Raw genomic sequence first — 65,770 nt, forward strand, 5'->3', positions numbered from 1 at the left:
AAAAAAAAATCTTCAATGAGGAAATAATTCAAAAAGAAAAAAAAGGAAGCGCGCTGGATTTAGCTGGATTCTTTCGTGGAAATGTTTTTGTGCGGCCCAAATGAAGTCCAGCTGGTGTTTATTTGCGGCTCGTCACGGATCAACGTGGACGTTCTCGGCGCTCCTAAATCTGGCGCGCGCGTGCACGCGGTGGACTCCCGTCGTGGCGCTAAGCCTTTTATTGCCAATTTGTCTCGGTAACGTGCCAGGGTTCGAAATGGCAAATTTGTCTCTTTTTTTTTCCTCTATTGAAATTGCTGTTGTTGTTGTTTGGGTGCCTTGGAAAACGTTTTTGGAGTTTTTTTTTCCCAAGTTATAAAACTATTCTTTGCTTGAAGTTGATTCATATTTCTTTAATGTTCTTAAAGGTTGTTTTTTTGATTGTGCCGTTTAAAAAGTTCATGTTGTCGCTTTTCCGACACGCACGCATGTTCCACCAATGCCCAGATGAGTATGAAGAGCCCTGACTGTTTTACTCTGACCGCACCTATCAGCTTTTTATCTTCCCTTTATAGTGGAGTGTGCGGACCCTCACAAGGGAGGGGCGGAGTTTATCTTATCTCATTTGAAGTCATGTCTTCGTTTGTCAACTGTGGCTGTCACTTTAAGTGCACGTACTCGCATGAACGAGCCTGACGCAGATGCTGCAGTTACGCTTTGGGCCAGAGGTGGCAGTCGCGAGTCAAAAAGTGACAATTTAATACAGAGACGTACTTACAATAACAATTTTTTCGACAAATTATACTATTTATAGTCGCAGCGGAGAGTTGGGGCAGAGCAAAAATATTTTCTTTTCCTCGTAACCGTAAATAATTGAGAAGCACCAGTCTGTGTGTGTGTGTTTGCTGACACAACGCCATCTAGTGGACGTGTGCACATCTGTCCTCTGGCTTCTTGTGTTTCTTTTTTTTTTCTAACGTGCCTGGTGACGTCACAGTGACGTCACGTGTGACATCAGCTGGACGTGGTGAGGTCAGGTGCGACTCTGCCGCAGAGGCCTGCTCGCCCCTCCCCCCCCTGTTCTCCCCTCCCGTTCGGACACTGCGGGGAGGATCCGCGCGCGCATGCACGCTTGCTCGTCCCCGTCCCGCTGCAGACTTGCCGACTTCCGAATAGCGCGAGAGAACCGAGCGGCACCGATGGCCGAGTCCAAGCCGCAGTGGGGCTTCCCGCGTCTGCGCCGCGCCGCGGTAAGCTCCGGCAAATGAAAAGTAGAGGAAGGAGGTGCGGGGTTGTCCTTGGGCGCTGGCGGGAAAATGAGGCGGCGGATGCATGAGGATGTGCCGCGCGGATGCTGCGACACGCACGCACACACGCTTGTGCGCGTCACCTTGAAAAAGTGCGCGTGGTCGAGCTGCAGACGGAGTCACGTGACGCGGCTCCGTTTGTGCGCGTGTGCGGAAGCGTGTGACGTCACAACACGCTGACTCGGCGTGTCGCTCCCGAGCCAAAAACATACATGGACATTTTGTGAGGGAGAGAGCGGTGAATGGCACGATTTCTCATTATTATAAAAAGGGAAGCACAGAGGGACGGGGGGGGGACGGGGGGCACCCCCCCCCCCGGAACCCCAAGCCCGGTAGGGAAAGGTCCCGGTCGACACGCCAGCGACAATTTCTTTTTTTAAATACGAGCTACACTACGCACTACTTTTGTTACTGTTGCTGCGCACATGATCACGAGCTGCAAACATCCGCACGACTTTTCAATTTGAAACCAATTTTTCCTTTTTGCACGTTTTCCAAACACGACTCGTTTGAAAGTGACTGACGAGCTGCTTGACCGTTTCTGCTCCTCCCCCCCAGACGTCATTTCCCGGCAACCTGCACTTGGTGCTGGTTCTGCGTCCCTCCACCTTGCTAAGCTCCGCCCCCAGCCCATCCTCCAGCACCGACCTGGGCTTCCGCTTCAGCCAGGATGACTTCCTGCTCAAGATGCCGGTAACTGCGAGCCATCACGAGAGCGCGCACGTGTTTTGTGTGACGACGCGGCGCGCCGGCGTGTTTCCAGGTGGTCACGCTGCGCTCGGTGGGCGACCTGCTGCGCTACATTGACGACAACCGGCTGACGTCGGACGCCGGCGCCGGCGCCGCGGAGCGCTGTCGAAGCGACTGGATCGTCCTGCGATCGGTAAACAAACCGGCATGATCGACACCTTTTTGTTTTTTCCAGACCGATACCCGTAATCACCAATACCGATACCATTAGTACTTTTGATACATGACATTTACTCCAAAAAACAGTCGTGGGGTTTCCATCCAATTTTTAAAGTGAATTTACTGAAAATGCGCAAAACGGACATGCGACTTCTGCCCGTTTCCATCTCTTCTTTTTTTGCGGATAATGAGCGGAGACTCCGCCGCTGTAGGGGGCGTCGTGGCGGTCTACACCATAAGAGATGTGATCCACCAGTAATTTAAAAGAAGAAGAAGAATGCACCATGCAATGATGTCGTATGAGTTTGCTTTTGTAATTCTTGATAAATCGTATTTAGCGTTTCTTTGCTGTTTTCTAAAATTGCATCAATATTCGCTTCTTTCATGAATTTCAAAAAGATTTCCGTTTCGTCGGTTATCGCCCGCCAATGCTTTGTGACTACAAATGTACATGTGACGTAATATCGCATTAAAATGCATTTTCCTTTTTTCGATGCGCTTTTTCACATTTCTCGGGTTTCCATTCAGTTTTGTTTTCACATTTCTTGAAAATTCGAATAAAAAAATGAAAAGAAAGACGCGTACATGTCATTATAGAATTTGTCCTTAAAATTGCAGGAAATGAATGGAAATTTTCTATTCCTCTGATTTCTAGTTCCTGCTTATAAAACGGCCACCAGAGGGCGGCAAATACCTCTAAAAACCTGAGGCATTATTATGAGAAATAAGGCCTGGTATCGCCCAACACCGATATCTTGTATCGGTACTTTCTCATCCCCACTCAACAACTTTTAGGGATTTGAATTGGATTGGCTATTAAGGCAATTAGCTCACTCGTCATCCTTGATGTTTGTTAGCATGTTAGCGTAGCATGACAAGAGGCATGGCCTATGCTGCCAGACATGCTAAAATGCGCGCGTCTTTTTGGGGTCCATATTCCTCAACGTGCGTTCGTGCAGGCCATCGAGACGTTCGCCGTGACGGTGAAGGAAGTGGCTCACCTCCTGCAGGGCTTCGGCTCCGAGTTGTCGGACGCCGACTTTCCGGACGAGGCCGGCGCCGTCGACTTCCTGCTGCGCTCGCACACGCAGCGCTACCGGCACATGAAGGTGCGCGGCGGCGCTTGTGGTTAGCTCGTGCGGTTGTCGCGCGGTTGTCGTGCGTTTGCGACCTTGTTGCCTCGCGTTGCAGGACGACATTGTTGGCGTGCTGAAGGAAGGGCGCCTCCTGATGGTCAACCTGGAGACGCTGGAGGCCTCCAAGAAGGACACTGCGGAGGACCGGGAGGACATCCAGTCAGACTTGGACACAGTTCAAAGGTCAGCGAAGTCACCCAGAAAGAAAGTCTGACAAAGACCTTGGAACAAGTGTGTGTGTGTGTGTGTGTGGTTTTGTTTTTGTCACATGGTGGCTCCAATATTTCGGGATTTCACAGACTTGTGGGGCCCGCCCGTCCTTGCGGGGGCCATTTTGCTGGCCCCCGCAAGCTTAGCCCTCTTTTTGAGGGTCAAGACTTGGTTTTAGAGTTTCAGGTTTGAATTGGGTTATGGTGGAGGTTCGGTAAGGAGTCGGGGTAGGCAATCATTTTTTGATAAGATGGCCCCACAAAGATAGTAAAACAAATGTGTGTGTGTGCGTAGGCTGCTATGTCAGCTGCGCGACATGGAGGAGGCGTTCGACGGCTTCTTCGAGAAGCACCACCTGAAGATGCAACAGTACCAGCAGCTTCTGCTTTATGAGCGCAACTTCCAGCAGGTGTGTGCGTGCGTGCGCGCGTGTAGCACGCCCGCCCCCGCACACACCTGCGCTACAAGCCGTGCGTGTGTGTGCGCGCAGATGGAGGAGGAGCTGGAGAAGATGTCGGCCGAGGAGAAAGCCATCCCCGCCGTGGGGAACACGCTGCTGCATGCCGAGCAGCTCGTCAAAGATCTAAACGCTCTGGAGCAGCAAGCAGAGGTCTCACACGCGGGCGCACGCACGCACGCACGCACGCACGCACACACACACGCGCGCTCGCTCACATCCCGTTTGCATTAGGAGGCGATGTCCCGCGCTCAGGTCCTGACGTTACAGGGCCACCAGCTGGCCGCCCGCCATCATTACGCCCTGGCTCTCATCATGCAGCGCTGCAACGAGCTACGTCATCACTGTGACGTCATCAGCGGGGGTCTGCGCAGCAAACGCGCAACGCTAACGCGAGCGAGGGACCTGCTCGTACGCCTGGACCGAGTGAGTGTGTGCGCGCGCGTGTTCATGTGTCACACGCGTTGATTGTGCGCGTGCGCGCAGGCTCTGCGCTGGTGTGACGAGGGCGCGTACCTGCTGGCCAGTCAGATGGTCGACCGCTTCCAGAGCCGAGAAAGCGCTCAGGAGGCCCTGCAGTGCCTGAGCTGCCACCAGGAGAGGGCGCCAGACGTGCTGGAAAACAAACAGGATGTCCTCAGTCTGGAGTTCGAGGCCATTCTCACGCCGCAGCTGCAGGTAGCGCCTCCTAGCGGCCTTCCTTGGTCAGTGGCGGAGGCAGACAATATTCAGCGGGGGGGGGGGGGGGGGGCAAAGGTCATTGTGGGACGCCACATAAGTTGATCTAAATGGAAAATAAATCATGATCAATGACCAATTATTGAACATACGTTGACACTTCCTGTCCTGATCATGTGACCTTGGCCAGTGTCGGATCTCCATGGTGACAGACAAGCTGGCATCCATGCGAGCCATGATCCGCAACCGAGAGCAGTATCTTCGCAAGATGGCCGACGTGCGGGTCAGACCCATCCAGCCGGTGGCGCCGCGGCCCGAAGCGGAATGCGCAGAATCCGCAGAGGCCACCACGCAGCACGCAGCCAAGGCGCCGCTCTTCTCGCCCAAACACGGTAACGCCGTCACGCCGCCGTCACGCCGCCATCAAACGCGCGACTGTATGGTTTCCGCTGGATGACCCCATTCAGGAATCTGTTCTGTTCTGATTCTGGTAGTCATTCTAAAATTGGATCTGATTGGGATTCTGATTCCATCCTGCTCATTCTGTTCTGGATCTGGTTTTCTAACTGGCTCTGCCTCTGGATCTGAAAATGGCTCTGGTTCAGGATCGGAATATGAATCTGGTTCTGGGTCAGATTGTATTCAGAATCTCGTTTGCAGTTGTGGTTCTGATTCTATCTTTCAATCTTCATCTGGATCATGATGTCATTCACATTATGTTAACTCGTAACTCTTCTGGTTTTGTTTCTCATTTGGATTCTGTTAAGGATCTGGAACTGATTTGTTTCTGATTCCGAATCTTTATCAAATGTGGATCTTGTTCTGGTTCATTATCTTAATATTAATTGGGCTCTGGACCAGATTCCAGATATGAATTTGGATCTGGTTCTCATTTGGATTCTGTTTTGGATCTGGATTTGAATCTAGTTCGACTTGTGTTTCTGAGTAGTGATCTAAATCTGGTTCTCATTCCGATTCCGTTCTGGATCTGGTTTTTCATCTGGTTCGGCTTCCGATTCAAGACCTAGATCCTACACGTTGGTCTCCTTCTCGATCTGGTTGTGCTACAAATCTGGTTCTGTTATACCTTCAGGCGTGGACTTCAACCTTCTCAACTCCAGGTTCTCCTTTGATCTTCTTCCTGGAAAGAGAACCTCCAGGAGGTCCAGCGACCAGCGAAAGGTGCGTTTGCGGACATATTTTTAGATTTTTTAGTTGTCAACCCGTAATATGATCACGAAGAGCCGAAGTCGTACGCGTGCACTCGTTTGGGTTTTGTGCCGGCAGATCGAAGTGATGCACGACTACCAAGGCAACTGGAGCTCTCTGTATGGCTCCGCCCCCGATAGCGACTCCGAGGTGGAGGAAGGGGCGGAGCAAGTGACAAGGTGCGCATGCAGCTCAAAAGGTGGCCTTGCCATATTTTGACTTGACCTTTGAACTGCGCAGTCGCATCATGAAGGAGCTCATCTCCACCGAGAAGATTTACGTGGACCAGCTGCTCGCCGTTCTTCTGGTGAGCGCACAGGAAGCCGACGCTGCCACATGTCCCTGTTTTTGTCCTCCTGCATGTGTTTCCCGTTTGTTTTGCTGCTGTGCGTCTGCCGTGCGCGTGACGCGACGCGGCGCGCCCGTGCAGGGCTACAGAGCCGAGATGGAGGACCCGTCCATGTGTGACCTCCTGCCGTCGCTTCTCCGCGGTCACAAGGACGTCCTTTTTGGGAACATGCCGCAAATCTACCAGTTCCACAGCAGGTACCTTCGACACCTTCGACGCTGAGCCGCCCGCCCGCCCGCCCGCCGACATATCTTCTGCTCGCAGAACCTTCCTGCAGGACCTCCAGCGCTGCCTGGACACTCCCGAGCGTGTCGGCCAGTGCTTCCTGCAGCGGGTGAGGAAGAGCGAGCGGGCCGGCGCCGAAAAGGAAAATCGTCTTTACATGCGTGTGTGCGTGTGTAGAAGGAGAAGTTCCAGATGTACGAGCATTACTGCCAGAACAAGCCTCGGTCCGAGTCCTTATGGAAACAGTGTTCCGACTCCGCCTTCTTCCAGGTGCGTGTTTTTGTACGGTAAGCTAACGCGGCAACGCCCACGCACGCACGCACGTCAAGCGGCTGTGTCGTCCTGGCAGGAGTGCCAGAAGAAGCTGGAACACAAGCTGTCTCTGGACTCGTACCTCCTGAAACCCATCCAGCGCCTCACCAAGTACCAGCTGATCCTCAAGGTTTCCCGTCACACGCACACACCGACGGCAAGTGCGCGCGCGCGTGCGCCTCACTCACGCGCCACCCGCGTGTGCGCAGGAGCTTCTCAAACACTGCAAGGAGCCGCAGTACCGCGCACAACTGCAGGAGGCGCTGGACTGCATGCTGGACCTGCTCAAGTCCGTCAACGACTCCATGCACCAGAACGCCATCGTCGGATACCAGGTAGCCGTCAATCAAACGTCGCCAAGAGCTATCAATCAAATTTAATTAGGGGCGGCCAAATGACATCAGCGGGTGTCAATCAAACGTCAGTCGGGGGCTGTCAAGCAAAAGTCATCACACCTCATCAGTTCCTGTCAATCAAACGTCATTGAGAAAATGTCAAGGAGCTGTCAATCACATTTCTGAAGCGGCCAATTAAATATCATCAGCACCTGTCGATCAAATGTCATTAGGAACGTTTAATTGTTACCAGGAATAAAGAAAAGAAAAATAGCCTCTCATCAAGATCTGTCGTATCGACAACAAAAATTTAATTCCTTCGAGTTCCACAAGGGGCGTTTACATCATCCCTTCCTTTTTCCTGAATTCTGTTTATTTCCACAAGGTGGCGCACTGAATAGCTCAAATATTGGCCAAAATCGGCCAATATTTGACGTCACTGCCTATGGATGCCACAAGATGGCAGAAAAACATTTTTTCCCATTAAATAAGGCCAAGGCATGAAACTCCTCCCCTCGCTTCACCAAGATGCCACAGATGGCAACAAAGCCCTATTTTATATGCAACATGGCTTCTGTGAGTAAAAGAAAGGGGGGGGAAAAAAAATCCCCAGCGACTCCACGAGGGATTGCCCGGACCCAGCGCACTTACTGACCAACGCTGTCCGTGTCGCAGGGCGAGCTCGGCCTGCTGGGCCGCGTGGTTCTGCAGGGCGGCTTCAGTGTGTGGACCAGCCACAAGAGGGCGGCGGCGCGCATGCGGGAGCTGGCCCGCTTCAAAGGAGCCCAGCGCCACGTCTTCCTCTACGAGCGAGCGCTGGTGTGCTGCAAGCGGCGCGACGACCGCCACCGCTCGCCCGTCTACAGCTTCAAGTCCTGCCTCGGGGTGCGAGACCATTTCAAATCTCATCATGACGACTTCAAATCTCATCATTGACGACGAAGTTCAACAAATGCGAAATGACGTCTTACAAGATAGTCAAATCTTCTGTCTGTAATTTATTTAATATCATTATTGTTGGACGTGTCAAAGGACCCAAAAAAGACATTTTTATTCATCCTTTTGACCTCCAAAAATCCATCATGGTTTGTTCCTAATATATCGACTGCATATGTGCTCAGATGAACTCGGTGAGCGTGACAGAAAATGTCAAAGGAGACGGCAAGAAGTTTGAACTCTGCCACAGAGGAACACAGGAAGTCTACATCCTGCAGGTACACAACCTCCTCATCGCCACACAAAAAAAGTGCATCTATGAACACGTTTGCATCGCGTGTATTCCGATAAACATGAATGGAGATGGGGGGGGTCGCGTTTGGCGGGAATCTCCTTTGTTGTCTTTTCCCTCATTCTCTTTTTCAGTCCTCCTTCTCATTTGTGAGCTCAGGCTCCCAGCATGGAGGTGAAGGTCACCTGGCTCACAGAGATCCAAAAGATCATCAGTCAGCTACACAAAGGTAACTAACATGTATGAGCTAATGAATTTGCATGTATTCATGAGTTGGATTCATGAATGGAGTGGAGTGAGTTGATTTATGGCTAATGTGTCTTACTTGTCAACTTGGACTTGTTGTCTTGTTGTTTGTCAATCCTCCCTCGCCTTCTATGAAGCAAGTGTTCTTCAATTTTAATCGGATCTTACATCTTTCTTCCCCACTCAAGTCACCTTCTTCGAGCCGAAACATTTTTGAATCCTCCTCCTGCCACGCTTTCTTCTTCGTTGGCATTTGCTGGTCATTTTCCCGTTTGGAGTCCAGTTGTGTTATTTGCTCATGTGCACCACGCCGCCACCAAGAGGCCAAGGCGTGCATAGCAGGAAGAAAGCGCACACAAGTGGAAGGCAGCACAAAGCCAAACAAGATTTGCGTTAACGCATTAATTATGGATTCATTTAATGAATTATATGTGAGATGAATGAATGAATGATGTGTGTTGTGAATGAATAATGTGCTTTATGAAATTATTCCTCATGTGTCTTTTGACTGAATGAGTAGGAGTATTATGAATTAGTGAATGTTTCCACCTCAAATGCAGGCTAACACGCGTGTATCTTTATTTCAGACACCCTCAGCTCAGACAGGTGAGCCCGCACCTTGATGTGTAATATGACCCAGAGCCGTATAGAGAGAGAGTTTGGCCAGCGTGATTGGTTAACTGCTGGTCACATGACATACGGACGCCATCTTGTTACCCTGCTGAAACCAAGTTGGCCGAACTCTCTCTATATACGGCTCTGGCATGACCTGTGCGCAAACACATTCCGCTCACCTACTTCCCGTTTAAGCCCCTCCCCCTGCCGCACGACTGCCACACCTAACACTTGAATGCTCCTGGTGACGTGTCGTTTGTTGTCGTTTGCTGTCGTGTGTTGTCGTTATCGCGCGTGCGGCATCCAGTGCGTCAGAAGTGTGGTGGGGGGGCTGCTCAGGGTGTCTTCCTGTCACTCGCAGCTCTTCCGCCTCCAGCCACGCCCACCCCACCAGATGGGAGGAGTCTGTGAACACCAGCCCCGCCCACTCCGACCCCGCAGGGCGTTCGTCCCGACGCGGTGAGTACACGGTGAAGTCGGGATACTTTTTTTCCCGGCTTTGCAAGAGGAATTTTCCGAGTTCGAGTTCCCGTACACACTTCCTGGTTTGAACTCGGAAAAGTCCGACTGCCGACCATCCTCGAATGCAGCATTTGTATAGAATGCCTTAGCATTCAATGCTAACTTCCTTAGCATTCAATGCTAGCTTCCTTAGCATTCAATGCTAGCTTCCTTAGCATTCAATGCTAGCTTCCTTACCATTCAATGCTAGCTTCCTTACCATTCAATGCTAGCTTCCTTAGCATTCAATGCTAACTTCCTTAGCATTTAATGCTAACCTTTGTATTAAAGGCTTATTTTCCAGCACAAATCCAAACCTCCTTGGCATTAGCCAACATCGTTGTATTTTGCCACATTTCTTTCTTTCTGGCGGCGGCCACCTCGCAGGCTGGCCGGCAGCAGCGCACTCGGTGGCTATCTGCGACGGCCTGGAGGACTGGGGCGCCACGGACGGCTCAAACGTGTCCGAATCAGACGAGGAGGGCGACGCGGACGAAGACGACCGACCGGCACCGCTGGTGGGTGGTCGAGACGCTCCGCCGTTCATTCCATATCTTTGCTCGCTGGTTGAGCCCGCGTTCCCGTTTGCGCCGCCGCAGGTGGCGGGTCGCTACCGAGTCCTGGTGGCCAGCAGCGTGGCGAGCGGCGACGACATCATCTTCACGTGCGGCGACGTCATCCGGCTGCTGCGCCGCGACGAGGACGGAATGTGGTCAGTGACCTTTGTGTGCGCTTGTCTGTCTTTTGTGTGCACGATTCATACGCATGCGCTGGCTTCAGGATGGTGAGGAACGAGAGCCGCGACCAAGAGGGTCGCGTCCTGCCCGAGGAACTGCACAGGATTCTGGGAGAGACGCGCTGAGAGCCAATCGGAGCAGAGACGTCGTCTTCCTCACCGTGACCTCACAGAAAAGCACATCATCAGCGCTTCCTTCATCGACATCACCGTTAACTCGTCACGTGCCAAACTGCTCGGCTTCTAAGCTAAAGGTTAGCGTAGCTCCATAGCATAGCAGGTTAGCGTAGCACACATGCACATCAAGCCCTGGAAGAGCGTCAGAAGAAGTGCCTTACATGTGACATGTGCAAAAGCGTGACGCCCATAAACGATGACATCATCGGGAGCTTTAGGATTCCACTCGGCGCTCTTTTGCGCTTTCTTGTCATTTTCGACGCTCGTGTTGTGATTTTTGTTTCTCGACAGCACTTTTGTTTCATGCTCAGTTGATCCTGTGAGGACTTTCACAATAAAAGCACACAAATAACTGACTTCCTGGTTGCTATCGATGAGCCAACACATTCGTGCGTCTTTATTGTTTGAAATGTTTCATATTGATAGAACAGGAAGTGACTGCTCAAAAGACGACAAACAGGAAGTGGCTGTTCAGAGGAAGAACAGGAAGCGGCTGCTGGCAGAAGAGGAAGCGGACGTACCGGGTGTTCACGAGTACGTACGGACCCCGGTGGTGTTGCTGATCCAAGCGTAGTAGCGCGAGATGCGCGTGTAGACGCCGTACTTGCCGGCGACGGCGCAGCCCTCGCCCCAGCTGATGATGCCCGTCAGGAACCAGACGCCGTGGTGGCGGGTGACGTGCGGCCCCCCGCTGTCCCCCTGGCACGCGTCCTTCTGGAGGTCACGGAAGCCGGCGCAGAACATGAAGGAAGTGATGCGGCGCTCGCTGCTGGCCTTGCAGACGCCGCGGTCCACTAAGGGAACATCCAGCCGGCGAAGCGTGGTCGACGTCAGCCCCTTGCTGTGCTCGAGACCCCAGCCGCTCACCACCGAGGTGGCCGCCTCCCGCAGGAGGCTCTCCGTGAAGGCTTTGGGTCCCAGGCAGACGGGCCGGCGCTGCGCCGACATCTCCACCGCCACGGCTAGCTTGAGCAGCCCCACGTCGTGGTTGAAGCGTGACTTTTCAAACTGGTACAATTTGTGGACCACCTCCTGGGCCACCTCGTGGTCCCGCTCTGGACCCTCGGGCTCATGCACGTCGTGCTCGCCTGCGGCAGAGTCCACAGCGCCGTCATTCTTCGCACTGCCACTAGGGTGTGCCGTTACGTGCCGATTTACACTGACTGTTTTTTTCTTCTCGAGTCTTGAATTTGTTCCCTTTTTGACTAGCAAGTACGTGTGAACGTACTTTTAGGCCAGGGGTCTGCAACCTGCAGCTCTGGGGCCACATGTGGCTCTTTAGTCTGTCTCTTGTGGCTCCCTGTGGATCTCTTTTTAGTAGAAATTTATATATTTTTAACATATTTATTTTTAGTTTTTAGATAAGATATTCTTTAAATAAATATATGATTGAGAATAAATGAATAATTAAATATTCAATTTAAATTTAAAATTAAAATGAGATGAAAGGAAAAGCAGAAAATGACCATAAAATTCCATGAAAATGCCAAAAATGTCAGAATTCAATAATAAAAAAGGCAAAAAAAAAATTTGCAAAAAAATGAAGAAAGAAAATGTATTTTTTTTAAAGCTGGGGTCTTAAATTTTCACTTAGAAATAAACACTAAACACTGGTTGTATAGACATAAAATCAACACCTCTGGCCTTCTGTTATTGTCTGGTGGTGATTTTGTGATTTTGTCATCAACCCCAGCCTGTATTTTGCCATTTTGTTGTGTTTTGCCATAAGGGGGATGTTTCTGGGTGGAAAGTTAATGTTTTTGACAGTAAAGGTTGCTGACCCCTGTTGTTGGCTAACCGCTAAAAACTTCCATGCGCAAGATAAGAAAATGGGAACTCGATAAAAAGGGCGACGAAGTGGACGCTGGAAAGAAGAAGTCAGCACATGATAGAAGCGACATCGTTTTGTGACCAGACGATTCCACCTTTTTTGGGGGGACGTGCTTGTACAGCGTTTTATGAAATAATAAACATCGAGCCGCGGTCCTGTCGTTTGCGATCAAGACTCATCGTTACTTTGGCTTCGGTGCGTGCATGCGTGCGTTTTTCTCTGGGAATTCCGACTTCCTCCCGCTATATTCTCAAAAGCCAAACGTTGTTGCGACTCGCGATCGGCGCCCACGGACCCGTTGGCGGCGTTTTCATCGCGATCTCGGCGGCTCACCCAGTCGCACGAAGAACGTCAGTCCTCTCATCCGGGCCTCGATGATGCAGTGCGCCGCCGTGATCACCCAAAGGTCGCTGATCAGCGAGCCGCCACAGAACGGTTCCGCAATGGTCTGCGTTAGCATGTCCTTGTGCGAGATCAGCGCCGCCTGCGGGAACGCCGCGGTCAGCGGGGGTGACTACGCACGGGTGCGCGTGAGGTCATACCTGCCAGGGAAAGTCTCCCGCTTTGGCCTCGTAGCCGCCCACGATCCTCTGGTCGCTGTTCTCCTTCGCCGTGATGGTGGGGAGCGTGGGGAAGAAGGAGCGCCACGACGGCGGCGACGGCGGCAGATCGCCGGCCCCCCTCCTGACGCGGGACGCCTCGGAGGTGTTGCCGCTTTGCTCCGGCTTGTCCTCGTACTCGTAGTCCAGCCACTCGTCCGGGATGACGTCATCGTGAAGGTTGATGCCGTCGGTCCGGTTGGACGAGCGCGGCGTCGGGGCGGACGCGGCGCCGCAGCTGAACTCGCCTGCACGAACGCCCGGAATGCTTACCGACTTCCACCGCACACACTTCCACTTGCGTGTGCATTTTGATCGTGTATGTTTGCGTGTGCGTTTTACCTGCGACCTCGCAAGCGGCGAGGTCGGCAGCGAGCTTGTAGCCGAGTGCGCAGCTGCAGTGGACGCCGTTTGACATGCTGCAGAAGTGAGAACAGCCGCCATTGTTGACCAAACACTGCTTGGATACCTCTGCCAGGGAAACACAAAGGGCGCCATCATCATCTTTCTTTTGGCATTTTCGTAGACGGCCACAGGTGCGACCACGTGCCTCCGCCATTGCCCACCATGCCACAGTGATCAAAATGGTGCGTTTTGGACAAAAGCAGAGGCGCGTGTGCGCGTGTTCGCTGGCCACACTCACCGATCTCGCAGTTCTTTCCCGTAAAGCTTGTGTCACACCAGCACGCGTACGAATTGATGCCATCTTTACAGACGCCGCCATTCTGGCAGGGAGGCGGCTTGCACTGGTCGCCGTCTGTCCGCAAGCACACGCACACACATTAGCAAACATAAACACTCATGAACACAGACACACATTTTAAGAAACACACACACACGGTTATGAGAGGCTTACCGACGTATTTGGCCCAGAATTCCATCTGAAAGGACAAAATTTCTCAAATACAAACATCAAACATTCAGCAAAAGCGCAGCTGTACAGAAATACTTCCGGTTTTATTCTTCTTCCAACGTGATACAATTGCAAAGTCAAGAGTGTGCCGCCATCTCGTGGTCAACGGTGGAATCACTCACAATAGCGACGAGAGTTACACCAAAATGAAGTTATTATTCATAATCCAACGTGATTATGTGTGACGAGACGGAATGTGTGATTTCACACGAGACCGCGTGATGACAATGCACATTAATTATTCAGCGCGTTACGTGTGCGCGCGCGCGCACCGTTTTGCTCTCGTCCTCAAAGATCTCGCGGGCCTCCTCGAAGCCGCACGCTTCCTCCCGGCATTCCCGCTCCAGATTGCCGGGCCTCATCTCCTCGAACGGGTTGCCATTGTAGCGCCGATGACGCCTCAGCACGTCGGACGCCGCCCGCCGCGACATCCGCACGCCGCCTGCAGATCAAAGCAAAAATAAAGATTGCAAGTGGACGACGCCCTCCCACCGGCACATGTTTTTGTTGGCCAATCACAATTCAGCATCCACGTGTTGCTATGTCGATCTAATCTGCCCAAATCACTTTTTGTTTCAACCAATCACATTCCAAGTTATTTCAAATTTAGCAATTTGCGCCCGCGTGTACGTTGGTTTGTGTTTGTATCTCCGTGTGTGTATGTGTCAGTGTGTATTGAAGTCAATGTTTGTGTGCTTTTGAATGTGTGTTGTGTCAATTCGGAATGTGTTTGGTTGAGAAAGGAAAGGCAAGAACATTTAGATTGTCTCCGTCTGATTGGTCCATCTGAGTAAAAGTTGTTACAGCCAACTTGGATGAGCAAAACACGTTGGTAACAATTGAAATTGTTTTGTTTTTTCACCCCCCCCCCCAAAAAAAATTCTTGACAATAATATGTTCTATGCAGCCCCACTAGTCTAAATATATTCTGGTTAATATTGTGTTAGTGGAATATGAGCTAAGCAGCAAAATCCAGCAGTTTTTTTTATCAACATCAGAAGACCCTAACCCTGACCAATCACAGCTCAGCTTCAGAAAACAGGTGAGCTGTGATTGGTCGTTGCCTGAGCCCTCAGCAACTGTGATGTCATCTTCAGTCGAGAGCAGGTGGCAAAATGGCCGCCCCCTGAAATGGATAAAAACGGCTTTTTTGCTGCTTAACTCATATTCCACAAATGTAATATTCATCAGAATGTCGAGTGAGGTCACATGATTGTCAAGAAATGTTTAAGGATGGCGTCCCCTTTAAAGCAGGTGAAAAGCAGCAAGTCTTTTGTGCGCTAGCGAAGACGCCCCCGCCTCCGATGTTGACGAGTAGTGACAGCTGGCGGAAGCCTAAAGGTGAGGCGCTCGAAAGGGGAGGTCAGAGGTCAGGCGTGAGCTACAGAATTTCGTCCCTCCCCCGTCGCCATCCCGTCACTCACGCGCGTTTGCGTCCACGTCGTCAGCGTCGCCGGCCACGACCCCAAACGTTAGCAACAACAGCACCAGATGCGCGGCCGCCATCTTCAATCTGCTCCGCTTCGAGTCAAAGTGCAAACACACACACGCGCATGTGTGTGTGTGTGTGTGTGTGTTTACTCTGTGTGTGGGTGCGTAAGTTGGGGTCAGCGTCCACCGGCAAAAACTTGACGTGCTTCGCTTTGCCATGAAATTGTTGACATTTCGCGCTTCCGTGACGTCATCGAAATTGTTGACGCCGCGCGGCAAGTGACAAACGTGTGTTTGTCTTGCGCGCAACTTTCTTGTGCGGTTGGCGTGCGCGACTGCTTGGAAGTTGCTGAGCGGACGTCTTCCCCCGCCTCGCTTCAGCACTTTTGCGTGGGCGCGTTTCAACAGCGAGTGGCGTGACGGGATAATGGACGGCAGCCCGAGAGTGGCTGATATGGAATCTGGCCTATTATGGGATGGATGCAGGCAACGCCATTAACTGGCTGTGTGTGTGTGTTAGCAAGAGAGCGTGTGTTGATGTGTGTAGTTTTGTGTATGTTAATGTGTGTGTTTAGTGCATAAATGTGTTTGTGTACTCGTATATGTGTAATGAGTCGGTGTGTGTTTTTGTACATATGTATTTGTGTGTATGCGTGTGATAAGAAAAAAAAAAGTTTTTTTCACTCAGAACTTCTCGTACAGGAAATTTTACGAGAGAATTGAGTACATTTTGTGTGTGTGTTTTTTTCCAGTTAATCAAGCGGTGATGAACAAACTCATGACCTTCAGCTTGGGAGACGCCACTCTACCACCTGAGCCATGCCACTCTTGCTGTTTGCCACTATACTGCATTGCTGGTGTGTCCAAAAACTGGTCTCATGGAGGTACAAGGATTGCACTTGACACCGTTAATATGCTAACCCACATCAGGAGCAACACGGCTCAGGTGGTAGAGTGGCGTCTCCCAACCTGAAGGTTGCTGGTTTCGTTCCTCAACCCTTGAGTAGCTTTTTTTTTTGGAATAAACTGGTAAAATGTACTTAGAATTTCTGACTCGCTTTTTTCCAAGTAAATATGACTTTTTACCGTGCGTCCATGTACGTCTAATCCCCTCCAGTGTGGTGGTCCCCGTAGGATGTTGCCGTTGCACGCCGGGGGCGCCGTTGTGGATGAGTTGGCAGTTTTGGCACAAGGAAGGCCGGGAGCAAAGAAGCCGCAGGTGGGATTCCCCGGAGCGGGCGTCCGGGTGGCGAGATTTGGGAAGCGTCCCGCCTCCGTCCCGACGAGGCGGAGATGAAAGATTGATGAAGTCCTAATGGCCTCTAATGTCCTGTAACGATCCGCCGGGCGGGCCTAATGGATCCGGAGCCCGGGAGAGAATCGAGCGCTCGCAACGTCCGCGAGTGTCCGACGGGAAGTTGGCAAATGCCAGGAGCACAGACGCTCCGGAGCTCCACGGGCGCAGCATGACCTTCCCTCTTCGCAGATCCACCTCAGGTAGGCCGGATGGGACGAGTTCGAAGCTCGGGGTAGTTTTTGGGCAAGTCGGGTCTAGTGGAAGGGGGGGGGGGTTTGGTGGAAGAAACTGGAGAAAGTTCCCATCGGACGCTTTCATCGGGTTTTCAGTGGAGCCGCTGTATTGCGGATTTTTAAGCCATCGTTTTTGATGAGATTTGACAGGATGTGAGGAAGTCCAAATTTCGAGTTGCGCAACTTGTGTGTAGTACCTCCTTGTGCCACAAGATGGCGGGCAGCACTGAGCTCTCCTGGAATTTAGTAGCTTTTGTTCAAAGAGTTACAACTTGATGCTAATTGTGTTATTATGTTAGCAATAAGCTACTAGATTTCTTGGCTTTGTTGATATTATATTAATATTGTCATGCTTTGAAGAAGTTGTCTCTGAAAATGAGCTTGTTGGACGGGTACAAACATCTCTCGCACGTGTTGCTAGTGCCACGTCAGGGAATGTCATCCGTCGCTTGTCGGAGGCGGATGGAAAACAAAATGTTTGGTTTCTTGATGTCGTACGTTGCCAGCAGACTTTGCCTTGATTTTCCTGCGAGTTTCTGCCGGAAGCTGACGAGCGCACAGCAAGCGCTGCAGTACCAGCAGGAGCCTCACAGGGGGCGGCGGCGGCGGCGGCGGCGGCGAGGTCAGAGAGAGCAGCGCGCCGCCGCCATTTTGTCAGCGGTCTTCTTGACGTCGACATCTTTGGCTTTGCTCTTCATCCCGCTTCGCACGTTTCCAAGTCGCGAGCCATCGCCTGCTCCTCCGAAATTGCCGCCATTGGGAGATTAGATCAAAGTGGCTTCGGAGTGGGAGCGGCTCCCTCTGGTGGACGGCACAAGCTATGAGTCACATTTCAGCAACATTCGAAAATAGGAAACTGCAAACGTGTGTCTTTCGTGTCCATGCGTGTGTGTGTTACCGTGCACGTTTCATTTTAGCGTGTGCTTATGAGTCGAGTGTTGTTTTGACAGTGTTCTTGTGAGTGTTCGGTTGTGCGAGAGTGTTGCAGAGATCTTCTTGCAGCACCTCTGCACCAAAACAGCAGCGCGGCCCCTCCCCTCCACATGCCCCCCCTCCCACGCACTCCTGCAGGCTCCTTCATCTTCTTCCTCTTCTTCACTCATTCGGGCACGTGGCCTTTTTTTTTTTTTTTAATGAACGGCACTTCATTTCATTGACAAACAGACGGACTGGGGGGGGGGGCAGCTGTGTGTGTGCGGGGGGGGGGCACTGCAGCTGCGCAACAGCTTCATCACAAACACACACACCAACACAAAGACAGATCGACACACAAACTCACATGAACAAATGCACACAAAATAACGGAGTAGAGCACAACTCTCACACACACACTCTCGCATTCAGTCACGCCCACACATCGGAGCTCTCACACATAGGCACTCTCTTACTTGCACCTTCAGACTTAGCACATGCACGGATGCGGAGGTCATCCGGGCTGAGAGGCGTCGCCGCGGCGACCAGGCTGCACGGGGGGGGCAACGGGGGTGTGAGGAGCTGAAGGTTGGGGGGGCGGGGGGGGGGGGGTCGTCGGGGGTCTTTACCGGATTCGTGAAGCGTGCCGATGGACGTGAGAACGTGTGGGCGCGCGGCGGCCACCGACGCCTCCCGGCCGTGAACACCTCGCCTGGCCCCCTCCCACCTCGGCCCCCTCCCCCCCAGCACCGCCTCCCTTGACGACATGTCGCGCGCGGCGGCCATCGCCAGCTCGCTGATGCGCCAGAAGCGTCAAGCGCGGGAACGCGAGAAGGCAAACGCGTGCCGCGGCAACGACGGCGGCAACGACGGCGTTGGCAGCAAATTGAACGTCTTCGCGCGCGTCAACTTGTTTGGCGGCCGCAAGAAGAGGAAGAGGAGGAGGCCGCCAGGTGAGCTTCATCACCTCCGTCATCATCATCATATCATCTTTGATTGGCCAATTGTTGCCCGCAGTTCTGAGGTTTAGGGTTCCGATCTTGCCTTGGGGAATTCTTGTGTGCATAGGCACGCATTTTTGTGTTCCGGCGCTAAAGGGGGCCTTGACCCAAACATGAGGGTTCTGACAAAAACATTTTTGAATATCAAATGAAATGCTGGAGGGGCTTAATTGTAGCTACAGATTTCTGAGCGGGCTAGAGCGCCCCCTAGCTGCAGCATAGCACCATCCCTGTACGGAAGTTTGCCCGTGACCAATCCATTGCGTGTCCGCACATGCCCTGACAATGAATGGCGACTAATCTGTTGTTTGTTTGTGTCCTGGCGACCAATCCAGTGTTAGTCTAAAATTGAAGGCGTCACTTCGAAATTTTTGACTTGAAATGATTAAACATGCCAAAATCGGTCAATCAAGCAACTGTAAATTTCTTATATATATTAGAATGACTTTGAAAATATTTCATATTGTAAAATATGAAAAGGCAATTTTTTTTATATTCGTTTTCAAAATATTGGGGTGGCCCGGCCCTGTATTCCATCAGACTAGAGCCGGCCCTGAACTGAACACTTAACAGCAGCTGAATCGTCATATATTCTATATTTGAAAATATACCAGCAGAACCAGAATCAAACATGGGACGTTGATGAAAAAAATGGAACCTTGAAGGTCCAGATGGCTTCCATCGTTACTGGCATGACAAGCAGGTCCCACCATGCAAATGGCCGTCGGTTCGTGAATCCATCTTCACCACTCGCAGCAACGTTCTCACGAGCCTCCTGGAAACACTCGCATCACGCCAAATGAATTTTTCAAGCGATTCACAAGAACGGCGGACTCAGACCGACTGAGAACCTTTTTGGGGTTCTGCCTTGGAGAGTTTTTTTGGGCTTATTTTTCGAGCCATGCTTTTCAAAACTTTCAGTTTGTTGTTGCCAATCAATTATTTTGCTCTACTTTAAAACCTCATTACTTTATTTTTATTTCACATTTCAGACAACACCGACAAGCACCAACAAACAAAGTCGTTTTCATTCGGAGTGAAAAGAGAAAACAACATTTGCTCAAATCACATACATTGACAATGTTAAAGCATGAGACGGCAAACGTTTAAAACATTTAGCGTAAGGACGTTGAAAACTAACAATAATTAAAAGCCGTTTAAAAGACCTTCATCAATCAATGATTCCATTTGCGTGCAGCACGACAGCTAAAGGGCAGCTTCACCCTGTTTGCTTCCACTCGTTGGCCCAAGTCTGCGGATCTCAAGAGTCCTGCCGGGTTTGCGTCAATCAGCGTTTCTTGAATATATTCAGGAACCAAAAACCATTCAGTGCTTTCGGGACCAGCGGCAGAATTTTGAAATCGATTCTGCAGCTGACTGGGATGTTCCGCGTGAGAGAGTCCGGTCGGAAGAGCATTGCGGCCGTTAGGATCCAAATGTGCAAAAAAAGTCCGTTCTCGCTCCTTTTCAACCGCACTTAAGATTTTTGATCGGGTTTGTAAGCTGGTTCCAAAATATCAAGAAGAGAAAACAAAAGAGAGCAAAACAAGATTGGAAGTGGTGATTGTTTTTGTTTCTGTTTTTGTTTTTGTTTTGCGGCAAGCAGAGCCGCAGCTGAAGGGCATCGTGACGCGGCTGTCCAGCCGGCAAGGGTTCCAGCTGCAGCTCGGCCCAGACGGCACCATCGACGGAACCAAAGAAGAAGACGCCGCTTACGGTCAGCGCGCGCACGAACGCAGCACTCGAAAAGATCGCGTCATTGTCGCGCCTTTCAAATTGCCGGTTTTCTTTTCTTTCTGTGTTGCGTTTAAACACAATTACAACAAAAGACAACGATAAAGATATTTAACCCTCCTTCATGTCATTATTGTTTAGGAATGAAGAGAGCAAAAAATAAGTTCTTTTATTTTGAAATTTTGCTGTATTTCAAAATCAGCAATGGCCTAAAAAAAAAAAAACATATATATAAAAAAAAAAAAAATGCTCAGGCCACTTTTGGCCTACGAGTCCACAATGAAACCTTCCAAGTGCACTCGTCAGACCGCTGGGCACGACGAGCAGCCTGGAGCTCAACAAAAATAGAAATGCAAGACTTTTGTTTTTGCTGCCATTTTTTACGAGATGAACTCAAATTTCTTCCGGCATTTCTCTCAAATATGAATCTCAATCTGCGATAGTGAGCACGTCTCCTTTGCCCAGAAAATCCCAAAAAATCAAGATGCTGATTAGACACCATGACGAGTGCACAGGTGTGCCTTAGACTGCCCACAATAAAAGGCCACTCTGAAAGGTGCCATTTTGTTTTTTAAGGGTGGGTTCTGGTGACCCAGAAAACCCGCCAGTAAGTACTGACCAAATTTCAGAGTTGAGTCAAAAGTCAAGTCAAAACTTGAGCAGTAAAATGCGGTGGTCCGACCAAGTACTGCAGTCAACTGTCCTACGAGTGAGTTCAATGAAGGTACGAGTTCATGGACCTCATGGTCATGGACATCACAAAAAATGCTCCAAGTACGACGTGCACACTCACAAATTGGTGTGTGTGTGCGTGTGCGTGCGCATGTGTGTGCGTGTGTCAACAGCCGTTTTCAATCTGATCCCCGTGGGACTACGTGTGGTCGCCATCCAGGGCGTCCAAACCAAACTCTACCTGGCCATGAACAGCGAGGGCTTCCTCTACACTTCTGTATGTACACACACACACACACACACGCGCTCGAATATACACACATCTACACACGTCACGCAAGCATTCGTACAAATGTTGCCGTTTCCCCCGGCAAGCGCGCCGGCATCCTCAGCATGCACTCAGTATTCCGGGGAGTAGCCGGTCGCCATGGAGACGCGGGAAGGAGGAAAGGCAAACGTCAGCACCTCTAGGCGGGGGGTGTGGGGGGGGGGTGACACTTTGCTGTACGCGCCCCCCGCCATGCGCCACCTGTCACGTGACGGCGGCGCCCTTCCCTTCCGCAGGAACACTTCACGCCCGAGTGCAAGTTCAAAGAGTCGGTGTTTGAGAACTACTACGTGACCTACTCGTCCATGCAGTACCGCCAGCAGGCCTCGGGCCGGGCCTGGTACCTGGGACTCAACAAGGAGGGCGCCATCATGAAGGGCAACCACGTGAAGAAGAACAAGGCCGCCGCCCACTTCATTCCCAAGCCGCTCAAAGGTAACACAAAGTGTCGCTACTGTAAATGGTTAGCGTACTCAGCACTAGCCAGTGTTGCATTTCCAGTGTTATTTTAACTCATTCAAAGCCAGAAACATTTGAATACTTTGTCCTAAACTCCCAAAAACATATTTATACGTCTTTTATGTTTTTTTTTTGTTTTTTTTTATGCTAGAGCATACAGAAGGCTTCGATGCAGCCTCTGAACTGAAGGAAATGTTTAAAGCCACGGTAGTTATTACAAAAAAACTGCCAGAAGGTGGCAGCAGAGTATAAGAGATCAACCAGGGCCATGTTGCAAAAAAAAGCTTTTTTCCCCACAGTTCTAAACAGATTTGTGAATTGTTTATGTTTGACAGCAAAACAAAACAAAAAACAAAAACAAGTTATTATTCACAAGATTTTACAGCATTTATTTGTTGGCGGGTGGAGGACAAAGGTGCAAAATGGTGTCCCATTTTTCACATTTCTGCTCAGTATTTGTGCAGCTGAAAATTGTCGTACTAAAATAAAAATGTGATATCCGAGTATCGGGAACGGAATCATTGAATTTACATGATTTCCTATGAAGGATATTGCTTTGTTATGATTAGTGCACTGGCTTCATGATTTTTTTTTTTTAACTGCTTATGTGTGTGTGTGTGTGTGTGTGTGTGTGCATGTGCGTGCGTGTGCAGTGGCCATGTACAGAGAGCCGTCCCTTCACGACTTGACCGAGTCGTCGCGCTCGGGCAGCGGGACGCCGACCAAAAGTCGCAGCGCTTCGGCTTTGCTCAACGGAGGGAAGTCGCCTAGCAACAACGACCTGTCCTAGCCCCCGACCCCCCCAGTCAACCTCACTAACCACCAACCGAGCCACCAACTCGCACACCCCACACGCACACGCACACGCACACGCACACGCGGGCTGTGTTGGGAATCATCGGCTCATTTTATTTCACGAGAGAAGAATTTTTTTTTTTTTACACAGTAGACCAAAAAAGTCCTTTTGAAAATGTCTTGTGCGTTCGCAATCACTCGAGTTTTTTGAACCTCCACATATTTGGAGGTTGGATTTTAGAAACCAACTTCCATAATCCTTTTGAAAAGCGTTTTTGGCTGACGTCAATTCGCATGATTTTGTTCCGCTTATCTTGTGCCATTTGGTGCCAAGGAACCGCGACGAAGTGAATTGAGGCGCTTCATTTACACAAAAGTAGAGCTATGGCGCCATCTTGAGGCGGTTATAAACATTTTTGGGCTGGTGTCAATTCCTGGCAGATATTTTTGGGGAGCCTCTTCCATGATTTGCTGTTTTTGTGATCATCATGCAACATCTTTGTGGCCGAAAACGACGTTGAATGAATTCAGACCAATTGATCGCCACCTTGTGGCATCTATTGACAATTTTTGAGATGATGTCAATTGCAATTTTAATTTTTAAATCATTAACCTGCAATTGCCATGAAAATAAATGCGAAATTTGGGGAAAGGGAATTACCACAAAATAACACAAATAAGGATTGCGTAAAAGAAAGAAAGAAAAAAAAGCAATCACTGATCGGTTGCCCAAGAAAATCTGCCAACAATTGGCACCTGTTGCAGTTCGTTGAGGAGCTTCATTTGGAACAAAAGTACAAAGTAGCAAACAGGCAAATACAAATTTTGAAGGGCAACATCAGTTTCTCAAAGATTTTTGGGGTAACCTTTTTGGTGCCAAGCAAATATGTTGATGTGAGTTGAGGAGCTTTATTTGGACAAAAGTAGTGCTTTGCCACCATCTTCAGGCATCTACAAGCAATTGTAAACCTTTTTGGGGGAACGTCAATTTTGGGGCGGAAGCTCTCGTCCGCTTGTTTGCTCTTTTTTGCTTGAGGAGCAAATTCAGACAAAAGTAGTGCTTTGCTGCTATCTTGTAGCATCTAGAGCTAAATATAAACCTTTTGGGGGGCTGTCAAATACCGGCATTTTTTTTGGGTGGTGGTGGTGGGGGGGGATGCTTATCTTGTGTTATCTGTCATTTTTGTGCTCAGCTTGTGGCATCTCGGTGCCAAGCAAGCGGCGAAATGAGTTGAGGAGCTTCATTTGGAGAAATGTAAACCGACTCCTCGCGGGTAGCGAGCGATCCCCGACACAGCCGCACGCAGACATGGAAAGACAATCAGCCGACAGACTGAGCACGCAACCAAAGAGGAAAGCCGGCTGTCGCTAGGAAGCAGGCGGCCATGTTTACACGGAGCTGGTGGCGGCGGCCATGTTCGTAGCCGTTAGCAAGGTGTGGCGTGCGCGCACGCATTGACCACAAACGCTGTGCACGTGCTCCATCAATGTTTACAAGCCGGCCCCGCTCTTCACAAGAGAATCCTTGGCAAATGATTGCCACCACAAAGCTTTTCCATTCAACGACATCTTGGCAGCCATTTTGGGCATTCGAAGAATTGCCCATTTTTGCGAAAATTTCACATTTTCCATGGCCAAATTCCCAAAAGAATGGAGACGTCTGACACATTTCTCAACCCAATCAAAGCATTCCAACTGCAAACTCACTCAGGACATTTGCTCACTCACTATTTTGCTACGTTAGCATCGCAAGTGTTAGCATTGGAGCGATTGTTGTTCTTATATCAGTAGCATTTGTGCCCTCCAATTCCACGTCTTCCGTTTCAGTGAACTCCACAGCATCGAAGTCTCGCGTCGGCTTTTCAGCATTCGCACGCCAACCTCTCCACAAACGCGCTCGTCGAGTTCTTCTTTGCTGCTTTGTTACTTTTGTCCCCGCTTGTCTTGCCGCATGAGCGCTCGCTCGCTGACCTCTGCCCTCGTAGCAGCATGCTGAGGTTTCTCTTGACGTTTACGCTCGCTGGGGGGCGCCAGTGAGCCGCTAGGGTCAAACCAGAACACTCGTGATGGGACCAATGGGAAGCGGCGGGCGGAGCCCTGTGAAGGGCCAATGGCGGCCGCGGGAGCCAACGGGAAGTACGGAAGCGTTCGCTTCCCGCTGTGGACTCAACACGACATGCACTGAATAAACTTTGTAAACAAGTTACTGGCCGCTCGCTCTGCTTTTCATCGATTCATTGTGTTCTATTTTGGAACAGTGCAGTACACAAGGCGTACACCGGGTGGTGCTGCTACGCAAAGAAAGAGAGGACAAAGTAGACGTTGATCAAGTCTTTTTAGTTCAATTCCATAAAGTGCAGTAGCATAATATGCTAAATCATAACCGTCATAATAATTTAGGCGTTAAAGTCATCCAATCAGAAGCCAGGGGGCGCCACTGGGTCGTCGTTCATATACTTTCTTAATAGTATCCAGGTGAGAGGAGGGGCAGGGCCTGCGCTTACCTCCCGTCATGGCGTCAGTCAATACGGAAAGTTGGCGTGTTGAAGGTCATGCCGCCGACCTTGTGTCCGTTTGGGTCTCGTCCGCGTCCTTCTCGTGGCCGCCTTTACGTGCACGTCTTGGACTCCCACGCCTGCAAAACGGCAGCGGGCGGCGGCGGCGGGTCATCGTCGACAAATACTTTCCATACTTCAGCAGATTTTTCAGGTATCGCAACTTAGTACTGAGTACTTATTTTTCAAAATGACTCTTTATTTGAAAGCCAACATCCGTATGAGAGCAAAATTACGACTTTGAGACAAGATCACAAGATCTGGAGTTCCAAACTGAAACCAAACTTTAGCAAAAACGTCATCACCAAAAGTATTGATGACAAAAAAATGAACCTTTAAATTAGTTTTTTTTTTATGACATTTTAGAATATTCATCAACAAAATTATGCCTACTTTTTAAAAATAAAATTTAAAAAAAATTTGACATCGAGGCTATGAAGCATTTTTTTTTTTTTAAACAAACATAAAATAAGATTTGTTGAAAGTCAAACTGTGCGACTCCAAACTCAATTTATATTGATTTATTATTTATTTATTACTTTTGATTATTTTTTTTTTAATCCAACATTTAACTTTTGACGCCAGTTCATTTTGGTTAGAAATTTATATTTGGAGACGTATTTGTCGAGAAAATCTCATTTTCAAATTTCAGTTGTCGGACTTGTGAGGGAGATTTTTCAAGATCGTGAGCACATGAACGCAAAAGGCCGACACGTGAACTCACCTTGGCCTTCTGCATGACGTTTCCCTTGGCGGAGGCGTAGAGAGAGGGCGGCCGCTTTCGGAGTTCTGAAGCCGAGTTGACGGGAATCGCGCTGTTGTTGGACGCTTTGTTCGCCTTGTCACTGCATAACTGCACGCACACACACACACACACACACGCGCACGCACACACACGCGCACGCACGCACGCACACAACACGCATTAGCAGTGTTAAAGAAACCGGGTATGTCATCCTGAATCACTGATCTGAATATATGACTGGATAGCCGATAGCCCAGACAAGCCCGTGCAAGCCGTTGAAGCGACAGGGCGGCCATCTTGCTCCTCCCATCTCGCGAGCAGACTACTGTATAAACTATCCGGTATACATACAGGGGTGGTCACTTTATTTTTTCAGCAAGTAAAAATAAAATAAAATGAACAAGTAGACGGTATGTGCTGCTTTGAAGACCCCCTTTTTCTTTTATCGTTCATTTCCTTAGACCCCAATATTAGATTTGGCAGAGGCATCTTTTGTTGAATTACAGTCGTAATTCTTAAATTAAAAAAAAATACATGTTTCCGCCGGTAAATATCATTAAGCATATCATTTATAGATGGCAAGTTGTAAAATGTCTGAAGTCCTCTTGTTTATGTTTAACAAATTTAGTAATGTCTCAAACGTTTATTCCACTGTTTCTTTTTGAAAAATGCATAGGATGGTAAGCCGAGAAACGTTTCTTGGGAGGGGCAATATGGCGGCCTCCCAGCTTCAAAAGTGTTGTCCTATCGGCTATCCAGTCATATATTCAGATCAGTGTCCTGAAAAGTATGTTTCGCCCCCTAGTGGTTGGCTGACTACTGCTTGAGAAAGATTGAAATGTACAATAAATATCCCTGAGCATTTCATTATAGAAGCCAAAATGTGATTAATTGTGAAACTTCAAAATGAAAAATCTGGCTTTTTTTTCTTTTTCTTTTTCGTGTATTGACTTAAAAACAAAAACAAACGACGAGTCCTGTTTTCATGTTTCGGTTGCCAATTGAAAACGTAAAGAACAACTGCTGTGCGGACTTGAAAGCTTTCTGCTTTCAGAAAACGTTTTGCTACCTTGGCGGTGAGCGCGGCGCTAGTGGGCGGGGACACGATGGCGCCCCGGGCCAATGACTTGTTGAGGTTTTCTTTGACTTGGGTCAGCTTGAGCTCGAGCTCCACCCGCTCTTCCTCCTTCTGCTTGCACAGCGCCTCCAACTGGACCAGACGACGCTCCAGCACGCCGTCTGCGCACACGCACGTGAATATGGACGCATGCACGAACGCACACAGATGCGCACGCACACACATCTCTACTGTACAGACACGTCAACACTGGCTACACGGCTGTGACTGTCGCAACTCACCTGTGGCGCCGTTGTCCTTCAATTCCTTGGCGTCCTTCAATTCCTTCAATGTCTTCCTCTCGGCGCGCAGGGCGTTGAGGGCGCGTCTGAGGGCGTCCTTCTGCTTCCCCAGCTCCGCCTGCTGCGTCACGTATCGCCTGGCGTCGTCCTCGGCGCGCAGTTTCCCATAGCGGGCGTACTGGTTAACATCTAGAAGGCATATAATCAGTCGGCCATTTTGTAGGAATGCATTGCGAGGATGGATGCATGGGAATCGATCACCAAAACGCTAAGGATTTTTTTTTATTAGGGCTGAACGATTATGGAAAAAAATCTAATTGCGATTTTTTCACTAAATTTTGCGATTACGATTTATTGTGCGATTTTATTTTTTTTTAGGCCCTGTTCTATTTTTCAACATACACAAATAAATCCATGTTATCCTAAACATCAACAGATTCAACAGGTCGTGTTGAAGTCGGCGCCACACTTCCCTGCAGCCTGGACCGCTCCGCTGGGCCCCGAAGAAATAACAAAATAGGGTCCAACAGTTTGCGTAGCACATTTACCTCAGCAAAACAATGAACAAAGCAACCACAGGAGGGCGCTCTAAGGCTGCCCAAATTCAAACGGTGACCTTCTGAAGCCCACTAACGTAAAACTCTCCAATCACTAGAAGCGGATTGACGACGTCCAACTCGAATGATTGACGGACGGCAACTCACTGGAGGCGTGTCTCTTGATGCCGGCCTGCTGCTCCGTCCTATCAGAGTCCCTGCTGGAGAAGGAGGCGTGGCGCCTCACCGCGTCGCCTCTGGCCGCCGTGCCGTCGTCATCCTGTAGCGACACGTGACGTTATTGTCGTAATATTTGTATTTTTTTTTATACGCTATTGTGGATATTTATCGTGGCGGCAACCTCACCGCCACACTTTCGTAGACCTCGTCGTACGTGGCGGCGCCACCGTGCGAGGGAGCGGCAGCGGCGGCGGCAGCGGTGGCCCACCTGAGAGGAGGTGAGGCAGAAAAAAGGGGTGACATGAAGGCGGACAAAAAAGGGAAGTGGGCGGCAAGATGTGCAAGTGTCTCACAGGAAGGAATGTCTGGCGGCGTGGCGGATGTCCGTCAGCGTGTCCACGTCCACGTAGTCGTAGTGGAGCTCTTCGGGCAGCGCGCCGCTGCCCGTCTCGGCCAACAGGACGCCCAGCCAGCGGCCGAGACTCTCCGAGCAGCTGGCCTGACACACGCGCAAACGGAAACGCTCATTCCAATCCCACAATTTGGAATTCCAACATTTTGCTCAATTGGAATTTTGGGGTTCAAATTCAAAGTCCGACTTCTGACATTTGAAAATGGTATCGTCACCGCCGTGAGTACCAACCATTAAATTGGCAGATATTCGTGCTTTTAAAATCAGGGGGGGGGGGGGGGGGCTGATTCTTTTTTCCACGTTAAGAGACCAAAAAATAAATTCTATTAGTCATTACATCTTTTTTTTCAATGAATTGGCCGATGAATCCAAATGTTGTTCTGTCCAAAAGACGATGATGTCACACGATTACCTCCAAGGCCGCTAGCTCCGCCCCTCCCTGCAGGATGCGGAAGGAGAAGGGACGCTTGGGGCCAAGCCCCCCTGGCACCACCTCAGCCCCCCATAGGGGGACCACCACGACAGGGGGCCGCTGGTCGCCCGGGTCCCTCTGCAGATTCAGACTTCCTGCTCGCACCGTGCACCAACATTCCTTCCAGACTCCGCCCACACACGCGCTCAGATATCCTGGGAGGGGGTGGGGGGGGGGGGGGTGGGTTGGTACTGAGGTCAGCTGATCACGCGAAGCAATCGACAACGAGCCTTACCACAGCCAGGGTTGTCATGGCGACCGGAGGGCACGGGCGGCCTGCGCTTGGAGAAGGTGATGATTTGATTGATGGTCTTTCCCGCCGCACGACTCATGGACCCCGTCAACTCCGACAAGGCGCCGCGCTTCGCTTTGCCTGGAATCCAAATACAGACGCTCACCATCGGGATAAACCGATCGACGTGTTAACTACAAAAAAAAGAAACGTATTTAAACATGTAAAATCTCAAGTTGGTGTAAAAGGTGACAAAACATCAAAAAGTGACTGATATACTTTTTTTACGATTGGCTGGCAACCAGTTCAGGTTGTACCCCGCCTACTGCACGAAGCCAGCTGGGATAGGCTCCAGCAACCCCCGCGACCCTTGTGAGGACAAGCGGTACAGAAAATGGATGGATGGATGGATACTTTTTTTACTTGAAAAAAACATGTCATGCCCCACTCAAATAAAATTTCAAGTTTCAATAAAAAATGGTGACAAATTCTTATAAAACTTTATAAAAGTTATTTTGAATAAAAAGTGTGCAATCGTCAACACTGAAAATTATTTCGAAAATACATTTAAAATTGTGTTGCATATTTTCATTAAACTTTTTTTTACATTTGAATTAAAGTTTGCGTATCGTGTTATTCAAGCTTTTATTTTAATTAAAGAGACATTTAATTTGAAAACTCCTGTATCAGCATTTTTTCCCAAATTATTCTTTGACTCATTCCCAACTCCCCAATAACTCTTTGTGATTTTGTGATGTCATTGGCATACAATAGAAGGAAGCGGCCAGGAAGGACGTCCTATCTGCTCCCGTCTCACTTCCTGTCAGCCCCTCGCGCCACAAAGCACAAAACAAGAGTGCAAAAAAAAAAGAAAAAAAAAAAGAAAAAAAAAAAGCAATATTTGTAGTAACCACTACACCTAATTAGCAATTAGGATTACATTACAAGTTGTCATCGCCACAATTGGACCTTGGTAATAATAAAAAAAGATGATTTGTGATTATTATGACTGCGCGTAAGCCTACCGAGTGCGTCAGCGGCGTCGCGTCCTGGTCCTGGCGCCGGTCCATGCGCGGATGACTGGCAGTCAGCGCTGGGCCCGCTGTCTGAGTCCGACGTCTGTCTGTCCGTCTGCAGCATCTGAGGTAGAAATCATTTTGTCACGTTGGCTACGTTGGCGCCGCCGCCGCTTTAAAGGCCCGCCAAGTTGGACGCCAGCAACTTCCTGCTATCGACAGCAAACGCGGCGGCAGCTCATGAGTGCAATCATGGCGACGTTTGTGGTTCGATATGCCTTGGAGGAGGTCCCCTGTGACCGTGATGATGATGATGAGGAGGAGGATGAAGCACCTTGTCAAGCTCCGTCTTCCTCTGAACGACGGGAGAAGTTGATGCGTTGAGGACGTCCATGTTGCCGCAATGGCTGCCAACATCTTGCGCCACCTGGAAAGTTTGTATTCATTTTGTAAAAAAAAAACACACAACTTAAAACAATATCATCTTATTATATCCTTTTTATTTGTTTGGATTTTTGTTTGGGAAGTTCCAGCCTATCCTTCAGACTGGGTCCTTTTTTCCCATCCTGGCCTCTGGTTCACCCTTGACCTCCGCTGCAAGCTAACCCCGCTCGTGTACGACCAACACGCCATTACAAAAAACGTATCCTTTGATTATCAGAACTCAGCTGATCGGAAAGTCATCAATCAAACTGTATTCACCAATCAGATGCGACCTTTTCATACGTCGGGACAAATGGGAAGCATGAAACAATTCATTTGGGGTCGATGACCCCGAAAAGGGGGGATATGTTGTTGTGAGAGAGTTTACATCACTTTGCCCCGTTGTGCAACGATATGGAAACATTTATAATAACGCATCTCATAAGTTTAGAAAGTCCCGAACACTAAAAAAATGGTTTGGTCCAAAAATGGACCAATCAAACTTTTTGAGTTATTGAACAAATGAAATTAAGAATCCACAAAGCAACGTGATTTTTTGAGGTTGTTTTTGGGGTTATTTGTTTGAATAACCCAATTGAACTGCGTCAAAAAATGAACCGACCCCTTTTTTTGCTCTTTTTTTTTTTTTTTAGTTATTCAACCCCCAAAAAGTTGTGTCCAATAAATAAAAGGAATAACCCAATTGAACTGCGTCAAAAAATTAACAGACCCCTTTTTTTGCTCTTTTTTTTTTTTTAGTTATTCAACCCCCAAAAAGTTGTGTCCAATAAATAAAAGGAATAACCCAATTGAACTGCGTCAAAAAATGAACCGACCCCTTTTTTTTGCTCTTTTTTTTTTTTTTTTTAGTTATTCAACCCCCAAAAAGTTGTGTCCAATAAATTAAAGGAATAACCCAATTGAACTGCGTCAAAAAATGAACCGACCCCTTTTTTTTGCTCTTTTTTTTTTTTTTTAGTTATTCAACCCCCAAAAAGTTGTGTCCAATAAATAAAAGGAATAACCCAATTGAACTGGGTCAAAAAATGAACCGACCCCTTTTTTTTGCTCTTTTTTTTTTTTTTTTTTAGTTATTCAACCCCCAAAAAGTTGTGTCCAATAAATAAAAGGAATAACCCAATTGAACTGCGTCAAAAAATGAACCGACCCCTTTTTTTGCTCTTTTTTTTTTTTTTTAGTTATTCAACCCCCAAAAAGTTGTGTCCAATAAATAAAAGGAATAACCCAATTGAACTGCGTCAAAAAATTAACAGACCCCTTTTTTTGCTCTTTTTTTTTTTTTAGTTATTCAACCCCCAAAAAGTTGTGTCCAATAAATAAAAGGAATAACCCAATTGAACTGCGTCAAAAAATTAACCGACCCCTTTTTTTTGCTCTTTTTCTTTTTTTGCTATTCAACCCCCAAAAAGTTGTGTCCAATAAATAAAAGGAATAACCCAATTGAACTGCGTCAAAAAATGAACCGACCCCTTTTTTTTTTTTTAGTTATTCAACCCCCAAAAAGTTGTGTCCAATAAATAAAAGGAATAACCCAATTGAACTGCGTCAAAAAATTAACCGACCCCTTTTTTTTGCTCTTTTTCTTTTTTTGCTATTCAACCCCCAAAAAGTTGTGTCCAATAAATAAAAGGAATAACCCAATTGAACTGCGTCAAAAAATGAACCGACCCCTTTTTTTTTTTTTAGTTATTCAACCCCCAAAAAGTTGTGTCCAATAAATAAAAGGAATAACCCAATTGAACTGCGTCAAAAAATTAACCGACCCCTTTTTTTTGCTCTTTTTCTTTTTTTGCTATTCAACCCCCAAAAAGTTGTGTCCAATAAATAAAAGGAATAACCCAATTGAACTGCGTCAAAAAATGAACCGACCCCTTTTTTTTTTTTTAGTTATTCAACCCCCAAAAAGTTGTGTCCAATAAATAAAAGGAATAACCCAATTGAACTGCGTCAAAAAATGAACCGACCCCTTTTTTTTTTCTTCTCTTTTTCTTTTTTTAGTTATTCAACCCCCAAAAAGTTGTGTCCAATAAATAAAAGGAATAACCCAATTGTTGGTCGCGTACCTTGATCCACCGCTGGGCCTGCTCTCGGCTCTGCACGGCCAGAACCAGAACGTCCCCGGCAGGCGTGGAGAAGCGCAGCTCGTGCCTTTTCTTCCTGCGTCCGTCCTTGTTGACGTAGAGGACGCTGCAGTGGCCGAGGGGCAGCTCGGTGTGGGGGACGCTCTCCTTGATGCTCTTGTAGCACTGCGCACATGCACAGAGTCGATGGCCGCAAAAACGCTCTCCCGCGCTTCCGATCTCTCCCCTCCGTGATTGCCTGTCCTTCTCTCTCTCTCTCTCTGTCTTTCTCTCTGTCAGTCTCTCTCTTCCTTTCCCTCACTTTTCTTGTCTGTCTTATTCTTAGTCTCAGTATTTCTTTGCGTCTCTTTCGTAGTCTCTCTATCACTCAGTCTGTCTTTTTGTCTTTCCGTCTCCCTCACTGTCTCACCCCCCCCCCCTCGTCTCTCTCACCTGTAGCTTTTTTTTTCTTTTTTTTATATATTTTTTTTCTTTAAGCGCTCAGTATTGTTCATTCGGAAATGTCATCATCATTGCTCTTTTATTATTATTATTATTTTTTTTTATTTTTTATATATATATATATATATATATTTTTTTTTTTTTGTGTGTGTGTGTGTGGGTGAGTATGTGTATGTGCGTGCGTGCGTGCGTGCGTGCGTGTATTTGTTAGCTCACCAGAAAACCTATTAGAAAAAATCTCATAGCGTTCACCTAAACCGAACACCAGGAGACCCGAGGAAGGACCAAAGAAAACCAAGGAAGGTGAAATCCAGCACCGACCAGACACCCCCCACCAGAACTCCTCCCCAGCCCAAGAAACATCCAGACCCCAACAAATCCAAAAAAACATCAAATCAGGAACCTCACCTGTAGCTTGTCATCTCGCACGACCACCAGCTGTTTGGCCCACTGCCCGAATCGCTTCTTGCGCGGCAAAAAGGCGCAAATGCGGCAGTCCCTGACGGGGGCGTCGGAGCCCCCGTCCGTGGCGGTCCACCTCTGCGGAGGACTCTGCGTCTTGGCCTCGTCGTCCTCCTCGTAGGATTCGTAGGAGCTGCTCACCGCGTCCGAGTCGTTATCTGAGCGCCGCGGGAAAGGCGGGTCACTACCGAGCAGACGCGCGTGTTCCCGGGCTGAGAGAAGTGAGAGGCACTCACAGGAGTTCTGGGGAGGCCCGTTGATCCTGGTGGTGGGGTAGTTGTTGTCTGCGTCTTCGTAGTAGGCGTCTTCCTCGGCGTTCCTGCAAGCTGCTGGACAGAAAACAAGAAGGGTTATTATAGTTTTGGAAATTTCATTATACAGTAGTTAAGTTTTATTTCGTTTTGAGTTTTGTTTCTTAACTTTAGATTCTGTTAGTTTTTATTAGTTATTTTAAAAAAAAATGCTGAATTTTAGTTTAGTTTTAGTTTTAGTATTAGTTTTCGTTTTTTTTTTTTTTATTATGTGTACTTCTGTGTAAGATTTAATGAACGGTAAAATGAAAAAAGTCAAGCGCGCAAAATTGTCATCTGAAGGTGCTTTTCTATTGGCTGCTGCGAGATTACATCACTTCTGTGTGTGACAAACGGTTAATATTAATATTAAAATAAATATACTTAAATCACATTTAAAATGAAAGTTAATTACCAAAGACTAAAACGAAGGACATTGTCACTATAATTATAATTACTTTTAACTCATCCATTCCCATTTCATAGAAGCAATCCCCTTCACTCCCGGCTGTTTTACTGGTTCTTGACTGATTTTGCAAAGCCCGCATAATATCGTGTTCGATTGCTATAACAACATGGAACCTACCAAAAGACAGATTAAAGTGTCTTCTTTCATCAAGAAAGTAAAGTATATTTCTATCTGTTTCCGCTTTGCAGCAATTAGCATGAGAATATAGCTAAATTTCCTCATTATTCACAAATCTATTGTGAGCAATTGAGGTTTTTTTTCAACATGGCCCCGGTTGATATATTTTTGCTCTGCTGCCACCTGCTGGCCGTTTGTGGAATAACTACCATTTCTTTAACTGTTCTTTGCAGCTGAGAGGCTGCATCAAAGCCTTCTGTATGCTAGCATAAAAAAAAAACATAAAAACATATAAATACGAACGCGACACAATTAATTTTCACATAGTTCCTTCCAAGATGCCACAAAATGGCAGCTAATTAACACTTTGCTGAATGACTCTCGACATTGAACAAAGCTTGTGAGTCAAAATGACAATGAGCTCTTAAAAAAAATAAAATAATAATAATAATAAAAAAAATAAAATAAAAATAAAATAAAATAAAAATGACAATGAGCTCAATCAAAAAGTTTTTTTGTCAGAACAAAATGGCCTTTCAATTAAGAGTAAAATTGTATACTGTAGCTTGATTATTTGTCAAAATATCGCCTTCCCACTCAGGAAAGCTCTTCTCTGATTGGCTGACAGGTTCCACTTGAAAATATGACACTCCAACCGCTACGGGCCGAAATCTCGAGTGCTTCTCCAAGTGAACGTGTCAAAATGGCCGAGACAATTCGATTCACGCTCACCGTCCACGTTGGTGCTGAAGTACTGCGGGGCCGGTTCTGTGTCCGGTGGAAGGGCCTCCTCGTAGTAGTCCTCGGGGAGGGGCGTGGTGGGAAGAGGAGGGGGCGTGTCTGCGGGGGTGTCCGTGGGCGTCTGTTGGCCGTAAGCAAAAGTGATGGAAGTGACAAAAACGAGAGCAATGGGACAACTCACAGATTTGTCGGGAAGTGTCTCCTCTTCCTCTTCCTCCCTCTGCTGGACGGGAGAGGTACTGAGCGTGTGCAGATCGCAGTCTGGTGAGACAAGTGATGACATCATCATCGCCAGACTTGACAAGTACGTTTTTGGTTTTGGTTTTTGCCGTCGAGAGCCTGACCGATTGGTTAGCCGATATTAGCCCTTTCCAAATTGGCAACAATTGGCAGATTTTTCATTCATTTTGGACTCAAATTTATATATATATATATTTATATAAATGTAGAGAGTGAATTTCGGCCCACTTAGGTGGCCGTGACCATTTGTGGTATTTTCACTTTTAAACATAACTTTAAGGACTCACCGAAGCGCTCGAACAAGGACTCGACGAAGCTGGTGCCGTTGCCGTAGAGACAGCTGTTGACGAACACGTCCGAGCCGCCGCCTGTCGCAAAATTTGGGGTTAGACTGAAAAATGTGCCCTACATTTTTTCGCATGCTCAACAAATGCAAGATAAACATCCTGATCGAAAGACGACCACAAGAGCGGGGGCCGATACCAGTATCGATATCCGTCGACAGAACCGACACCGTGAAATGTGTCCTGGTATCGGCCCAATACCGATACCTGGTATTGGTACTCACCCATCCCTCATAATAACCATAATATGTAATATAGCGCAAGCTCTTAGAACTTCAAAACACAAAATAAAAAAATCTCCAAAATCTGAAGCACGAGAAAAAAGACAAATGTAACCTGAAGTAGAAACGAAGTGAAGTGAAATGTTCTTGTGTGCGCGCGTTTTTTTTTTTTTTTTTGGTACCTGACGCCTGCAGTGTGTCCAGGATGTCACGCACGGACGCCATCTTGTCGGCGGTGGCGGCGCTGACGCTCTCGCCGTCCAACATCTTGAGCAGAGTGGCCAGCTCGCCGACCAGTCGCTCCAACGCCTCTGTACAAACACACGGTACCAAAAATAGGTTTGTAATGGCCTATAGATGCCACAACATGAGGGGCAAAGCACTACGTTTGTCTAAATGAAAGTCCGACAAAAAATCTTTAGATTTCTGCCCCTTAATTGAAAACCAGGACATCATTTAAATTGACAGCGTAGATTATAATGTTGTTCCGATACAGTTTTTTGGCCCCCGATAACAATTCCGATACCCAGCTTTGCGGTATCGGATGATGCCAATACCATATCGATACCTACGGGGGTGGGGGGGGGTGGGGTTCTCAACATGAGCAAGACACAAGATGCTGCATCCAAAGTTCTACATGAGTGTCAGAATTCATGGTTGGAAACTTTGGTTTTCTTCGGTAATCATTTTTTTAAGGGGAAAATAATCGGCCAATTGGCTGATTGTTTTGGCCGATGTTTGAAGGACAATCATGGGCCGATTATAATCGGCGGTCGATTAATCGGTCGGCCCTGTCATAAATCAGTCGGCATATTTGTAGTTTTTTGTGCGACAGTGCTTCTACCACCCTCCTCAAGTTGTTTAGTGCTAGTAAAAATGATACACACCCCCTCGGGGGCCATGGCGAGGGTACCTTCAACGGGTTCGAAGTTGGTGTTTCACCAAAAGAATTATGCAAATATTTCATCAAGGTTGAAAAGTTCCTTAGTGCTACTTTAATGTAAACATAATTAATGTCATCGTGGGAAACAGACAAACGTTAAAAACATCGCTGTCAACGATTATTGATTATGACACGATTAAACACGCATTTTTCAACATGTGTGTAACAGCTGAAGGCTGAGATAAATATCTGATGCTTTCCATCTTTTTTATTGTCATGTTTGTGTGTTTTTTTTTTGCAAAGTTATTGTGTTCGTGTCAAAAGCTGACATCCTGTTTCTGAGTGTATGTGAGTGGGGGGGGGGGGGGGTTGGGGGGTTGGGGGGGGGGCTTGAACATCCTGATGCCTCTCGCAGTCAGGATGCTTCCTTCCGTAGAGGAAACAAAGGTCAAAGTGCAGAAGAAAAGCGGACAAGAGGCCGGTCTGTCGTCAACAACGAAAATTTAAACACGGAAGGTGAACGTAAAAGTAGAACACAAACTTGCTAAGCCTGGTGGTTGAAATCGAAAACACGCATGGATGCCACAGGTGGAAGCTCAACACGGAACATTCGGCGTGACCGTGAAACCCGGAAACCAAAAACACGGAACCGAGCTGGAGTGCGTGTCTCGCACGTCCTGGTTCTTGCTTCTCTCGCACGCACGCACGCACGCACACACGCAGACAATAGCGCATTGTCTTCTGACATCAGAAAGCAACTCGGTGACAAACCGATGTCGCCAAAAACGGGGCGTGGCACGCACGCACGCACGCACGCACACACCACAGCTGCATTGTGTGTGTGTGTGCGGCCATTCATGAGCAGAAACAGCAGCTGCGAGCAAGCGTGCGCGGCGTCGCCAAGGCGAGCAGCTGGAGTTTCCTGTCTGGGTTGTTGACAACTCCTGCATGTCCATGGCTGCGTTTGGACGGGCCCCCTCCCCGCCATATCGTCAGGCGGCCATTTTGTGTGTGTGTGTGTGCGTGTGGCAAATACAGCCGAACTCTAGAAAAAAGTATTTGTTCCTAATCTGATACATCTCTGAAGTATTTATTCTAAAATAGCGATTCGCAAAATGTGCTAAAGGCGTCAAAATTAATTAATTAATCAACTAATCAATTATCAAATGAACAGCTATTTTAATAATCGAGTAATCGTTGAGAGCCATTGTTTCGCTTTAAATGATTTCATGCTCTCAATCTTCAGCAGTTTCCCTTAAAATTGCATGAAATGAATGGAAATGTTTTATTCTTCTTCATTTCTAGTTCATGATTGTAAAAGGTACGAATGATATTGGTATTGGCCACCATCACAAGTACCGATACTTTAAAATTAGGCTGGTATCGGCACTGATACCGATACCCGGTAACGGTACTCACCCGTCCCTACTAAAAATATTCGATAGCGACACCCTAAAATGTGCTGCTAGCCAAACTAGTCGTACCCGGGCACCATCTAGTGGTATGCAAAAGAATTTCTATCAGTTACTTTTCCTCTTTAAGATAAGTTTGTTTTTGCATTTTTATATACATTTATTTGACCTCTATGGCTAAAACTAAAATTCTCCAAATTTGTTAATACAATTTTTTACTTTCTTCCTTTAACATTACATTTTGTTTTCTTGTATTTTGACTTCGTCCTGCTTTCCTTACGTCGTAACGATTGTGTTTGTCTTTGATCTATTGTTACGAATTTTGAATTATGAATTGTACTGTACATATTGCGGCGTGTCGGAAGACTTTTGTGCTTAATCTTCAAGTCGTTTGACTCTCCTGACGGTTTTCTCTTTTGCTGCGTTTTCACATCATTCGCGATCGCGATGAATTTCAGGTTCGTCGCGGCGATCGGCCTGCGAGCTCATTTCCTGTCAAAGGCGGCAGAAACGCGCGGGACAACGGCCAATCATTCATTTTCATTTCCATCCTTGCTCTTTGTGCTCTTTTCACGCCCATTGAGATTTTTGTTGTTGTTGTTGTGTGAAAGTGCCGTCGTCCTGGCGGGCCGGGAAGACTCGCCATGTTTGCGTGCGGCTGACGGTTTGTCATTTCAGGCCGAGAGGCTGAAGAAGATCAGCTGCTCAAGCAGCTTGTGGTCCACTTCGCCCACACAGCCCGCATTGTAACCCCTCAAACGCGCACACGCGCGCGCGCACACACACACGCACACACACGGTCATGAGACTGGAACCATGGGACTCCAATTTTAGATCATGTCTTTGTGATCTTCTTCTCACGCCAAAGGACGATGACCGTGTCTGTCATTTCTTGCTCTTCTCCTTCATCTTTCTCCAGACACTGGTCCTTTTTGGGCGTGTGCGTATGTGTGTGGAGGGGGGGTTGGGGGTCAGAGTTCACAACTTGGCGCCCGGGCAGAGACAATCGGCGTCTTCAGTTTTATTAGCTCGTCATTCAATTTGGGGTGTTTCTGCGGCAACGATGATCAGCCAAAATATGTCGCTTTTGGAATTCTTTGATAACGAAAAACCGGGGTGAATTGGGGGGGGGTGAGAGGGTGGGGGGGGGGGGGCATGTGTGAGGCCTCAAATGACTTCATGCCAGATGAAGATTTGGGAGCAGCAAAAAAAAAAAAAAAACACACCAAGACAACTTGAGAGAAAGAGAACTAGATGAGGGAGCTGGAAAAGGAGGTGAGCGAGAACAGAAAGCGGCGAGGGGGGCATTAAGGAGCGAGGAGGAGGAGGAGGAGGCAAGGGAAGGAAGCTTCGTAGCGAGGAAAGGAGGTGAGCGAGCGGCAAATGAGGCTCAGGGACGAGGAGAGGAGAGAAAGGAGCAGGGATAGGAAGTGACGGACAAGAGAAGGAGGAAAAATGTAAGGGGTTCGGGAGCGAGCGGACGAGAAGAGAGAGGAGTCGAGAAAATATGGAAGGAAGCAAGTGGGCAGAAAGGAGATGGAGGAGTCGGGAATGAGAAGGAAGGCGAGAAAGAAAGAGAAGTAGGCAAGGCTGCATGGAAAAGAAGGTGAGAGAAGGAGGGAAGAAGGCGAGGGAGGAGAAGGAGGAGAGAAGGAGGCAAGTGGGCAGCGAAGGCAGCAGGAAAGGACGTGAAGGAGCACAAAAAGTCATTCAACTGGACGCTTCCGGTCGTACGTTTCCACCTCCTCCGATGACGTCACCGCAGCGACTTGGAGGAACTTGGCTATGACGTCACTCGCAAGCTCGTAACGGGTTCCAGCCCGAACGCAAAAAAGTTTTCGAGTGAACTTTGTCCAATTAAGTTGCTCGTAAGTTGGCGCTCACTTCGGGTGCCATGACGTCAACTTGACGTCAAGGCAGCTAGCAGCTAGCAAAGTAGCGGCGAGGTGACGTCAAGTTGAAGCTCAACTTCTTCCAGAAAGTTGACGTGAAAACTCACCGCTTTGGCGTTTGGGCTCCATGCGCTCCAAATGTCCTCTCGGGTACTTTTGGTGTCTGGCCGCCACTTTTCGTCGCTTGGTCGTGATCTTGGGCGCGGACCACCGCAAGGCGAGGCGAGGCAAGAGCGCAGCCGGCCTGAGTGAGCCTCCGGGCGGCCGCAGCCGAACAAACTGACCGCCGCCGGATGGAGCGAGGGCGGGAGGACCTCCGCTGGACTGCGAGGGCGCTCCCGGGTCCTAGCGCCGCCGCGAAATTTGCGTCGAATAAAGCAGGCGAAAGGCGAGTCCGACGCTGTCCCTTTAAGATCATGTCGCGTTCGAAAAGATAGCCCAACGAAACTTTTCAAAGAGACAGACTTCTATCAAAGAGGTTTTCTGGTGTCCCTTCTGCATTATCTCAGTTGCAAAAGAGAGACAATGGAAACATCTTTATTCGTCTTGATCATATCCTCTCGCATTCCTTCCTTGTTTTTCAGCATCCCGTCAGCTGTTTGTGTCGTCATCTGTGCGGCGGCGGGTAGAACGCGTGCACAATATTCACAATGTCAAAACATGCCTGTCTGCGCTTTGTTGCTCTTGGCAACCAACAGCATCCTTGTGCACCGAGGCGCTGCAAGCAGCAGAGGGCAGCAGCGTCACGGACAGAGAGAGAGAGAGAGCGAGAGCGAGAGCGAGAGAGAGAGAGAGAGAGAGAGAGAGAGAGAGAGAGAGAGGCAACTCAATAAATTAAGTTTATTGTGCACATTTAAATTTCAAACATGGTTGTGAGCTGTGGACAACAGCAGCACCTGCAATACATAAGTGTCGCATTGTGTTTATGGGTTTTACTGTTTAATAAATGGCTCTCCTTTCCCACATGCAAAGACATAATAGTGAGCAAGTCAAAAACCATGAAAAAAAAAAAAAGATTACTTTCAAACCCTGTGACATACAAGTGCCTGTCAACGTATACTGTAACAAGGCGGCCGCTGCTCCAACTGTTCTCAAGTTTTGGGCTCGCCCAGCATGACACATGCTGACACACGCAGCTGCATTCCTGTCCGGGCGAGCCTGTCTGATGCCTTCGGGCGCGCTCGTCAAGATGAGCAGAACGTCGCTTGCCGTCTTTGGAAAGACGTTCCAGCCTCCCCTCAGCGCGGCCGAGGTCAACTTCGAAAACGTGAAGCCTTTGCATAGGTTCCCGTAAATTTGGAATCTGAGCTGGCACTTTGACCAGCTGCACCTGAACGCAGCAGCTGACGGCTTAAGCGGGTGCTTCTGCATCTCTCCGAGTCTTCCCGAGCGCCGGCGCCATGGACAGAGCTTTGTCGGAGGAAGCGGTAGCTGAAGCCTGCAAGGACGGCGACCCCGCCACCAAGGTCACATCTCGCGTCGTCGCATTTTTTCGCTTCCCACCCGACCGCTTTGACTTTTGTCTCTCTTGGGCCTACTCGGTGTCCCGCTTGCTAAAGTTATCTGACCCTGATGTCCTCTCACATTGGCTACGTTCGCCGTGACAGATGACAACATGAGGCCTTGTTGTTTTTTTTACCTTCAACAATTATTTATTGAACAAATTGCTCGAACATGGCATAATAATAAACATATACATCAAACTCACAATAAAGAATGCATATTAAGCTCATGAGGAGTGACGTAATGGAGGGGGGCGTGTCTTTTTTTGCTGGCTTTAGGACTACATGATGCAGCAGACCATGCTGAGGGTCAAAGATCCCGCACGCTCCCTCGACTTCTACACCCGAATCCTCGGAATGACGTCAGTGCCCGCTCGCTGCCGGAGGTTTTGCAACTCGCGCGTCACCTTAATAAGTGTGCCTGCCGCGTGTCTGTGCTTGCGTCAGTCTGCTGCAGAAGATCGACTTCCCGTCGGTGCGCTTCAGCCTTTACTTCCTGGGTTTCGAGAACAAAGCGGATATTCCGTCCGACATCCGGGAGAGGACGGCCTGGACGTTTTCCCGCCGAGCCACGTTGGAGCTCACCCAGTGCGTAAACAATCCTTTGACGTCTCCATCCATTGGAAGTGAAACAAAAGAGCCAAATAGTTATGGTTACACGTTTGGAACAGAAAATGTCACACACGTGCAAAAACCTCACACACACCTTTAAAAAAAATTTTTAAAAAAAGATCGCGTGGTTGAGAAAAAGAAAAATATTAGACAATATATATATTTTTAACTTTTTAAACATACTGCTCAATAGAATAACTTCAAGTATGTGTTTGAAAAAAAACGTGTGTGTGTGTGTGTGTGTGCGTGTGTGTGTGTGCGTGCGTCTGTCTGTGACTGTCAGTAACTGGGGCTCCGAGTCGGACACAAGCTTGTCTCACCACAATGGAAACAGCGACCCCATTGGCTTTGGTGAGAACTGCAGCTGCTCTTTTACGTCACATTTGAAATTGAATGTCACTTTTTTTCAGTGATTTTTCTTTTTTTTTTATATATCTAAAGGTCACATTGGCATCGCCGTGCCCGACGTTGGCATCGCTTGTCACTTGTTTCAATCTCTGGGCGTCACCTTCATCAAGAAACCGCACTCTGGTAAATGCATACAACAAAAACGTCATTGTTTTGAGATGGTGGAGCGAGATACTTTCTTAAAATGTCCACTAGAAATCCCGTCATAGTGATTGTGGAATCAGGAATGATAAGGATTTTTTCAGATCATGGATTATGTAGTCAACTCAGCTGGGCTGAAAGGACTAATTGAAAGAAAGACTTGTGTCTGACTGGATTTTTGAGGCCAATGTAGGTGAATTCAATTAAGATAACCAATTAATCATCTGAATCATTTTGAAAAAAATGTGTGAATGAACATTGATCGATTAAAAATGACTACAACGGCATTTTTAAAACAAAGGCCGAGTGTTTGTTACCATGACAACGGTTTTGTGGCATTGGCAGGCAAGAGGAAAGGCCTGGCCTTCATTGAGGATCCCGACGGCTACTGGATCGAGATCTTCACTCCGAGCAAGATGGCAGACTTGATGGCTCCTTGACGCTGATCCGCTGACAGACGGACAGAATCGTTTAATTGTTGTTACCATAGTTACAAGACTCATCCCCAATATCTGCTTTTTTTTTTTTTTTTGGTGCACTCACACACATATGCGGGAAGCTCCGCCTCCCGGAACCCACCCCCAATGTCTGCTTTAGATTGGCAAGTCAAGCAAGGTGATGTCGGTAATGACATGCAGTGACAGCGATGTGTGTGAGAGGTTTTTGGTGTGAGAGGTTTTTGGAATGTGTTTATTTTTGGTGAGCACGAGATTAAAGAGGTTGTTTAGTGAAAGTTTTTTTGTGTGAATGCAAGATTCTATGTGAGGGGTTTTCTGGTGTGTGTGTTTTAGTGCATGTGGGTGAGAGATTCGTTGTGTGACATGTTCTTGGTATGTGTGAGTTTTTAGTCATGTGTGAAAAGTTTTTTGATGTGTGTGTGAGAGGTTGTTTTTTTTATGTGTGTGACAACATTTGCGTATGAGAGCGAATGTAAGACTTGACAGTTGACACCATGCGGCATCTTTGTCCAAGGTTTTCAAATAAAGGAATTTGATTTTATTCCACCTCCAGTCGGCTAAAGGTCAATACTAGGAAGCACTTGGTGTTTTAGTTACAAAGGAATTCTCTCTTTTTTCATTTGTTATTGTAATATTCTTGTTTTGCGTATAAGTAGCCCCCACCCCATGATGAGCGGTGTTTACGTTCCAGAATGTCAATATGAGAATGCACAATATAAACAGGGAGATATCCATTTTGAATAACATCATGGTCTAGTTTATAAAAAATCAATCCAATTTTATCATCTGACAATATCCATAATCAGGCAGTGACTTTCTGTCAGCGTAAAAAGCAGGACGGCTTCAATTTTGGCGGAAGATGACTAGACTTGATTAGTGTCAAACTAGTGTGTTGCCATCTCGTGGTCAAAAGTGGAATTCCACCCAAGATAAACAGGCAGAACAAAATCAAGCAACAACTCTTTACAAAAATATCTGCAATTAAGCAGGAGCGCAAACCTGCCACCCGCGATGGGTTACTATAAATCACTTTGATCCAGCTGTAGACTTGCAATGTGCTGCATTGGCAATCGTGAAGAAAAGTTGTGCCAAAAAAAGGTCAGAAAATCAGATTTTTTTTTTTCAATTGAGTGCAATAGTGCAATACGCTTCCGTTACGAAACAAGTATGCAACCAAATTCGCAAAACAAAATAACCAAATGTGCAGTCCCCGAAACTGCAGTTTCACCAAAGCGCCGGCGGGAGGCAGCAGCGCTTCCAGCAGGAAGGACGTTCGCCTCCCATCCCGCGAGAAGAAAACTCGTGACGTCATGACGCCGTACGTGCGTGAGGCGCCGCGCAGCAACATGTCGCTTCATGGAGGTTTGTTGTTGTTTTGCTTGCTTGTTTTGCCTGCTTAACAATTCCCAGACGCCGAGACAAGTCGTGCTCTTTACGAACATTTGGGCAAAAATTATTGACTGTCGTTTGACTTTTGCGAACTTGACGTACATTTGCCTTGGCTAACGTTAGCGTGGTTTTGCTAGCTAGCTGCTAGCTACATTGTCACATTTGAGCTAAGTGCTGTGCGCGAGATGGATCAAAGTCTCGTTTGACGTTTGGAGCATGCTGGGAATTACTTCAAATTCACAATTCCGCAAATTTTGTGGTGCATAAATGTATTGTAGTAATATGAATGTAGTACAAGAAAAAAGATCATAATTATAGAATTGCAAGTACAAGATTGACAAAAGCAAAGGACATTTTGCCATAATTATACTCATTGAGTTTTGTAAAAGTATAATGTCGTTTTTTTGTTTTTTTTGTGGTCTTTTTCCATTTGGTCCTGTAACGCCAGAGGAGGAAGAAGATTTGGAGTGGGAACCCCCCACCGAGGCCGAGATGAAGGTGATCCAGGCCCGGAGGGAGAGACAGGACCAGATCAGCAAAGTCATGGGGGGTTACCTCCTCAAAGGCTACAAGATGCTGGGCGAGTGCTGCGACGTCTGCGGAGTAAGTGTTGTGCACATGTGCACACACATGCGGGAGCCATTTTGTGCCATTCTGAGTGTTTGTTTGTTTGCAGACCATTTTACTGCAGGACCGTACACACAAGAACTATTGTGTCTCGTGTCAGGAGCTGGACTCTGATGTTGACAAGGACAACCCTGGTAAGACAAACAAACACACACACACACACACACAGTGACTGTAAACAGTTTTTGCAGTACTGGTAAAATTGTAATATAGGAGGCCGATAACTAACATTTGATTTTCCGTATAAGAAAAGGGGGGGAAATAATTTTGTAAAAAAAAGTCAAACTAAATACAAATGCCAACTCTTAACTTTGTTGAAATGTCATTATGCATATTTTAATTGAACAACTTTTCAGATTTGCAAAATGGTGAATTTTTTTAAAATCCTAGACTATATAGTCTTTGTCATTGAAATAAAATAAAAAAAAAGTTTAGGGAGCTCACTATAGTTTTCTACAGTAAATAAAGTTTTCCAAACATTTTAAACAGCTGAATTGTTCAACTTTGGCCTACTTTATCTTATTTTTCCTTTAAAATATGTAGATTTTTTTTTTAAAGAAATTTTTCAGAAAGCCTGCTAAAAATGATTGTCCTGTCAGCCCTCAATGCACAGGCAGCGCTGTCCCAGGTGCGAGAGCGGCGTCTGGCAGCTCAGTCTCCAGCGCCGCCAGATCCAGCCCACGTCAACGGCATCGCTGGCGGCGACTCCGGCGGCACCGTCCCCCAGCCCAGACCGGAGCACTGTGAGGGGGCGGCAGCCGGGGGCAGGGCGGTCCCTCCCGCGGCCGCGGCCCCGCCCGCACCGGCACCCCCTGCTACCATCGTTCCCGGAGCCGCCGCCGCCGCCGTCGCCATCCCGGGGGCCAGCGCCGTTGCCCGCCCTCCGCCGCCCAGCGCGGCCTTGCGTCCGGTGGTTCGGCGTCCCGTGCTGCAGGACGCCGAGGAGGCGGTGCTGAATAAAATGCGCTGGGCCAGCAACCAGCTGCAAAGTTGCACCTCGCTGGAGTCCAGCATCCAGCTGTGCAACTTGATCTCCAGCTGCGCCGCCTCGCTGCGCAGCCTGCGGGAAATCAGCCAATGAGAGCGCTTTGCCCTTTGAACTCTGAAGCGGGCGGGCCGATGAGCGTGCGAGGCGTCGCGGTTGAGCTCTGTTGTTTTTCTAAGTTATTTTGTCTTTTCAAAGCATTTGGCCATTAAAATGATTCCGCTGTTGTTTCCATGGCAACCTGTTGTCTGCTCACATGACTTCTGTACTTCTTGATACGCATTAAAATAAATAAATATTCTTGTCAACAAACCCCAAATCCCCTAAAATAAAAACCACAAATTGTGAATATTCAAGGAACACGTTACATGTTGTAGAGCATCACAGTGGACTAGTGGGTTGCATATTTGGCCGGCTCTGCAGTGTCCGCCATATTGGTTGTGTCAGACGTGCCCCATAAATGAATGCAAGTCAACGGACGCAACGAAAAAAAGCCGCCACAGCCCCATATGTCCAAATATGGTCAGTTTCATGTTTATCCACAACGCCATACTAATACTCGGACTCAAACCGTGAAACTCCGCCTATTTCCTCGTTCTGGGAGAGCCCTGTGGCATTATGTTCCCACAAGATTCAAAGTCTGAATGTTTTTCAGACATTAACGAGTCAAAACGGAACTGCGAAGGTAAAGTTGCTTGCAGATTGATTTTTACTGTTTTTTGCATCACATTTTCACTCAGAAATTCGAATTAAACTCTCCTTATAACATTAACTTACAATTTCTGAATGTATAAGACTTTACTAGGATTTTTTCGGTGTAGATGGGTGGATGTATTACCTGTTGTCTCCACAAGATGCCGCCAGATACACACAAGACGCACGTCGGAAACTCAAAACAACACCTAAAACAAACTTTCAACTCCCCCGCCTCCTTTCCTTTACATGTTGACCTTGACGTCACTCATCATTCGCTGGTGGGCGGGGTCAGGTGTTTCAGCAACGTGCAAAAAGTAAAAAAAAAAAAAGAAGCTTCGTCTCGCGCCGTGTCGGAATCCCTGAGTCACGCCCCGCCCCTCCACGCGGCTGTTCCCGTCAATCATCCTAAAAATAGCCCCCCCCCTCCCGCTGTCACCCCGCGTGGACGCGCATCCGCACTTGAGTCAGCGCGGAAACTGCAAAGTCGCCTTAAGGCGTGCACGCGCACGGCGGAAGAGTGCGTGGCCGGATCAAAGTCTGGCGTGGACGTGGAGATTGAAATACTTGACTGCACTTTGCGCGCGGGTGCGCGTGCGTGTGGCAGGAAAGGACGCGGGCGCGCGCCTCGCCTTACCCTTCGCGGGACTTCCCGGAGAGTGAATTGAGTCGGTCACCCGGCGCGTGTGCGCGCCACCAGAAGAACTTTACAGACGCTTGGACCCACGCGGGACGTGCTTTGAGTGTACACGATGACGTCAGTGTGGAAGAGACTTCAGCGTGTTGGCAAAAAGGCTTCCAAGTTTCAGTTTGTGGCGTCTTACCAGGAATTGCTGCTCGAATGCAAAGACAAATGGTGAGTGTACATACACACGTCATGCATTGTCTTAATGATTGTGCGCGCGTCATCGTTTCGTGTGTTTCTTTGGTGCCTCCCGCAAGGGCGCGCGCGTACCCGCGTCAGCTGTTAGCAGCGAGTGTTTGTTTCCCTTTTATTATATCGATACTCATTTGCAGACCAAAAAAAGAGATATATACAATTATTTTTAAAAAAGTTTTACTGCTTACCGGCTCACCCGAGAATGCAATTAAATTATTTAAAACGCTGGAAAAATACTTTTAAAATATATTCCTCAGCACCTGTTGTCACTCTGGCTGCCAAGAAATGGGAGGCAATGAGTGATATGACGTCACTTTGAGGAATCGCAAAGAAGACTCGCCCACACAAGTTTGCTGTAAAACAAAAAGATATAAAAACATCTCATTGACGTAACAATGCTAGCATTTGTGCTAACACGTTATCTTCCAATCTGGCCCGTGAGGACGGAACACAAAACAGCAGTTACTGACAAACAATTAAATGACTTTCAGAAATTTGGCAGTTACTGAAGAGTTGATGCAAAACGATTCAGATTACGTTGCAATAGGATAATAATTGAGAATATTTTCGGAACGTATGTGTAATTATTTGCACCAACAAAAACAAAAAAAAAAGACAAATACTTTTGCCCTGTTGCTATTTATAGATTATTAGGCCAGGGACATAAAGCTCTGTCCCACTTCAGATCAAATTTGGGTGAAAGTGGCCCCTGAATGAAAATGAGTTTGACACCCCTGGTTTGGAGGTGATGAGAATTTGAAATATTTGAACAACTTGAACACAAACAGCTTGATGTTCTTCTTACCGTTAATTACGCCACAACAGAATATGTCACATAAAATTCACTCCCCAAAAATGATTGCTTAAAAATTCCCACAAAACAAAATGGTTGCTTGAAAGTTTGTTATGTAGAGTCATGAACTTTGAACTCACACGAGAGCGTCTATGTGACTTTCTTTTTTTTCCTTCAACACATTCTTATAATTAACACAATTTGCAAGCGTAAAACAGTTGAGTGACATTTGTGTGGTGTTTTGTTTTTAAAGTTGACTTCATGGCAACTTTTGTGTGTGCGCGCGTCACGTGGCTGCAGTGCAACTTCCTCTTTCACTTCCTCCGCGCCGGCGGGCAATCCAGCACACGCACGCGCACAAACGTCAACTGTCCTCACGCTCGTCACGAGTTTGTGCCTCAGGATGGAAAGTGTACACACGACAAGTGTGTGTGTCCCATGTACACACTAAACATTGTGTGTTTGTGTGTGTGTGTGTGTGCAGGCAACCGGACAAGTTGCGTGTGGTTTGGACCAGGCGGAACCGGCGCATGTGCTCCAAGGTGACAATATTTCGAAAGTCGAAAGGTTTTTCCTCTCATGTGTCAATCAAGGTCAGGAGAAAACAGGAAATGGTTTGCAGGGATGACGTTCGCTTCCGCGTCGCGCCGACGTTTGAACGCGTGACGTGTCGATTCAAATAAATTGATGGAGGCAATTCAGACAGTTTACAGAATCGAGGGTTCGGCCAATTCATCGAAATTCCTCAAAGAAAAGCCGAGCGCCCCGAACACGACAACCTTTTTGCCTGGTTTTCATTTCAAGCTTGCGCTCGTGAGTCGCGTTCTTTCCCGCCAACCCCGGAAGTTTCCGGTTGTTTATTTTTTATTTTTTATTTTTTTTAAGAGCTCAGTATTGTTCATTCGGAAATGTCATCATCATTGCTCTTTTTTTTTTATTATTATTATTTTTTTAAATATATATATATATATATATATATATATATATATATATATATATATATATATATATATATATATATTCCGGTTGTTTATTAACAATTTGAAAAAGGGTCTGTCGTACGCACGAGCCCAGAAAGACAAACTCGAGCACGTGCACGTGTGCTTGCAGCTGCACAGCTGGCAGCCCGGAATCAAGAACCCGTACAGAGGGATGGTTCTGTGGCCCGTCCCGGAGAACGTGGACATCTCCGTGACGCTCTTCAAGGTAGCTGCAAAATGTGGCGAGTTTGCGGTGGCGGCCATGTTGTGACGCGTGTGTGTGTGTCGCGTTGGCGTGTGTCTCCAGGAAGCGGGCGCCGACGCCTTTGAGGACAAAGAATGGACCTTCGTCATTGAGGGCGTGAGTACTCCACTCGCCGGTTCTGTGGACGCCATTTACAGGACAATCGTCGGTCGTTGGTTTTCGTCCCTCTGACTGTTTGCGGGAAGCTGTTCCTCGCATTCTCCGTCTGACTTTTCGCGACTCTTCCTCGGACCGCCAAGCGACCATAAAACCTTGGCAGGCGACTCCTCCGGAACCTTCCTTGAGTTGTTCCTTTGTCTGTTCTGTGTGTCCGTACCCGTAACTCTTCTTCAGACTCTCCTGACCATTCCTCAGCACGCTACTCGATCAGGACAGGACGGTCCTTCAACTGATCCACTTCCTGTTCCTCGGCGTGAACCTTGAACCTCAGACTCTTCTTCTGCCCGTTCCTCTTCCTCACATTCCTCAACATTATTCATTCGGTGTTTCTGTTCCTGTTTCTCGGACCGTATCTCTGACCCTCCCTCTGAAATTTTTCTCGGCATGCCTCGCCACCTCGACCAGTTTTAACTCTTCGCTGTTCATCTCCTCCGCGTACCAGTTGAGTCGTCCCCGCCTCCGGCGGTTCCTCTGACAGTTCTGTGTGATTCAAAAGGAGCGCAAAGGCCACCGTAAGGTTCTCGCGTCTGCTGCCATCAACCTGAAGAGTTACGCCAGCGTGACGCCGACGCAGACGGACGTCAGGCTCAAGCTCAAGCCGCTGTCCGTCAAAGTGGTGGAGGCGGAGCTCAAGCTGTCGCTGTCCTGCATTTTCGTGCGCGAGGGAAAAGCCACGTGAGTAGCCAAGCGCGGCGTCCGCGTAGCTGTGCGGCGCTAACGGCGGCCGTTGTTTCAGCGATGAAGACATGCAGAGCCTCGCCAGCCTGATGAGCGTCAAACCCGACGTGGCCAACATGGACGACTTCAACGAAAGCGACGAGGACGGCGACGGCAGGTCCGCTGGCGGAGCGGCAGGTGAACCCCAGGCGTCAAAGCGCTCCCTGCGGCGCCCCCTTCCTGTTTCCCTTATCTCACTTCCTGCCTCTTTCCGATGCAGCCGTCCCGCGCCCTCTTACAAGGCCCAATCGCCCCGCCCCTCCGCCACCTGAACCCACAAACGTGTCAGGTAGCTTCTTGCTATCGCATGCTCATCCCAAACTATGCAAAAGTACACTGTTCCTGTGACTGCACCTTGATTCTTTTGGACGATCCTCTGACTGTTCCACTAACAGTTCTTATGACCATCTGCTGACGATCCCATAGCCGTCTTTTGTCTGTTCCTCTGTTCTTGTGAATGCTGCCACTTCCTGTGACTGTTCCTCTGACTGTTCAGTAACTCGATCATGAGACGGTTTGACTGTTCCTCTGCCTGATCTTGGGCTGTTCCTCTGCCTGTTCTTTTGAATGCCTCGCTTGCTGTTCTTCCCCTTTACTGTCCCACTAACTGCTCCTTTTGTTGTTTTGACAGCTCCCTTGACTGTTCCGTAAACTGTTCCTCAGACCGATCTTGTGACTGCTCCTCTGACTGTTCCTGTGCACGCCACTTGAGCCAGAACATACTGGCGGCTGCCATTTCTCAGCCTGTCGAACAAACAAAAAACGTTTTGTGTCTCATCCTTATTTCCATCTTCCCTCCTTTTGGTTTTTCCTGATCTTTCATCTATCAATCATCCATCAATCATCCAAGGGGGCGGTCCACCCAACCCCGCCCAGCCCCCTTTCTCCTCCTCTCGTGCCATGCCCCTCCCCCTCATCACTCCACCGCCGCCTCCCCCGCTGCTGCCTGCCATCTTCCAGGGAAAAGGTAGCATAGCGGCTGGCGTGCTCACGCTCACAAACTGTAACTCATTCCCTACCCTTTACTCACTGTATGCCGAGTTTGCTAAAATAGACCTCGGTAGGTCTTAAAAAGTCCACTAAGCCCCCCCCCCACCCCAAAACTGAAACTCACTTTTTTAGGCTGTGTTCGCTTGTCGTTTTGTTCATTTTTTTCCGCATCTTCTCCTTACGGTGCGCACGCTGGCCTCCCCTTTAGCCGCCGCGTCGTATGAGCGGCGCCCCCCTGTGGTCCAAACTTCAGCAAACGTCAGCGGTGTGTCAGGTAAGCGTCATGGCGGCGGCGGCGGTGGCCTTTTTCCCGCGACATCCGCTCCGTCCTCTCACGTGCAGGCGTGTTTGTTTGCTTGCGTCCTCCAGGTGGCGCTCAAGTTTTCAACGCTCAAGTTGTAAAGTCGATGGGCCGCCCCTCATCCCCTTCACCTTTCTCTAGCGACGCTCTGCCAGGTGAGTTATTTCACTGATGTGCCACAGATTTTATTCTTCTCTGCGCTCCTTTTCATTCAAATGTGGACTTTCACACAAAGTCAGCAAAATATTATTATGTTTCCAGCTAATTTGCATATCTTAGCAAATATCCTTATTTGCATGTCTCTTCCTTAGTGCCGCCCTCGGCCCCTCCCGCCGCTGGCGACATCACCGCCGTGCCGCTGCTGAGTCGTCCGGACCTGGACGCCCTTTGTGAGACCGCTGCACCGGCACTTCGCCCACCCCTGCCGCGGGTTCCGCTCCCTCCCTCCGCCAGTAGCCCGCCCATTGGTACAACTTCAAAACAAAACTGAGCGCTCCATCTGCCTCCATGATGACCAACGTTAAAACAGAGTAGCATCGCGGTGTTTAGAGCTGAGCACTTGCATCCCGTCGTTGACGACGCCCACCTGATAGTAGCCTATCAACAACCGGCTCCCCGCTAACAGCTACATTTGCAGCAAGACGGGCTCAAGGCTCCATGAAAAAATATGTCTTTAAATTCTAGTTTTATGCCATGAAAATTTTTTCGTTAGTTTCCTCATCACAAGAGTTTGCCATTTTGTTCTCACGCAGATGCCCTGGCCCAGGTGGCGGCATCATCTGTTGCCACGGAGACGCCAAGCGCAAGCCAAAGTACCACGGCTGCCCATGACATCGCCTCACCTGGACAACCAGTCACAATGCAGAACGCCAAGACGGCCAACCTGGAGGAGCTAGCGAGGGGCAGGTGGGGCACACACACACACACACACACACACACACACACACACACACACACACACACACACACACACACACACACACACACACACACACACACACACACACACACACACACACACACACACACACACACACACACACACACACACACACACCGAGTGTGAGCTACATCCTGGCACTGTGCTTAGCGCCCAAGCTAACATCATACTAACATAAAAGCGTTTGTGAGCTGACCCGCCCCCTGCTGGACGTTTCGTGCGCATTTTGCTTTGGTCCTCCTCCCGCCTGGCCCGCCTCCCTTCAGCCAAACAAAAGTGGTGCAGGTCAAACCTGATCTCCGCTTTTTATGTCCCCCCAGTCCCAGACAATTACAATCAGAGCTGATCATAGCCCCGCCCCCTCCGTGGCCCTTTGCCTGCTGTGAGAGCTCCGCCCCCCAGCGGCCCTCCACCAGCGTCCTGGCAGCTTTTATCACCCCCAAGCAGACCGGTCTCCACGGCGACGAGGAGGCCGAAGACCTCCGTCACCGTGTGGAGGCGGGACGAGAAACGCCACGCAATGACGTCATTGGGACGCGCGGGAGCCAATCGGGAGGCTGCTTTGTGGAGCGGGACTCGGGCGGGTGAGTTTGAGTTGGCGGGATTAAAGAAGGAAGATGAAGAGGTATGGAAGAGATAAAAAGAAGGGGAGGAGAGATAGACAGGAAGAAAGAAAGAAAGAAAAATGAGGAATAGAAAACAAAAGGAAGAGTAGATGAATGAGAGGATAGAGAGATGAGGAATGAAAGAAATGGAGCAGAAGAAAAAAGGTGAGATGAAGGGAGAAAGAAGAGGGGACGAAGACAAATGAAGAGGGAGGAAGAGAGGAGGAAAGAGCAAAAAGGGAGTAGGAGGAAAGGATGATGAAGCATGATGTGGAGAAGACAGAGGAGGAGAGGAGCAATAAAAGAGGAGGAAGAGGAGTGGATGAATAAAAGAAAGGGTAGGAGAGAAGAAGAACAGGAGGAGGACAGGAAGGGAAGCATAGGAGAGGGAGAGATGCAAGGAAAGGGGAGAAAAAAAGGAGGGAGGAGAGAAAGAGAAGGTTGAGCAATGTTCTCTTTCTCCTCTGCAGCCTGCTGAAGGAGCCTTCCGCCAGGTTATCTGCCCTGGAGGAGGAGGGAGAAGAGATGCAAGAGGAGGACCGGAAAGAGCAGGAAGAGAAGGAGAGGAAGAGGATGCAACATGAGGAAGAGAAGAGGAGACTGCTGGAGGAGGAGAAGAGGTGGCTCTTCCAGGAGCAGGAGGAGATGAGGAGGCTGAAGGAGAGGAGGAGACACGAGGAGGAGAGGCTCCTCCAGGAGAAGCGAGAGCGGGATGACAGGCTGCGGCAGGAGGAGGAGAGAAAGAGGAAGCGAGAGGAGGAGGTGAAAGAGGCCAGGAGAAGAGAGGAGGAGAGGAGACTCCAGCAGGCCCACGAGGAGGAGGCCAGACTCATGAGGATGAGGAAGGAAGAGGAGGACAGGAGGATGAAGGAGGAGCAGTGGCGGAGACGGGAGGAGGAGACACGACAGATGTTGCAACGAGAGAAGGAAGAGGAGGAGAAGAAACGCTTACGAGGGCAAGAACAGGACGAGGAGAGGAGGAAGAGGCGGAGGAAAGAGGAGGAAACAAAAGAAGAGGAAAGAAAGAGGAGGGATGAGGAGAAGAGGGTGGAAGAGGCTCAAAGGTTGAGGGAGGAGAAAGACAGGAAGCAGCAGGAGATGGAGGAGAAACAGAAGGAAGAAGAGAGAAAGAAAAAAATGCAAGAGGAGAGCGAGGCACAGCGAGTCAAGGAGGCGAAAGAGAGGGAGCTGCAGAGATTGAGGGAGGAGAGCAAAAGGATGAAGAGGGAGGAAGAGGAGAGGAGAAGGAAAGCAGAGGAAGAAGGGCAAAAGAAAGAGGAAGAGGAGAGAAAGCGGATGGAAGAAGAGGAGAGAATCAAGGAGAAGGAGATTGAAAGACTCAGGGTTGAGAAGCAAAAGATGGAGCAGAAGAAAATTGAGGAGGAGGAGGAGAGGCGGAGGAGGGATGAAGAAATAAAGAAAGATGAAGATGAGAGAAAGAGGAGGGATAAGGAAAAGGAGAGGGAGGAGCAGAGATTGAGGGGTGAGAAAGAAAAGATGGAGAGGAAGAAAAGGGAGGAAGAGGAGAGAAAGAGAAGGTGTGAAGAGGAGGAGAGGATTAAGATGGAAAAGAAGCGAGGGATTGAAAGATTGAGAGAGGAGAGAGAAAGGATGGAGAAAAAAAAGGAAGATGAGAGAAAAGAGGAGGAAAGGGAGAGAAAAAAGAGGGATGGGGAGGAGGCGACAAAGAGAAAGGAGGATGAGGAGCAAAAGAGGAGGGAAGAAGAGCAGAGACTAAAGGAGGAGAAGGAGGTGCAGAGATTGAGGGAGGAGAAAGAAAAGATGGAGAGCAAAAAAAGGGAGGCAGAGGAGAGGAAGAAAGAAGAGGAACAAAAGAGAAAGGAGGATGAAGAGCAAAAGAGGAGAGATGAAGAGGAGCAGAGGGTGAAGGAGTTGCAGAGATTGAGGGAGGAGAAAGAAAGGATGGAGAGCAAAAAAAGGGAGGAAAAGGAGAGGAAGAAGGAGGAAGAAAAAAAGAGAAAGGAGGATGAGGAGCAAAAGAGGAGGGAAGAAGAGGAGCAGAGACTAAAGGAGGAGAAGGAGGTGCAGAGATTGAGGGAGGAGAAAGAAAGGATGGAGAACAAAAAAAGGGAGGAAAAGGAGAGGAAGAAGGAGGAAGAAAAAAAGAGAAAGGAGGATGAAGAGCAAAAGAGGAGGGAAGAAGAGGAGCAGAGAGTAAAGAAGGAGAAGGAGATGCACAGATTGATGGAGGAGAAAGAGAGGAAGAAAACGGAGGAAGAAGAGAAGAGAAAGAAAGAGGAGGAGGAGGAGAGGGTGAAGGTGCAAGTGGCGAAAGAGATGCAAAGATTAAAGGAGGAGAAAGACAGGAAGGAGGGGCAGGAAGAGGAGAGGAAAATGAGCAGCTGCCTTCAAGACCCAAGTCTCAGCCAATCAGGAGAGACGCCGGTAACCAATCAGCGGTGAGTTTCTCCTCGTTGTCACCACTGATGACCCCTCATAGGTCACGTGTGCTTGCGTGGGTGTTTTTTTTTTGTTTTTTTGCTACATTATGGGGCCCATATCCCGGTTTCCGGACTTGTCCTTGTTGGGACATTTTGGTGGGCCCCACGAGTCCAGATCTCTTTTTGCAAATGCACTGGAAAGCTCTAAAAACAACCCGGGAAGGTCCAGAGACCCTCTGGGAAATTTTGGGAATGGCAAGTCGTAGGGACGCTCTGGGAATATTCTAGACATGCGCTGGAAAGTCTCAACGCACCGGGAATGTCGAGAAACTGCTCTGGAAAACTGGTCACGCTCTGAAATGGTATCGAAACTCTGGAAAGTTGTGCTGGGAAAAAAAAGGCTAGAAACACTCGGGAACTGCTCGGGACCCACGACCCCCACAACCCACTTCCTGCCCAGGGAAGGTTCGCTTTTTGCAGAGAACGAGATGTCGGCCTGTCTGTCTCAATGTTCTTCTTCCTGTCCGTGAGTGAACTTGCAAAGTTCTGGTTCTGGTCTGTCTTGTGAGGACTCTTTTATCTTTGACAGTGAAAGTGCTGAGGCGGACGCTCCCGCTGGGCCTATCACAGCCAAGGCCACGCCTCCTTGTGAGGAGGAGCAAAAGGAGCAGGATGAGGATCAGGTGGCACGGAGGTGAGTGTTGACTTGGTGCTTGACAATCATGCCATGTTTTTGTGGTTCAATGAAAGTAATGCAGTATGCAGTTTTCTGTGGCGTGTGGTGGAACCTCGTCTCTTGGCCCAAACCCGCAATTTCTGTATGGGCGCAATCCATCCCGTAATATATTTCATCATCACTCTTTAAGTTTGTCTCATCTAACTTCATGCCACAGTGTTGTGATAGCGATGTCATCGCGTGACGACAAGTGGGTCATGTGGCTGAGCTTCCAGAACCCGGACCCAGCTGACCCTTCATGTCCTTCACGTTTGCTTTGTCCTGTAGTTGCGAGGTGGCAGTGGCTGAACACAACAGGCAAAGTTCTGGCGGTTCACTTGAGGTCCAATTAGACCATGCGGCGGACCCGTCACCCCGGGTTGCGTCCCCAGGCCACTCCGCAGCGCCAGAACCAGAGCCCGTCCCCGTAGACGCGCCCCAGCTCAGTCTGGTCGCGAGGCTGCGTCGAGCCGCCAAGGAGCAGGAGGAGGAACGAGAGGAGAAGAGGAGGAGAGGGGAAGAGAAGGAGGAGGAGGAGGAGGAAGAACGAGAGGAGAGGAGGAAGGAAGAAGAAAGGGAGGAGGAAGAGAAGAAGAGAGAGGAGGAGGAAAAGAGGAGAGAAGAAGAAAGGAGAGCGAAGGAGGAAGGGAAGAACGAAGGAAAAGAGGAACAACAGCAGAAGAGAGGAGAAGAATGGAAGAAGGCAAAAGAGGAGGAGGATCGAGAGATGGAGGAAAGAAAGACAGTGAACAGAGAGAAGGAAGGAGGTGAAGAACACAAAATGAAGAGGAGGGTGAGAGGAGGAGGACAAAATGAGGTGACGCGTAGTCAGGAGAAGAAACGGCAACACTGTCAGGAAATCATCAGCGGCCAATCAGAGACTGAGCCACCTCTCAAGGAGGCGGAGCTTGATGACATTGCAAATGAGGAGGAGAAGCGCGCAGACGACGACGAGGGGCGAGGCACGACACACCGAGAACCGTCTGAGATCAGAAATCCAGTTGATCCGGGTCGTCTTGGTCCTCCTGGTCTTCCCAGTACTCTCAGTTCTCTTGGTCATCCTGGTCATCAAAGTCTTTCTGATCCTGCTGGTCCTTCCGGTCTTTGTAGTCCTCTTGGTTCTCTCAATTCTTTTGGTCCTCCTGCGGATTCTGCTCATCGCAGTCCTCCTGTTCATCTTGGTTCTCCGATTCCTCCTGGTCCTCCTGTTGATATTGCTCATCCTGGTCCCCCTGGCCTTCCTGGTCCTCCTGGTCCTCCTGGTCCGGACTCATTTGTCTATCCGGAGGCTGCTGCTGATGTGGAGGAGGCGGAGTTTGAGCCAGGTCACGAGGATCTGGGCTCCATATGGTTGGCTGAGCTCTACATGGGGGGGCGCACAGGAGGGTGAGTGAGGGAGGGGTGGGAGAGTGGGGGGGGGCGAGTGGCGTCTGCTCTGCGTGATGGCCTGCCTGCTTGCATGAACACTCGCATGCAGAGACCCTGGACCCCCACAAATGGAATGAGACCGACTGCAAAAAAATGATTGTAATATTGAGAAATATTAATAGTTTCAAGCAGACAAACTTGATTATGATCATATTCATATTTATACCGTAAACCAAAGATCATACAACAATCATCACAGGCGTATTTGCTCTCCTCAGTGGGAACAAACACTGCTGGATGACAATTGGGGACCTTCTCTGCCACGCTGCATGTGCTCCAGTTGAGCTCAGTGCTGCCTGGCAGTGTTGTGGCGCAGCGTGGTACTACACTGATAGCGTGCAATTTTGAATTCAGCATACTGTAATTATTATTATTTTTTTAAAGATCAAAAAGAGCATTTGATGAGCTTGTCAAACGTTCTCTTCACTGCAGACCGTCTACCCGCCATCATGACGATGACGATGTCAGACAAAATGGCGTCGCCCGCGAAGATGAACGTGTCAGCGTCCAGCGTGGTCCGGTTGCCGTGCACCAGCGGGAAGATGCAAACGCGAGCTTGCGTCGCTTGGACCATGTGACCAGGCAACAACATCTGCAGGAGGAAGAGCGTCTCCTATTGGACAAAATCCAGGTGATGGTGTTGGACACGCCCCCCAACGGCAGGAAGCTCCTGGTTCCCGCGCCGGGTGAGATACAAGATGTGGAGTCAGATGGCGCTCGGCGACTGGCCGAGCGGCCGCAGAGGTCGTTGGGAGAGAGCGCGTACGTTGCCGTGGCGACATCGTCACACACACACACACACACAAGCTCAAGATGAGCGTCTGCATGAGAGAATGAGGATGAGGAGGACGATCATGAGGAAGATGAGTGTGATGTTGAGAATGATAAGGATGAGGATGAGGATGATGAAGATGAGGATGATGATGAGAATGATAAGAATGAAGATGAGGATGAGGATGGTGATGATAATGTTGAAAATGATAAGGCGATGATGAAGAGGAGGTCAACGATGATGGTGGCGATGACGAAGGTGAGGTCATCATCATCTTCATCTGTGTCAGGCCTTCGGAGCAGTGCGGTGTCACCGGTCGGCATGATCGCAGCAGCGCGTCCTCACCACCAGCTGGGCCAATCAGAGAGGAGGCTGACGGAAAGGACAGCGGCGACGGCGGCGGCGAGGGCGGCGACGGCGGCGAGGTAAACGCAAACGCAGCAGCAGTAGCGACGGCGAGCCAAACGCTAACATGCTAACGCGCTCGACCTCCGGCAGGGCCTGGTGACCTCCAGCCACTCGCTGCTGCAGTGGTGTCAGGACGTGACGGCCGGCTACGCGGGGGTCAAGGTCACCGACTTCAGCGCTTCCTGGAGGAGCGGCCTGGCCTTCTGCGCCCTCTTGCATCACTTCCACCCTGACCTCATGTGCGCCACGTCTGTCAATCAATCGTTCGCTGCCTGTCTGTCACTCACCATCCTCTTTTTGTCCCTTCAGAGATTTTCAGGAGTTGAAAGGTCACGAGATGGAACTGAACAACAAGAAGGTGAGTGGCCTCACGACTGATGATGTCATCATTGCAGGTCAGGCCTTTGCACACTTTTGCCGCCATTCAGCACAAAAAAAACACATTTGGCAAACCAAGTAGCACCATTCAAATAGCGGCGCAATTTAAAAAAAAATCTCTTCATATTTAAAAATATTTATTTTTTATTTTTGAGTGGAAACATATTTTACGTTTTTTGCTTTGGTGTTGTAGGGGTTGAGGTTTTGTGCGTTTTGTTGTCTTTCCCGCCAGGCCTTCGGCGCTTTGGAGTCTGTGGGCGTGCCGCGCCTCCTGGAACCGGCCGACATGGTGGCGCGCCCCCTTCCGGACCGCCTGATGGTGATGACGTACGCCAGCCAGCTGCGGAGTCATTTCACGCGTGCCCAGAGCCGCGATGACGGCGCGCCCGACGAGGGAGGGGCCGCCATGCTGGTCCCGCCGCCGAGAGCCAAGAGGCCGCTTAAAGGTTAGACTGAAGAGATCCGATCGCGATGATCGGTGAGCGGCGGTTTATTGTGGTGGGGGGGTGGGGGGGTCGTTGCAGGCCAGCTCGCAATGTGGTTTTGGCACCACCTTGTGGCACCTTCCTGCTAAAGAAGGCCCACGACCAACCACGAAGAGGTTATTTGAATTGAGTTCAGGAGTTTCATTTAGACAAACGTAGTGCTTTGTTGCCATTTTGACGCCAAGGAACTTTGTAGTGCTTTTAATTGGGGCGTCAATGACCAACAGGCGTTGACTGTACTGTATATTGAAATGTTCAACCGAACCATCTTGTGGGGTCGACTGCTGGTTTGCGAGCTTCATGCTAACGTATGACGTGAAACGAACACAGGCGGGCTAACGGCTATTAGCGTCGATGTCGGCGTTAAAATTTGATTTCAACACTCCGGAGTGTTCACGTGTCGTTGCGCTTCGTATTCCTTGCAGAAGAGACCACGCCTCCTGTTCCGCAGGTGAGCGCCACATGCTGCTACCTCCCTCGTCATCCTCCTCTTCCTCTTCTTTTCGTGTGACTCGTGTTTGATGTGGTGTTCAGGATGCAGGTGAACTCATCAGCGAGTCTGCAGGAAGAGCACAGGAACAAGGTCAGAACCTCAAGTCACGCACGCACACACGCAAGGAAAGCGCTTTGTCTATTTCACGGAATGTGTGTGTGTGTGTGTGTGTGTGTGTGTGCGCGCGCGCAGAGTCCCAGCATGCCAGAGAAGAAGACGAGACGATGGTCAGTTTGTTTTGAACTTTGACCCTGTCAAGCAATCATGATCATTGTCAGTGCTAACTGCTAACTGATGTCATCAGTGGAGCTGCAACAATCACAGCTTTCTCATTTTTGGACCTTCCTTCTTTCCTTCCTCCTTTCCAACGTCTTCACTTCCTTCCCATCCGTCCTTCCTTCCCTCTTTCCATGCGTTATGCACATTCACGTGTGTGTGCGCGCGCGCGCGCGTGCCGTGGTCAGCATGTCCAGGACACAAGTCAGTACGTGCTGAGGGAGATGGCGACGTTGGAGGCGGAGCAACAGCACATGGACAGCAGGGCGGCGGTGGTGGAGCGACGCCTCAGGAGCCTCATGGAAAGCGGTGTGGCGCGCGCACACACACACACAATGTACACAAACGCGAGCGTGCACAACTTGAGGTGTGTGCGCATGTGACGCGACAGGAAGCGACCGCGCTGAGGAGGAGCGTCTGATCCAGGAGTGGTTCGTGCTGGTCAACAAGAAGAACGCCTTGATACGAAGACAAGACCACCTGGAACTTCTGTAGGTCGCACGGTCACGATGATGATGATGATGATGATGATGATGATGATGATGATGATGATGATGATGACAGGCAGGAGGAGCAGGACCTGGAGAAACGCTTCGAGCTGCTGACCCGAGAGCTGCGAGTCTCGATGGCCGTGGAAGGTGAGCCGAGCTCGCCTCGTGTCATGTGACCCTTCTAACCACACACGCGTGCGTGCGTGTGTGTGTGTGCGCGTGTGCGTGTGTGCACCGCAGACTGGCAGAAATCGCACGCCCAGAGAGAGAGCGAGCAGCTCCTCCTGCACCAGTTGGTGGCGCTGGTCAACCAGCGCGATGATGTCATCAGAAACATGGATGCCAAAGAGCGAGGGTGCGTGCGTGGCAAACCACTTTCAGCATGCACACACACACACACACACGCACACACGAACATCACTATGTGCGTGTATGTGCGTGTTGCAGGGCACTGGAAGAGGACGAGCGTCTGGAGCGCGGCTTGGCGCTGAGGAGGAGGAAGTACAACGACAAGGAAAAGTGTGCCTTGCAGTGACACGCGTACACGCGTGTGCGACTGCTGTTTGTTTATTTATTTGCGTGGCGATTGTTTGTTTTTTTCTGGCAAGTGTGTGTGTGTGTGTGTGTGTGTGTGCGTGTGTCAGAGTTTCAAAGAAACGCTGACGACGAGCTGGACTCAACATGGCGGCTGTCAAAATTGTCGAGACTCCGCCCCTTGACTCACAAAAACAGCGTCGTTATCCGTCTTGAGTGTAAAATTAATGATTTTATTCTTTTTTGTTAAATTTTCTAGTGTTATTTTTTATTTTATTTTAGAGACTAGATTTGACTTGACAAGCCAAATATGACGTCACCAAGATGACTTATTATAATGATTTTTATTATTGTGATAATAATAATAAATTATTATATGAACTCTTCCAAGGACGGTTTTTTTTTTTAGATGATTTTAGACATTGATTGCGTGTTAGCATGTAGTGACCAGCAGGGGGCGCCAAACGCTGTGCTTTTGACAATGTAAACATTTCCCACAAGCTGTCGCATCGCTTGAAATGATGAAAGCTTTACTGGTGGTCTGAAGGTTGTTGTTTTTTTTTTAATTGCCTTTTTGGCACGTACACAAACTTTCTACAAATGAATAGCAAGAAAATAAACCTGACAGTCATACACGTTGAGCAGTTAACTTTCATCCAGATAAAGTGCGATGAATTGAACTCAAAATCTAATCACAAACAAACAAATCGCTCGACACATAAACACTGATTCTTTCCTTTGTTGCCTCCTTTCAAATCGTTAAAACTGTTGACATTTTCGACTGTGAGTCTTTTGTTTTACTTTTTCAAACGCGTCTTCAGTTCACGTGACCGTCATTTAACGTTTAATCAGCCGTTTCCCGTTTTCTTACCCCTTCAAAATAAAACGTCCACCAACCAGAAGTTGCGAAATAAGAGGTCTAAGATTGAAGAAAACTTGGCAAATACAACCTTTGTCCTTCACACATACGCAAGCTGTGTCAAAAACGAACAGGGTCACCCCCTTTCCCACTGTGAACATGTGACAAGACAATATATCATTTGAATTGAAATATTGAAAAAACAACCAATTTGTGGTTGGTGCGTGTTTGTGTGCGCGCACGAGAGACGCCACTGAAAGACAAAAGAATCCACCGAGTCAGAGTCACGTGATGACTCGGAAAAGAAACGTTGCGGCGCCAGGAGCAACGAGCTAATCCTCAACAGGCCCGAATGAGAAATGGAAGAAAAGTCAGCAAAAAGGAGGCCTTGAGGAGAAGAAGACGAGCAAGACTGAAAGAAGAAGAAAAAAGAAGAGCAGGAGAGGAGGAGGAGAAAGGAAGTGAAGGAAGGGAGGACGGGTGAAAGGTCGAGGCAAAGACGACTGAACTCTTCATGTAAACAATGTGAACATTCCTCTTGCAGGACCTTCTCTCTCGTCTCCATGACGACGACTGCACTTTTTGCTGGTCTCAGCTCGCCAACAAACACAAGACTGCAACGCGACTGCATCCAACTGGACGGCGCTCGATTTGATTGGGTGCGACTCGAAGTGGACCGGATTGGCTCGATCTGACGGCAATAAACGACCTGGACTGGACTTGATTGGACCAAATTGGATCGAACTGGACTTGCAGCCAACTTGGAGGTCGCTGGGCCCGACCTCTCCAAATGGACCTCATTGGACCAAAACGTCAGTAACGAGAACTAAATGGACACAATGGAAACCAGACCGGAATGTTTCAAATTGGAACTGACTTGACCCAACTGGATCTGACTGGACTTGATTCCTAAGCCTAATTGGATTTAACTGGACCCGTTGTAGCCAAACTGAAAACTCATTGAACTGGACCTGAGTGAATCGAACTCAACCCAATTCGGGGGTTTCCATCAGGGGAGGATTAACGTGATGTCAACAAAGTTGACCCGGTAGCAACCAGACCTACCAGGATCTAACTGGACTGGATTGACTGGGCCTAATTGTATCTAATTGGAACGAATGGGGCCTGATTGAAAAGAACTCGACCCAATTCAGTCCACAGCAACTAGACTTGATTGAAGGTAACTGGAGATGCTGTAAAACGCACCTGATTTATTTGGAAGAACCTGCAACAAAACCGGATCGAACTGGACCTCAATTCAATCTACAGTATTGACCTTAATGAATCTAATTGGACCCAACAGAACCCGGACCGAAGTGGAACGAACCGGCCTTGACGTTGCCAAACTGGAAGTCATTGGACCCGGCTGGACGTAACCTGATGTGACTGAATCAGATGTAATCGAACTCGCTGACGCGCGCACACACAATGCGTGTGCGTGCGCGCGCGCGTGTCCTTGGCTTGCTTTGCGGAAAACTTGTTGCTAATCAGTCAGCGTTTTCCAGACTTTTTGCGTTCTTGCAAGTCAGCAGCTTTGTGAGGCTTCTGTTTGTCACTCCAATGCTTCCTTACGCCGTCTTCTGCTGGGCCCCCCGAAACCCGAAACCCGAAACCCAACACCCCGCAACCTCACCCCTTAACGCACCCCCCCCTCGTCCCCTCATCCCTTCACTCTCATCTCATGCGAGCTTGCATGCTGTCCTACTTTTCCACATGCTCTCTGCTTTCTTCGTTTTCTCAAACTTTCCATGACTTCCACCTCTGCGCCGTGCGTGTGCGCGCGCGCGTGTGTGCGTGTGCGCGCGTGTGCGTCTCGCTACACAACTGCTGCAAGCTGGAAAGGTCAAAGTGGCAGGGGTCAGAAACTTCACAAAGGTATTTCCTCCTCATCACCCAGGGAGCGGACGGCTCGCGTCCTTTGCAGCCTGGCGCGGGGGATCGAACCTGCGCGCACATTGGAATGTACATATATATATATATATATATACACGCACACACACAAGGCCGCAGCTAATTGCTCCAGTCTGTGCGCACACACACGTCCGCGCGTGTGCGTGAATATGTGACACAGGACACCCGCGGTTGGGAAGAGTGAACGAGTGTTTGATCTGGCGCGCACACACGCGCACATGTTGGGTCGGTGGGTTCTGTTCTGACCCAAAACAAACATGAATGCTGCTCGCTTCACATAAAACGAGTTCTCTCCTTAGGGCGCCTTTCTTTTCCAAATCTCGGCAGCCATTTTCCCTCCTGCTTGTCATGTGACTTGCTCGTGTTCCGAGGTCTCAGGTGTGATTGGGGAGCAGTTGTGTCAAATGTTGTGCTCACTCCCACACCGGTCGCGGGAAGTTCGACTTGTTGCACCTCGACAGGATGGACGAAAGAGGAGGAGCAAGTGGCGCTTATGACGTTGTCGCACTTGCGCAGGACGAACGTCCGCAAGCGCAAAACGGAGTCTGCCCGCCGCGGTACCTTGATCAACTTCCTGTGGGCGGGGCCTCGGCCTCACCTTCGGAAGAGGGGCCGGCGCGCTTTGCCCGCCGGTGTCTGCGAGATCCATCGCGGCTGGAATGTCTGAGGGGGCGGGGCCAGCAGCAGCAGCGCCGCCGCCGCTGATGGCCAAAGCAGACGGCGGCACGAGTGGGAGGTTCGAGCCGAAGGTGATGACGAGGACACGGTGGGGACGGCCAAGATGGAAGGGGGGAGGGAACCAAGACCAGAAGGCT

At 48.8% G+C, this 65,770-nt stretch overlaps 7 protein-coding genes and 1 long non-coding RNA gene across 20 annotated transcripts; 5 read left to right on the forward strand and 3 right to left on the reverse strand.

The window, feature by feature from the left end:
* The first annotated feature begins 1,017 nt into the window (after positions 1–1,017).
* LOC147161205 (proto-oncogene DBL-like) lies at positions 1,018–10,965 on the forward strand. 6 transcript variants are annotated; one of them, XM_086098193.1, is made up of 26 exons: positions 1,022–1,229; positions 1,845–1,979; positions 2,050–2,169; positions 3,155–3,304; positions 3,387–3,514; positions 3,836–3,950; positions 4,032–4,151; positions 4,233–4,424; positions 4,485–4,676; positions 4,867–5,068; positions 5,770–5,858; positions 5,964–6,064; positions 6,126–6,192; positions 6,316–6,431; positions 6,499–6,568; positions 6,637–6,729; positions 6,809–6,901; positions 6,981–7,106; positions 7,782–7,991; positions 8,228–8,320; positions 8,469–8,563; positions 9,168–9,186; positions 9,503–9,654; positions 10,084–10,214; positions 10,296–10,408; positions 10,477–10,965. In XM_086098193.1, the coding sequence occupies exons 1-26, from the start codon at positions 1,104–1,106 to the stop codon at positions 10,702–10,704; spliced, it is 3,276 nt and encodes a 1,091-aa protein (XP_085954319.1). In that variant the 5' UTR covers positions 1,022–1,103; the 3' UTR covers positions 10,705–10,965. The 6 variants fall into 6 exon arrangements, with proteins under 6 accessions (XP_085954318.1, XP_085954317.1, XP_085954319.1 ...); XM_086098195.1 differs by having other exon boundaries at positions 1,024–1,229; positions 8,494–8,563; positions 10,477–10,698; XM_086098196.1 differs by having other exon boundaries at positions 1,027–1,229; positions 8,494–8,563; positions 9,557–9,654; positions 10,477–10,698.
* Positions 1,628–8,896, reverse strand: LOC147161206 (uncharacterized). Its single transcript, XR_015097378.1, has 3 exons — positions 8,660–8,896; positions 4,515–4,613; positions 1,628–3,465 (listed from the first exon to the last, which is right to left on the reverse strand). It is a non-coding gene; the product is annotated as an uncharacterized LOC147161206 (long non-coding RNA).
* An 8-nt stretch (positions 10,966–10,973) lies between the features above and the next one.
* On the reverse strand, positions 10,974–15,543 carry LOC147161207 (coagulation factor IX-like). The gene is made up of 8 exons (XM_086098201.1): positions 15,377–15,543; positions 14,225–14,394; positions 13,896–13,920; positions 13,683–13,796; positions 13,382–13,510; positions 12,983–13,287; positions 12,774–12,924; positions 10,974–11,697 (listed from the first exon to the last, which is right to left on the reverse strand). Exons 1-8 carry the CDS (start codon positions 15,456–15,458, stop codon positions 11,138–11,140), a joined length of 1,536 nt encoding a protein of 511 aa, XP_085954327.1. The 5' UTR covers positions 15,459–15,543; the 3' UTR covers positions 10,974–11,137.
* Positions 15,544–15,651: 108 nt separating this feature from the next.
* On the forward strand, positions 15,652–26,298 carry LOC147161208 (fibroblast growth factor 13-like). 2 transcript variants are annotated; one of them, XM_086098204.1, is made up of 5 exons: positions 15,652–16,880; positions 20,433–20,543; positions 21,406–21,509; positions 21,797–21,995; positions 22,673–26,298. In XM_086098204.1, exons 1-5 carry the CDS (start codon positions 16,709–16,711, stop codon positions 22,807–22,809), a joined length of 723 nt encoding a protein of 240 aa, XP_085954330.1. In that variant the 5' UTR covers positions 15,652–16,708; the 3' UTR covers positions 22,810–26,298. The 2 variants fall into 2 exon arrangements, with proteins under 2 accessions (XP_085954330.1, XP_085954329.1); XM_086098203.1 differs by lacking the exon at positions 15,652–16,880 and adding an exon at positions 18,436–18,778 and having other exon boundaries at positions 22,673–26,297.
* On the reverse strand, positions 25,133–40,683 carry LOC147161209 (actin filament-associated protein 1-like 1). 3 transcript variants are annotated; one of them, XM_086098199.1, is made up of 19 exons: positions 40,466–40,683; positions 36,354–36,482; positions 35,894–35,974; positions 35,548–35,627; positions 35,358–35,487; positions 33,986–34,078; positions 33,696–33,907; positions 32,829–33,011; positions 30,656–30,748; positions 30,331–30,445; positions 29,309–29,446; positions 29,014–29,228; positions 28,543–28,688; positions 28,376–28,457; positions 28,178–28,289; positions 27,474–27,662; positions 27,184–27,353; positions 26,094–26,222; positions 25,133–25,449 (listed from the first exon to the last, which is right to left on the reverse strand). In XM_086098199.1, the coding sequence occupies exons 1-19, from the start codon at positions 40,485–40,487 to the stop codon at positions 25,423–25,425; spliced, it is 2,346 nt and encodes a 781-aa protein (XP_085954325.1). In that variant the 5' UTR covers positions 40,488–40,683; the 3' UTR covers positions 25,133–25,422. The 3 variants fall into 3 exon arrangements, with proteins under 3 accessions (XP_085954325.1, XP_085954326.1, XP_085954324.1); XM_086098200.1 differs by having other exon boundaries at positions 33,986–34,075; positions 40,466–40,682; XM_086098198.1 differs by having other exon boundaries at positions 33,986–34,075; positions 35,358–35,627.
* Positions 40,684–41,513: 830 nt separating this feature from the next.
* LOC147161210 (lactoylglutathione lyase-like) lies at positions 41,514–44,020 on the forward strand. Its single transcript, XM_086098739.1, has 6 exons — positions 41,514–41,824; positions 42,140–42,222; positions 42,308–42,448; positions 42,756–42,823; positions 42,914–43,003; positions 43,367–44,020. Exons 1-6 carry the CDS (start codon positions 41,759–41,761, stop codon positions 43,459–43,461), a joined length of 543 nt encoding a protein of 180 aa, XP_085954865.1. The 5' UTR covers positions 41,514–41,758; the 3' UTR covers positions 43,462–44,020.
* Positions 44,021–44,772: 752 nt separating this feature from the next.
* znrd2 (zinc ribbon domain containing 2) lies at positions 44,773–46,720 on the forward strand. Its single transcript, XM_086098878.1, has 4 exons — positions 44,773–44,841; positions 45,317–45,471; positions 45,545–45,629; positions 46,095–46,720. The coding sequence occupies exons 1-4, from the start codon at positions 44,790–44,792 to the stop codon at positions 46,574–46,576; spliced, it is 774 nt and encodes a 257-aa protein (XP_085955004.1). The 5' UTR covers positions 44,773–44,789; the 3' UTR covers positions 46,577–46,720.
* Positions 46,721–47,641: 921 nt separating this feature from the next.
* Positions 47,642–62,818, forward strand: LOC147161212 (uncharacterized). 5 transcript variants are annotated; one of them, XM_086057578.1, is made up of 28 exons: positions 47,642–48,029; positions 49,331–49,388; positions 49,957–50,052; positions 50,134–50,187; positions 50,747–50,925; positions 50,987–51,105; positions 51,188–51,256; positions 52,166–52,231; positions 52,327–52,413; positions 52,570–52,725; positions 53,011–53,164; positions 53,519–53,782; positions 54,274–56,223; positions 56,795–56,899; positions 57,209–58,306; positions 58,781–59,110; positions 59,410–59,545; positions 59,619–59,767; positions 59,838–59,886; positions 60,139–60,352; positions 60,817–60,842; positions 60,926–60,974; positions 61,077–61,111; positions 61,349–61,469; positions 61,552–61,651; positions 61,725–61,798; positions 61,892–62,006; positions 62,099–62,818. In XM_086057578.1, exons 1-28 carry the CDS (start codon positions 47,926–47,928, stop codon positions 62,184–62,186), a joined length of 6,045 nt encoding a protein of 2,014 aa, XP_085913704.1. In that variant the 5' UTR covers positions 47,642–47,925; the 3' UTR covers positions 62,187–62,818. The 5 variants fall into 5 exon arrangements, with proteins under 5 accessions (XP_085913704.1, XP_085913705.1, XP_085913707.1 ...); XM_086057579.1 differs by lacking the exon at positions 51,188–51,256; XM_086057581.1 differs by lacking the exon at positions 57,209–58,306 and having other exon boundaries at positions 47,644–48,029.
* Positions 62,819–65,770: the final 2,952 nt, after the last annotated feature.

This window comes from Leptonotus elevatus, chromosome 16, assembly GCF_054856555.1.
Source record: "Leptonotus elevatus isolate MCC_2025b chromosome 16, RoL_Lele_1.0, whole genome shotgun sequence".
NCBI lineage: Eukaryota > Metazoa > Chordata > Actinopteri > Syngnathiformes > Syngnathidae > Leptonotus > Leptonotus elevatus.

What these genes read in the sequence shown, in the direction of transcription:
- LOC147161208 (XM_086098203.1), top strand. Translation starts at nt 18,592, where the DNA reads ATGTCGCGCGCGGCGGCCATCGCCAGCTCGCTGATGCGCCAGAAGCGT. An exon ending in GAAGAGGAGGAGGCCGCCAG is followed by an intron (nt 18,779 to 20,432) that starts GTGAGCTTCATC and finishes TGCGGCAAGCAG; the next exon opens with AGCCGCAGCTGAAGGGCATC. An exon ending in AGAAGAAGACGCCGCTTACG is followed by an intron (nt 20,544 to 21,405) that starts GTCAGCGCGCGC and finishes GTGTGTCAACAG; the next exon opens with CCGTTTTCAATCTGATCCCC.
- LOC147161209 (XM_086098198.1), bottom strand. Translation starts at nt 40,487, where the DNA reads ATGGAGCCCAAACGCCAAAGCG. An exon ending in GGAGCCCAAACGCCAAAGCG is followed by an intron (nt 36,483 to 40,465) that starts GTGAGTTTTCAC and finishes GTGTTTGTACAG; the next exon opens with AGGCGTTGGAGCGACTGGTC. An exon ending in ACGTCATGCAGAAGGCCAAG is followed by an intron (nt 25,450 to 26,093) that starts GTGAGTTCACGT and finishes GCCGTTTTGCAG; the next exon opens with GCGTGGGAGTCCAAGACGTG.
- znrd2 (XM_086098878.1), top strand. Translation starts at nt 44,790, where the DNA reads ATGACGCCGTACGTGCGTGAGGCGCCGCGCAGCAACATGTCGCTTCAT. An exon ending in CAACATGTCGCTTCATGGAG is followed by an intron (nt 44,842 to 45,316) that starts GTTTGTTGTTGT and finishes CTGTAACGCCAG; the next exon opens with AGGAGGAAGAAGATTTGGAG. An exon ending in TGTTGACAAGGACAACCCTG is followed by an intron (nt 45,630 to 46,094) that starts GTAAGACAAACA and finishes TTGTCCTGTCAG; the next exon opens with CCCTCAATGCACAGGCAGCG.
- LOC147161210 (XM_086098739.1), top strand. Translation starts at nt 41,759, where the DNA reads ATGGACAGAGCTTTGTCGGAGGAAGCGGTAGCTGAAGCCTGCAAGGAC. An exon ending in ACGGCGACCCCGCCACCAAG is followed by an intron (nt 41,825 to 42,139) that starts GTCACATCTCGC and finishes TGCTGGCTTTAG; the next exon opens with GACTACATGATGCAGCAGAC. An exon ending in ACCCGAATCCTCGGAATGAC is followed by an intron (nt 42,223 to 42,307) that starts GTCAGTGCCCGC and finishes TGCTTGCGTCAG; the next exon opens with TCTGCTGCAGAAGATCGACT.
- LOC147161205 (XM_086098191.1), top strand. Translation starts at nt 1,104, where the DNA reads ATGCACGCTTGCTCGTCCCCGTCCCGCTGCAGACTTGCCGACTTCCGA. An exon ending in GCTCTTCTCGCCCAAACACG is followed by an intron (nt 5,069 to 5,769) that starts GTAACGCCGTCA and finishes TTATACCTTCAG; the next exon opens with GCGTGGACTTCAACCTTCTC. An exon ending in AGTACCAGCTGATCCTCAAG is followed by an intron (nt 6,902 to 6,980) that starts GTTTCCCGTCAC and finishes GCGTGTGCGCAG; the next exon opens with GAGCTTCTCAAACACTGCAA.
- LOC147161207 (XM_086098201.1), bottom strand. Translation starts at nt 15,458, where the DNA reads ATGGCGGCCGCGCATCTGGTGCTGTTGTTGCTAACGTTTGGGGTCGTG. An exon ending in CGACGTGGACGCAAACGCGC is followed by an intron (nt 14,395 to 15,376) that starts GTGAGTGACGGG and finishes TTTGATCTGCAG; the next exon opens with GCGGCGTGCGGATGTCGCGG. An exon ending in CGGGAGACTTTCCCTGGCAG is followed by an intron (nt 12,925 to 12,982) that starts GTATGACCTCAC and finishes GCGTTCCCGCAG; the next exon opens with GCGGCGCTGATCTCGCACAA.
- LOC147161212 (XM_086057578.1), top strand. Translation starts at nt 47,926, where the DNA reads ATGACGTCAGTGTGGAAGAGACTTCAGCGTGTTGGCAAAAAGGCTTCC. An exon ending in AGGTCGTTGGGAGAGAGCGC is followed by an intron (nt 59,111 to 59,409) that starts GTACGTTGCCGT and finishes CATCTGTGTCAG; the next exon opens with GCCTTCGGAGCAGTGCGGTG. An exon ending in CAGGAGCCTCATGGAAAGCG is followed by an intron (nt 61,470 to 61,551) that starts GTGTGGCGCGCG and finishes GTGACGCGACAG; the next exon opens with GAAGCGACCGCGCTGAGGAG.